At 45.5% G+C, this 72,089-nt stretch overlaps 1 protein-coding gene across 1 annotated transcript; it reads right to left on the bottom strand.

Annotated features, from left to right (window-relative positions):
• Positions 1 to 17,904: 17,904 nt before the first annotated feature.
• Positions 17,905 to 50,488, bottom strand: LOC309554994 (zinc transporter ZIP1-like). Its single transcript, XM_082256798.1, has 3 exons — positions 50,306 to 50,488; positions 24,073 to 24,203; positions 17,905 to 18,631 (listed from the first exon to the last, which is right to left on the bottom strand). Exons 1-3 carry the CDS (start codon positions 50,418 to 50,420, stop codon positions 17,951 to 17,953), a joined length of 927 nt encoding a protein of 308 aa, XP_082112924.1. The 5' UTR covers positions 50,421 to 50,488; the 3' UTR covers positions 17,905 to 17,950.
• Positions 50,489 to 72,089: the final 21,601 nt, after the last annotated feature.

Genomic DNA, 72,089 nt, shown 5'->3' on the forward strand with positions numbered 1-72,089 from the left:
ACAGAAGAATGCGGTGCAAGAGAATGCAGTGCTGCGGGTATGGTAGAGGAGAATGCGGGGCTGTGGGCATGGTACAGGAGAATGCGGGGCTGCGGGCATGGTACAGGAGAATGCAGGGCTGCGGGCATGGTAAAGGAGAATGCAGGGATGAGAACATGGTACAGGAGAATGCGGGGCTGCGGACATGGTACAGGAGAATGCGGGGCTGCGGACATGGTACAGGAGAATGCAGGGCTGCGGGCATGGTACAGAAGAATGCGGGGCCGTGGGCATGGTACAGGAGAATGCAGGCATGTGAACATGGTACAGGAGAATGCGGGGCTACGGACATGGTACAGGAGAATGCGGGGCTGCGGACATGGTACAGGAGAATGCGGGGCTACGGATATGGTACAGGAGAATGCAGGGCTGCGGACATGGTACAGGAGAATGTGGGGCTGCGGGCATGGTACAGGAGAATGCGGGGCTGCGGGCATGGTGCATGAGAATGCAGGGTTGTGGGCATGGTGCAGGAGAATGCGGGGCTGGGGGGCATGGTGCAAGAGAATGCAGTGCTGCGGGCATGGTAAAGGAGAATGCTGATCTCCGGGCACTGCATCTTCTGTGGTATAAAAATCAAAAAACGTGCTGCGCCAGAAGTGCACAAAAATAATAAGTGATTAATGAATCAACAAGTGTTATCAACAAAATATGGTGTCCATCATATGTGCTCTGATGAAACATAAATGTTCATATAAAGTGCTCCAAAGTAATGATTAGTATATCCAGGTGATGACAGGACAGCCTCAATCCCTTGTGAATCAAGCAGGAACCACCAGTGTGTGAACTCCCTCCACCAGTAAGATTGGCCTCTCACCTTGATACCAGACCCAAACGGGCCAGCATGAGCATATCAGGGGATAAACTGATGATATGCTCATGCTGGCCCGTTTGGGTCTGGTATCAAGGTGAGAGGCCAATCTTACTGGTGGAGGGAGTTCACACACTGGTGGTTCCTGCTTGATTCACAAGGGATTGAGGCTGTCCTGTCATCACCTGGATATACTAATCATTACTTTGGAGCACTTTATATGAACATTTATGTTTCATCAGAGCACATATGATGGACACCATATTTTGTTGATAACACTTGTTGATTCATTAATCACTTATTATTTTTGTGCACTTCTGGCGCAGCACGTTTTTTGATTTTTATGTTTTTGTTGTGAGGTGTGGACACAATTTGTGTATGCAGCCGGATTTATATATTGATTTATTCTAGCACATTTATACACATTTGAATTTCACTTAGTCTTGCGCTGATAGTTTTTTCACTATCTTCTGTGGTATGCCTGCAGCCCCGCATAATGGCAGGTAGTGTGGCTGTGTGTGGAGCAGTCCCACTTACCTGTTCCTAAAGGGCGCCTTAGGATTTAAAAATGGCGCCGCCCGGCGCAAGAAAAAAGGTCCTCGGCCGGCCTGACATGCACACTGCGCATGCGCCACCACCGCCGCTGCCGCTCGGTAAAGTCCGTACATGTTCGGCTATTCCGGGAAATAGCCGAACGTTTACGGGCTTTTCCGAGCTGCGTGCATGTCAGGCCAGCCGCGGGGCCGCCCCTCTCTAAGTGCCGCCTGGGTCCCATAGTATGTTCTTGAAGCATTCTCATTTTTCCTCCATGTTCTTTGTTCCTAGGGTTCTATCCCATTTGATATTGTCTAGCAAAGAGCGCAGTTTAGGGAAGTTGGCTCCTTTGAAATTCAGTGTCCTTATATTACACTTGTGTTTCCTATTTCTATGATTTATACTGAAACTAATTGACCTATCATCACTGTTTCCTAAGTTGCCTTGTATTTCTATATCCGTGATCAGGTCTGTATTGTTAGTAATCAATAGGTCTAGTAACACATTGTTTCTTGTCAGTGTGTTCACCATCTGACCCATGAAATTGTCCTGCAAAACATTTAGAAACTGGTGAGTCTTAGATGAATGCGCTGCCTCGTTCTGCCCAGTCTATAGCTGTGGATATAGACTGGGCAGAAGGATATTCCTCTCTCTGTGGATGGGGACATTGTTTACTCCCACTGATGCCAGAAACAAAATTATATTCCCACTGGCCACAGTCCAGCCCCCCTAAATTCTGAAGGACAGTATTGTGGCCCTTTGTTTAGGAACTTTGGAGACCCCTGATGTAGAACAATGTGCAGGGACCAGTAGCGCAGTGGACTGGGATCAGTGGGGTGAAGACAGGGCCAGCAAGGCCTGGCACTGAATGGCAGATCTACTTATTCTGGCTTACTACCAGTGGCGTACCAACGGGGGGTTGGGGGCGGCCTGCCCCGGGTGCTGCCGCTGGATGATTCTCCTCCTTTCCCTCCTGCAGGCATCCAGCGGCAGCAGGAGAAATATGGAAATATCAGTTCATCTATATGCAGCTGCCCCATCCCCCTCCTATACAACTTCTTTTACTGGCCCCCCAGTTCTCTCCAGCCCCCCAATGCTCTTAACCCCCCAGAGATCTTAGCCCCCCACTTCTCTTAACCCTCCCCCCCGTGCTCTTCAGCTCCCCACAGTGCTTTTCATCTCCCCCCTATGCTCTCTGGCTCCCCCAGTGCTCTCCACCCCCCTGTGCAACCTGGCTCCCCCCTTCCAGTTCCAGTTCCCCCTCCTACCCCCATGCTCTCAATCCCCCTGGTTTTCCCTGCCGGCCCTCCCGTGCTCTCTACACCCTGCACTTCCAACCCCCTTAATTCTCTCCAGTCCCCCCCTTACCCTTCAGCTCCTCCAGTGCTCTCTGCTTTCCCTGTGCTCTCCGGCCCCCCTAGTGTTCTTTTATCTTCTATCACATCTGCAGTCTCTGACCATCCCTTGTATCATGTCTGTAGTCTCTCACCGTCTCTTGTACTATGTCTGTAGTCTCTCACCGTCTCCTGTACTATGTCTGCAGTCTCTGACCATCTCCTGTATCATGTCTGCAGTCTCTGACCATCTCCTGTATCATGTCTGCAGTCTCTGACCATCTGTTGTATCATGTCTGCAGTCTCTGACCATCTCTTTTATCATGTCTGCAGTCTCTGACCATCTCTTTTATCATGTCTGCAGTCTCTGACCATCTCTTTTATCATGTCTGCAGTCTCTGACCATCTCTTTTATCATGTCAGCAAGGCCCGAAGCGAAAAAAAAAAAAAAAAAAAAAAATAGCGCAGGGCAGACATGACCATGTGAAGAGGGGAGACAGGGCAGGTGTGAGTTAAATTAAATTGTTTTGAGTTGGGGGGTATTCAGGGATTGGTGTATCAAGTTTGGGAGGGGTTGAGGTACAGTTAGAGGGGTGGCCCCTCAGATTGGAGGTCAGTGGAAGTTCAACGGACGAAGGAAGAAGAAGCTTGGTCACCCACCTTTTGCACTGCAGAGCATCTCACCTCGGCTTCCCTGGTCTGCGATGGCGGATTTGGATGTTTTGCTGGAGCAAATTAAGGCCGCTGCCGCCGTGAAGGGGACTGAGTGGCTCCGGTCCCAGGTCTCCACGTTGATGGGGGTTCAGGACTCTGCACAGGATCCGGAGGGGCTTGCGGTCCCGCGGGCTCGGCGGTCACGGCCGCCGGAGCGTTTTTCACCGGACCCTTCCCCTCGAGCTCAGCGTCATCCTAGGAGCCCCGACAGGGACCCTTCAGGGCCGCCGGCTAAGCGTACTTCTGCTGCGGCCGTGCGCGCCTCTGGGAGGAATCCTCTGCAGGGACGGAGCTCTGGGGGTAGTGGGGGGGAGGCGGCCTTCGGTCTCTCCCCGTCCCTCTCGCCGGGGTGCTACTGGACTGGCGGGCTCTCCTACTGGCGATGCTCCGGTCGGAGGGGTGCCTCGGCGTGGGAGCGGCTTCATGGCGGCCGGTGGCAGCAGGGATCGGCGGGACTCGGAGTCGGCCTCGGCTGGGCGCAGAGAGATGACGCGGCGGGGCAAGTCACGTGGCCGGGTCATCGGAAGTTCGGCTGGTTCACAGAGGTCTCCGTCGGGCGGAGCTGGAGTACGGGGGCGGGGACGCCTGTCGCTCGGCTCTGCAGATGGCGGGAGTGCGACACCTGGTGGACGGATGCCAGCGGTGCCCGGGGACGATCGTTCGGAAGGCGAGGTGTCCGGATCGGATGTGGAAGAGGATGTCGGTGTTCGGTCGGCGACGAGGGAGGCTGGATCGGCGGCTGGGGGCGCCCCCCCTGGGCAGACAGGTGAGGTCACAATTCCTTCTCTGGCTTTGTCTGATTTGCGGGGCTTGTTTGATGTGGGGGGTGGGAGTGCTGGAGGGGCTCGGGGGGTGGGGGCGTCCCGGCCAGTGGGGGCGGGGACCCCGGATGGGGGTGCTGATGGGGGTTTGAGGGGCTTCCTCCTGGGTCTACGGGACCTCTTGGGGCGTTTGCCCCCGGGGGACGGGGGCCGCTTGTCTCCGGCGGCGGCTTGGGTGCCTCCGGCGGGGGGCTCGGGCACGGAGCCGGGGGGGCCCCGGGGCTGGCGGGGCCGTCTTCCACGGGGCAAGTTGCGGGGGGGCTGGGGCCCCTCCCCAGGTTGTTGGGGCGCCTGTGGTGGTGGCGGTGACGGCCGGGGCGGCGGGGGACAAGACCGGGACGGCGAAGGAGGGGAAGGCGGACGCTGTTCGCCTGGACGATTCAGCGAAAGGTGAGGTATATGTTTGTTTTGAGGGCCCGTTGGGGGCACATTTGAAGCAGGAAGTCCGGGAGAAGATCTGGAAGGGTGAGTACGTGGAAATCTTCACGCTGTTGCCCCTCGAGAAGTTTCACCTGGACAGGGTTAAACCGGAGGAGCGCAAGAAGGAGGACGAGGAGGCGCGACGCTATCGGCTTATCCCGCGGACCTTCGCCAATTGGCTGCAGGCCTTTGCCATTCTGGCGGGCGTCATAGGGGAAAAGGCGCCGGAAAACTGCTCGGCCCTGTTCTGCTACATGGACGCTGTAGGGGAAGCCTATCGGGTTTACGGGGGGTCGGCCTGGCTGCGGTACGACGAACAGTTCCGGCAGCGGAAGGCGGTTAGGCCGTCCTTGCGGTGGGACCACAAGGACATCAGCCTGTGGATGCGGCTCATGTCTTCTGCGAAGGCTCCGAATCAGTTTTTTCCAGGGGGGGCCGGTGGTTCTGCGACCCCGGGACAGCCGGCCGCAAAGAGGAGGGGTTTCTGCTGGCAATTTAATGAGGGTTCCTGTAAGTTCGGTAGCACATGTCGCTTCAAACATGAATGCTCCGGTTGCGGAGGTTCCCATTCCTTGGCTCGGTGTTTTAAGTCCGGTAAAGGGCGGTCCGGAGAGCCTTCGCACAAAGGGGACGACGCCGGTGAGGGTGGAAAGGCTGCGGCCTTTTCTAGATAGGTACCCCGATAGGGCGGCTGCCCGACTTCTGGGGGAGGGTTTTGCGGTGGGTTTTCGTATCCCTTGCTCTTTGGCCTCGGTGCCTCCGGTGGCGAGGAATTTGCGTTCGGCATTGCGCCACCCTTTGGTGGTGTCGGATAAGTTGCACAAGGAAGTGGCTCTCGGTCGCATGGCGGGCCCGTTCTCGGAGGTGCCGGTGCGTGACTTGGTGGTTTCGCCGTTGGGGGTGGTTCCCAAGAAGGAACCCAACAAGTTTCGCCTCATTCACCACCTCTCCTTCCCTAAGGATGGGTCTGTGAATGACGCCATCGACCCGGATGCCTGTACGGTGTCTTACATTTCCTTTGACGCCGCGGTGGCCTGGGTGCGACATTATGGGCGGGGGGCCTTGATGGCCAAATCGGACATTGAGGCGGCGTTCAGGTTGCTCCCGGTTCACCCGGATAGTTTTGGGTTGCTGGGCTGCCGGTGGCAAGGGGCGTATTATGTGGATCGCTGCCTTCCTATGGGCTGCTCCATATCGTGCGCGCTGTTTGAGACCTTCAGTTCCTTTGTGGAGTGGGTGGTTCGGGAGGTTTCCGGTGTGAATTCGGTGATCCACTATTTGGACGACTTTCTGTGTGTGGGCCCGCCCTCTTCCAACGGGTGCGCGATCCTGCTTGCCACATTGCAGCATGTGGCCGGGAGTTTCGGCATTCCATTGGCCCCGGACAAGACGGAAGGCCCGACCACGGTGCTCAGCTTCCTGGGCATTGTCGTGGATTCGGAGGCCATGGAGTGTCGCCTACCGGAGGATAAATTGGGGGCTTTGAGAGCTGAAATTGAAGGGGTGCTGGGTTTGCGCAAAATTCAGTTGCGCAGCTTGCAGTCGTTGCTGGGTAAATTGAATTTTGCCTGCCGCATTATGCCCATGGGCCGGGTTTTCTGCCGACGGCTGTCGGCGGCGACTTCGGGGGTGAAGTTGCCCACTCACTTCGTCAGGCTCAACAGGGAACACAGGGATGACTTGCGTCTGTGGCACGGTTTTTTGGCCACGTACAATGGTAGATCCTTGTGGATGGCCGGGCCGATCAGCAACTTTGATTTGGAACTGTTTACCGATGCTGCTGGTTCGGCGGGGTACGGGGCTTTTCACCGGGGGGCGTGGAGCGCCGCCCCTTGGCCGGGGGCATGGCAGGTAGCGGGGCTGGTCAGCAACTTGGTTTTGCTAGAACTGTTCCCGGTGGTGGTGGCCCTGGAGATTTGGGGGGCGGAGTTCAGGAACCTGAAGGTTCGCCTCCATTGCGACAATCTCGGGGTGGTTCAGGTGATCAACCGCGCGTCGGCTTCTTCTCAGCCGGTGGTGCGCCTCCTCAGGTATTTGGTTTTGCGGTGTCTACGGTTGAATGTTTTCCTGTACGCTGTGCACATTCCGGGGGTTAAGAATGGTATTGCTGACGCGCTGTCTCGTTTTCAGTGGGACAGGTTCCGGGAGTTGGCACCGGCAGCGGAGCAACGCGGAGTCACGTGTCCGGAGTGGCTATGGGGGATTGCCTTGGGGTCCTCGCTGGATGGATCAGGAAGTCAGTGAGCGAGTCCACGTGGTCGGCTTATTGCAAGGTATGGTTGGAGTGGCTGGAGGTGTTGCGGGTGGCATCGGTGGATCCTCTGGGTCCGGAGGTCAGGTGGGTGTTACTTTCTTTTGTCTCTGATCATTTTGAGAGGGGCGCGTCGGCTTCCGCTGTGGCTCGCAAGTTGTCCGGCTTGGCCTTTCTGTTTAAATTTCTGGGTTGTCAGGACTACACGAAGGACTTCGTGGTGAGACAGGCGTTACGGGGCTATTCCAGGGCTTATCGGAGGAGGGACACTAGGCGCCCGGTGTCCTTCGCTCTTTTACAGGACGTTTGCAGGCAATTGGGGGAGCACTGCGCCTCGGGTTACGAGGTGGTGTTGTTTAAGGCGGCCTTTTCTCTCGCTTTTTTCGGGGCTTTCCGGATTGGGGAATTGGTCAGCTCCTCCCGGACGGTGCCGGGGGGCTTATTGGTTCAGGATGTCTCTGTCGGTCGGGAGGGGGTTACTATCCTCCTTCGACGGTCCAAAACGGACCAGAGTGGCAAGGGGGTCCGTGTCCGGTTGTTCGCGGTGCCGTCTTCGCCGCTGTGCCCGGTAGGGGCGGTTCAGGATTACTGGGCAATCCGCCCTTCGCGGCCCGGTTCATTTTTGATGCATGCGGACGGGTCGTCGTTATCTCGTTTTCAATTCGTATCGGTGTTCAGAAGGTGTGTGGGCTCTTTGGGTTTGGATGCCAGTAGGTTTGCATCTCATTCCTTTCGGATCGGGGCGGCCACTGAGGCTGCACGCTGGGGATTGAACGACGATGCGGTCAAACGCATTGGGCGCTGGGAGTCTAGGAGGTTCTTGTTGTACGTTCGTCCACAGCTGTTGGTGTAAGGTATGTGCGGGGGGTGGTTTTGTCGCTGGGGGGGTGTGGGCCCGGCTGGTTATCTGATTATTGGTTGGTTTTCTTTTTCTTTTGTCCCCTTTTCTTGTAGATTTGGACCCCTGCCTTTTTTGGATCGTGGGACACTCGTATGTTTTCTGGGGGGCCCGGAGAGCTGATGTGCGTCCTAATGGTAGACTTGTTTTTTCTCGGCAGGAGGCTTGTGTCAGGTGGCTGGGGGTGCCGGGGCTTACTTGGGGCAGGGTCCTTCCCGAAGTGCATCGTTTCGCCCGGTTGAACAGGCAGCCAGATGTTTTGGTGCTGCATGCCGGGGGCAACGATTTGGGGGCCAGGTCCGCGCGGGCCTTGATCAGGGACATCAAGTTGGATTTCCTTCGGCTGCGCACGGCTTTTCCGGCGCTGCTTGTAGTTTGGTCGGATATGGTGGCCCGCACGTCCTGGGGCATGGCCAGGTCGGTCGCGCGCCTTAATAAGGCTCGGATTAAGTTGAACAAGGAAGTGGGGCGCTTTGTGTGTCGGAATGGGGGGTTGGTGGTTCGCCACCTGGAGTTGGAAGTGGACACATGGCGGTATCTGCGGGATGATGGAGTCCACCTCAATGCGGTGGGTATAGATTTATGGGCCCTGGGATTACAGGATGGGATCCAGAGAGCCTTGAGGGTTTGGAGGGGCACGCAAGGGTAAGGTGTCACCCTTGGGTGCTGGTGGCGTTTTGTTGGTCTTTGCTGGCGGGGGAGGTGAACAGTTTAGGATAAGGGTATGGTTGGGACTCATCGTTGGTATGGGTCCCTATGGTGCATTCCATTTAAGGTCAGTTTAAATGGAATTCAAAATGGTGGCACTGCGGGGAGTGGTTTGTCTCCGAGCCGGTGACGCGGCTGGAGGCCTATCAGGGCACAGGTCCCGCAGTGCAGGATTTGGAATTATTTGGAGGAGCCTCAAAGACCAACAGGCTTAATGACTGATTGTTTTATGTTTGTAAGGAATGTTTTTTCTCCTTATGTTAATTTTAAGGTAAAAGGGTTAATAAAATGGCTGCTGTGGCCAATTAACTCCAAACACGGTGTGGTCTCAATTATTTAGGTAAAGGGAAAGGTTTATGGCTTGGGGGTGGAGCCTTTGGCTTTAAGCAGCCTAAGAGTTTGGGGGGACATCTATTCTACATTGGTCAAGCAAGGCCCGAAGCGAAAAAAAAAAAAAAAAAAAAATAGCGCAGGGCAGACATGACCATGTGAAGAGGGGAGACAGGGCAGGTGTGAGTTAAATTAAATTGTTTTGAGTTGGGGGGTATTCAGGGATTGGTGTATCAAGTTTGGGAGGGGTTGAGGTACAGTTAGAGGGGTGGCCCCTCAGATTGGAGGTCAGTGGAAGTTCAACGGACGAAGGAAGAAGAAGCTTCCCACCCGCCCTCCCTAATTTCTAGGACTGTTATGGTTGATTTTGCTTCCTGTCTTTTGTGCTTTCTGTCCTTTCTGGGGGTTTTTTGTATTGTCATGGCAGCTGGGCGTTTTGTTGGTCTTTGCTGGCGGGGGAGGTGAACAGTTTAGGATAAGGGTATGGTTGGGACTCATCGTTGGTATGGGTCCCTATGGTGCATTCCATTTAATGTCAGTTTAAATGGAATTCAAAATGGTGGCACTGCGGGGAGTGGTTTGTCTCCGAGCCGGTGACGCGGCTGGAGGCCTATCAGGGCACAGGTCCCGCAGTGCAGGATTTGGAATTATTTGGAGGAGCCTCAAAGACCAACAGGCTTAATGACTGATTGTTTTATGTTTGTAAGGAATGTTTTTTCTCCTTATGTTAATTTTAAGGTAAAAGGGTTAATAAAATGGCTGCTGTGGCCAATTAACTCCAAGCACGGTGTGGTCTCAATTATTTAGGTAAAGGGAAAGGTTTATGGCTTGGGGGTGGAGCCTTTGGCTTTAAGCAGCCTAAGAGTTTGGGGGGACATCTATTCTACATTGGTCATGCAGTCTCTGACCATCTCTTGTATCATGTCTGCAGTCTCTGACCATCTCTTGTATCATATCTGCAGTCTCTGACCACCTCCTGTATCATGTCTGCAGTCTCTGACCATCTCTTGTATTATGTCCCCAGTCTCTGACCATTTCTTGTATCAGGTCCGTAGTCTCTGACCATCTCCTGTACTATGTCCGTAGTCTCTGACCATCTCCTGTACTATGTCCGCAGTCTCTGACCATCTCCTGTACTATGTCCGCAGTCTCTGACCATCTCCTGTACTATGTCCGCAGTCTCTCACCATCTCCTGTACTATGTCCACAGTCTCTCACCATCTCCTTTAGCATGTCTCCTATCTCAAACTTAAACACATTGCTAATAGTATTAGCTATCTGTTAATGCCAAAAGGTAGGACTGTGCAGGGGAGGCAGAAAGTGCAAAAGGGGGAACTGTGATTAGAGAGACGGGGGGCAGACTGCAAGGGGCACTGTGATGGGGGGCTGTGAAATGTGTGCAATAAATATTCTTGAGAACATTACAAAAATTTTGTGGGCATTTTTACATTTTAAGTTGGGGGGGTGCCAGATATAGGATCCGCCCCGGGTGCCAAATGCTCTAGGTACGCCACTGCTTACTACTCCCCACTGGCTCTACTCTCTCTTCCATCCCACATGAAGTCACCAACAAATGCCTGGGATGGACTGGAGAGGAGGGCCAGCTGGGATCAAGGTACTACACTCGGGGTGACTTCAGGTGAGTCCAGACAAGAGTCCAAACCCACCCGAGCTATCCCACCTGAAAACTGGCCAAGCTGACAGCCAATAATAAGCATGTCCTACCCCGCAGCTGCATGCATGCAAGTTACATGTTGCTAGGAGCAAAAATGCCTCTGCCACTTAGGATTGGATGTTGGCTTTGATAACTTCTTACGCCTGAGCTCATCGCTTCCCTGGGCTGCACTGTAGATGGAGGAGGAGCAGTCTAGGTTCAGGCTCAGCAAGGCAGATGATCTACCCATCCGCCCCTGGTATAGATCAAATAGGCCTTCTAAAAAACAATGCTTGGACAGTGGTGGGAAGAGTATTATCCCACAGGTAGGGCTCTCCTGTATTGTAGATTGTTATAGCGGTAAATGTTTTGCTATTCAAGTGTATATGCAGTACCGGTCATATCAATTGTTTTTTTATTACCGTTATCATTAAGCTATTAACAGCATTGCATCAGATTACAGTGTTAAAAAAAATACTGTGACAGTGTGGTCTTTTTTTTTTTTCTTTTATAATTTCGTTATTTATTTCAGGTAACCTAACTACTGATATGTATATCAGGGATAGCTAAGAAGGAACAGGGACCCAAACCGGAGCATCCATAGGGGAACAGACTGCGTGGAAGAAAATAATGTAAAAGTAAAGAGGAGTAGAGGAAGGCCAAGTTGCAACAAAAATGCCAAGGCAGTCATGTATAGAAGTGACAGAACCAATGTGCATATTTATTGATAACAGGCATTTATATAGCACAGACAATTTAGGCAGCACTTTACATACTGTACATTCACATCAGTCCTTGTGCTAAAGGAGCTTACAATCTAAAGCTGGCCATAGACAAGTAGCTTTTTTTTTTTTTCTGTTCAGCCAGAGGGTTCGGACATTGTATTCTAACAGTAGAACCCACCGCTTTCAGCAGCTGCAGAACGACAAGTTTTCCAGTATGTCCCTTCCACATAAGTTGATCAAATGATTGACTTCTGTAGAGCAGGCACAGCCACAAACTGATTGAAATTCATCCAGTCCATACCAAGCCAGCCAAATTGACAAGCTTAAGGTCACTATCTCACATGCACACATACATTTACTACAGACAAATTTAGACAGGAGCCAACTAACCTACCCACAGGTCATTGGTTTACATTTTTATTGTATTACACCGCATTAAACATTTTCTTTCTGGCATGGACAACCACTGTACCTGACCATTATACCTTTATGAGCTTGTTAGATACCCCATTCCAAAACTATGTGTATAGGCATTACCACTTCAATACTGGGCATTTTCACCTTCCTGCCCAGGCTAATTTCCAGCTTTCAGCGCTGTCACACTTTGAATGACAATTGCTCGGTCATGCAACACTGTACCCAAATTTCATTGTTATAATTTTTTTAGAGAGCTTTCTTTTGGTGGTTTTTTATCACTACAGTTTTTTTTTCTTTTTGCTAAACAAATGAAAAAAAGTGAAAATTCTGAAAAAAAAAAAAAAAAAGTTCATTGTTTTGGTTATAAAATTTAGCAAAAAATTGGATTTTTCTTCTTCACTGATGTGCGCTGATGGAGGCTGCACCAATGATCAGTGCCCCCAATTATCAGTGTGCCGACAGCCTTGCTGGATATCAGCACTCCTTCCCCCCATATACACAACGCATGAGGAAAGGACTGACAATAACCAGCAAGCCTATTTACATGTGATAAGCTCTGACTGGACACAGCCCTTTACCTTGATCTGTGATCAGCTGTGTCCAAAGGTCATAGAGTACACCCGATGCATGCCGCAGGGGGGCAGAATTCTGGGGGAGGGGGGGGACGTCTATGTACACCCTCCCAGAACTAGAGTACCATGCGGTACCCATCTTTTGGCTATAGTGCCATACTAAAAAAGTGATTAAAACAGAACCTTACAGCCTGTACGATGTGTAGGCTCTTGCTATGATATGCACAGTAAGGGCTCATTCACGCAAGTGTCTAAAGTGCTACATTTAGATGCATACCGAGTATAGCTGCATCTAAATGTAGTACAATAGGAATCAATGAGGACAACTATGAATGAAATTTGGTCTATAGCAGTGTATAAAATAAAAAAAAAAAAAAAAAAAAACACAAAAAACACACTAAAGGACATAACTACATCCTTGTGTGACGCAGTGTACAAAACTTCACTAAATGTTGGTGAAAGCATTTTTTTTTTTTTTTCAGCAAAAGATTTTGCATGTTTCTTCTGCAGAAACACTGGTCCTGGTCGTATTTCTGCTTTAAGACATTTTAGATCACTTTCGTTTCACAGTTAACACTTTTCTGTCAGCCTCAGCATCCCTTTCAAAAGTTCTAAATGTCGAGGGGTTGAAAAGATTGGCTGATCACATGATTAATGCGATTTGCTGTCGCAGTGCTCACATCTTCAGGTAGGCGGTCCCACTAGCTATTAATCATTAGTGAGGGCCAAGAGCTGTCACTCACAGCTCGGTCTCTGTGCTGGGCGGGCATGTGCAGAGGGGGAATAGGGGGGGGGGGAGAGGGGGAGGGGGGGAGAAGAAGATGGGGAGAGGGGGGGGGAAGAGGGGGAGCAGGGGGGGGGAGAAGAGAAGATGGGGAGAGGGGGGGGGAAGAGGAGAGGGGGGGGAAGAGGGGGAAGGAGTGAAGGGTGCTTGAGCACCTGCCCCTTGATGCCCAAAGTGCCCTTTTGTCAAGGCAGACACCCAAGTCTCCCGCATTTGGGCTGCGGCTCCTTGACACCTGCAAGTGCCGCACAATAACCTGGCTGCCAGTATATCCCCCCATTTAGAACAGAGCCGATGTTTCCTGTATAGTTCCGGCTCCGTCCTGTCACAGGTGGAATGATATGAAATGCACTCCGCCTGTCAGAGGAAAGATACAGGAAGCATCGGCTCTGCATGCTACTGCCAGCGCCGCTCCTCACGCTCCAGCCTTGATGTGTCTCAGAGGAGCCAGCCTTTCCTTCTTTATTACTCTGTATAACAGAGAAGAAAAAGTCTTCAGGTTGGCACAACTTAAGACACAAAATATTTTTTACCTTTTAAACTTAAAATAGTCTTTGTTTCTTTTTCAAAGCTGCATCACAGCATTTTTCTGCCCTATCAATACAGAATCATCCGTATCGATACGTGTATCTGGAAGGAATGCGTCACAAAACATTGCTGTATTGATATTTTGAGCACAGCCTATTTAAAGCTCTGTTCCATGTGCCCCTTTTATACTCTGAGCACCTTCCCCTCCAAAAGGTCTCTACACGGCCCTGGTGCTGGGAACAGGGCCGCTGATAGGGGGGAACCACCAGCCCTCTTGTAGGGGGCCTGAGCACACAGGGGGGGGCCCACACAGAGAGGGGGATTAGTGATGGACAACAAATACAGAAATCTTCCTCCAGCACCTGAATCTGATCTCTCCCTCTCCCTGCTATCAGCTTTTATCTGCTGAGAAAGAGACAATCGTCCCTCACTAATCCCCCTCCCTGTGTGGGCCCCCCTCCCAGCACTTATCTCTGCTCAGGAGTTTATTTGTAAATTGTAACTTTGTTTCTCTCTCTCTGTCTCTCTGATCACTGAGCTCCAACTGCCCAGCCTGTATATTTTTCTCATCTCATCTTCTTTTTTATTTAACATAGTTTTTTTTTTAGATTTAGCAGGAATTATGCGAGTTATGTTATATTTGTATCTGCTAATAGTGATTTTGTTGTAATTTTAGCTAAATATATCTTTAATATTTTCTTGAGGGGGCCCTGTCAGGTAGTCTGTACGGGGCCCCGCGATTTCTAACAGCAGCCCTGGCTGGGAACACTCTCTCAGCATAGAAATGTCGGCCACCCAGTGACACATATACGCAGGCATTAAAGTCCACCATTTTGCACATATGTTAGGCAGTCGTAAAGGGGTTAAAGCTTATAAACCAATGTTTTCATACACCTGGAGAGTACTTAATTACAATAAAAAAAAAATACAAAATATCTGATTAAATAGGTATGCATCCCCTCTAAAGGCCCTTTCACACTGATCAGTTTTTCTTCCCTTCTTGCCCCAACTAAAAGTGGAAGAAAAAGGCATGACCATTAAATCCTATGAAACCCTTCACACCAGTCAGTTGTGGTTTTTAAAGTCCTGTATGCTGCATTTTTGATGCAGTAAAGAGGAGAAAAAAAAAAAAAAAAAACGCACCTCTCCATTGAAATTATTGGAAAACACATCACCAATGAGGCATAAACACACCTGCCGTTGCATTTTTGGTGGGTTTTTTTTTTTTTAGTTACACATCCTTTTTTCTCAGGTGCAAAATGCACCAGAAATGCGTCAAAAACACTTATGTGTTTTTACTGCATTTTTGCAACAGTGTGAAAGCAGCCTAAATCATCACAGGTCAATTAATGGTTTTCCCAAAGTCACAGAATACATTACTTGCAGATCACCCGTGGGTTGCTGATTTGTTTTCATGAATTGTTCTATGAAATGTGCATCTGGAAGGCCCAACTTGAAACATGAATACATACTGAGGAGGAGTGAGCATTAAAATCTCCATGGAAGTGGTACTGTAAACCATGATGGCAAAGGAACAATCAAAGCAGCTTCATGGAAAAAAAGGCAATTAAAAAGCACAAGACAGGGGCATACAAAAACATTTCCAAGTCTAATGCCTCGTACACACGCAACGATTAACGGCCGACCGATCGTCCGACTTTTGTCCAGAGTGGTGTTTTGTTGGTTGGAATGTGCCTAGACTGCACACGAATTTTCTCGGCCAACAAAAATCAACTTCTGAAGTGATGTCATGTGCTGGTTTACTTTCTTTGTGTTTTTTCTTCTCTGAGCATGCCCAGACTTGCTTATCAGATTTTTGTCTGCCGAAATCTGTACTGACGGACGGAAAATCGGCCGTTGTGTTGTTGGCCAACAAAAATTTTATAGCCTGCACACCAGATTTTTTTCGGCCGAAAACTCGGAGTCGGTTGTCGGAAGCATCATACTAACAAGCCGAAAAACGGCCGATCGGACGTTGGCCGAAAATTCCCGGCCAATAATCGATGCGTGTGTACGAGGCATTAAGCTGGCCATACATCGATTTTTTTTTTTTTTTCTTTGATCAGCTCAATGGCTGATTAATTGGAAAAAAGAAAAAAAAAAGCCATATCAATTTCTCCATCCACACATTCGAGGTGGATGGATGAATCCTCCCTGCTGCGCTACTGTATTAGGAAAGGGGGACTCCCCCACTGTCAGAAAACACTGAACTGCGCTGCAGCACTGACTGAACAAACATTTTCCAGCTGAACCGGCCAAATGTTACATTAATTATTAGGAATTGAACAGAGTATTAAACAACTGTCGATCTGCCAAGTCCAGGCTAACCACAAAAAGCGATTCACCGTGCAAAAAGGAGACTAGTGAGGGAGGCCACTCAATTGACTCGATGAAGGTTTTATTTTAAAATGTATTCATTTTATTTCCATTCACTTTGCAAATAAATTTTTTCACTCTAAAGAGAACATTTCTGTTAATATAGGTCAGCCCTGGAGTTAGAATCTTATGTGGCAGAGACTATGCCTAAATCTGTGGCGCAAGAGCAAAAGAACAGGAATATGACAAAAAGGACACTTACAATGGAACTTCACCCAAAAGGGGAAGTTCTGCTTGTTTGCAACCCCCCCCCCCCCCACTTCCTCTTTAAGGTTTTTTTTTTTTACGGGGGGTGCCTGGTTTTAACAGATACCTGCTTCAACCACCGGCCGAAGCGCTGCGGCAGGTGATTCAAGCAGAAGTTCCCCCGCAGCCTTCTGGAACACATCACCAGAAGACTGTGGTACCATTCACAAAGTGCATGTGCAGTGGGAAACCGGCTGTGAAGCCAGAAGGCTTCACAGCTGGTTTTCCTTTGTTAGGATGCCGATGCCTGGACCCAAAGAGGATTGAAGAATCGGCTCAGGTAAAGACAGCGCTGGATCCCTGGACAGGGAAGTGTCCTTATATTAGGCAGCTGCAGGATTTGTAGCTGCTGACAACTTTTTTTTTTTTACGGGGAGACTGGAGCTCCTCTTCTGCTAAAATGCACATAACTATTCACCTTTAGTTGGCAAAGTGTATATAGTAAAGTAATTTGGAATATGTTGCTTTGTCCGATGAACTTTTTGGCCAACATTTGTTTGGCCAATGTCTGGCTTGAGCACATCATCCCCACTATGAAGCATGGTGGTGATAGCATCATCTTGTAGAGATGCATCTCTGCACCAGTAGTCAACAGAGAAAGTTTGACCGCACTCAGGAGTAGATGAAAAATGGAAGAGTTTTATTCCCCATAAACTTGACTACATGACAATGCTTCACACAGACATGGGACAGGTTAACGCGTTTCACGATTCCACAGATCGCTAACTGAGTGGTTATGAGTAAGCATTGTCATGTATTCAAGTTTATGGGGAATAAAACTCTTCCATTTTTCATCTACTCCTGAGTGCGGTTAAACTTTCTCTGTTGACTATTGGATTACTGGATGGCGGATCCGACCTGCACCGGAGTGCTTTGCCTCACCTGAGCGGCTTTCTTCGGTTATCTAAGTTGCATCTCTGCACCAGCCTTTGCAAGGCTTGTGAGGGGTTGAAGGTAGTCTCTATGTAGCTTTATCCCTTCAGATTAGGAAAGCCTGTTTTGCTGTTCCAGCAGGACTTCGCCCCTGTGGGCAAACCAAAGCACAATTTGATGAGCCTGGTGTGGAAGAACTTGAATAGCCTGCTCAAAGTCCTGACCTCAGCAATACTGAACGCCTTTGAGATGAATCCCTGTCCTGGAATTCACCTCCGGTCAAGTAGTTTCCAAAGTAAACGCCTGACCTCACAATTCCCCTTACCCACACATACTAACAGACACGCTTCAAAATATTGTAGAAAGCCTTCCCAGAAGAGTGAAGGCTGTTATACCGACAAAAGGGGGTTGATGGCAACTCCATACTAAAGCCCATATAAGTGTAATGGTCAGGTGTCTGTATAGCATTAGTCTCTAATACGATCCCATGATACATTATGCCACTTTACATGTACTACAGTGTGCAATATACATGATGTGCAATTAACCTCGAATGAAGTGCAAAGTAAGGCACTGGGCTTTTCAAGCATAATCATTGTTGGAGGTTTAATTTTACTTGGTGGCCACAAACACATTAAACTGTAATATCTGCCATAATAAAAGTCATTTAAAAATAATCTTGATTTGTTAAAGCTCAACATAGCAAAATATATATATTTTTTATATTTTAGTACAGAGGTCGTCCTCTTCTTAGGCTCATAGCAAAACAGAAAGAGCAATGAACAACTTTTCAGTCCAGTATTTAAAACAATTTGATACATATGCAGTACCGTTTTTGGATTGATCGTGTAAACAAAAAGGAGGTAGATAATCAAGGTAAGTTTTTAAAAAAAAAATACTGTAGAGGTTTCAGTATCAGCCTAAAAACCTGAGTGCTGCCATAGCGGAGAACCCCAGCAGTATGAAAATGACTTTAGGTAGACGCCATTTGCTTGAGTTTAGTTCGTGCGGCAAGATCTCTAAAAAGGTTATATAGACAAATGTCCCAGCAGCCAAGCCTTCTAGAGTACTCTGAACCAGACCACTTCCAGCTGCTTGATTCTGAATCACCCCAATTCCTATAGCAATACCAATTGGTGACATTAGTGCAAACATGACAATGGACAGCACAAACCATTGTGTCTTTACATTGCTCTGCATTAAAAGCAGGGATAGGCTGACTGCAATTATACTCTTATGAATGAGGATTGCAATGGCTATCTGTAGAACCTCTGACTGGGCACTTTGTAGTCCAATGGCAATCCCTTCAAATATAGAATGCAGAGACAATGACAAGATGAGGATAAAACACCGGAAGGAGGAGTGAGCATTGAAATCCACGTGGAAATGGCGTCCTGGGCGTTCAACATCGTGATTCTGACCACCATGGGAATGGGAATGTGAGTTTACTTCTACAGCCGGAGAATAGGAAGGGCTGGGTAACAGTGGTGCTCTCTCTTCGGTCATACTATGACTACATTCCAGGACAATGCGTTCTATAATCAGGACAAGCAGGACTCCGGCCCCCAAGATGAACTCTGGTAGAGGATAATTTGTCTAAAGAAAAAAAAGAACATAAATCAGATTTTATAGCCCGTCCTCTAAATCTAAAGTAAAAGCTTTTCTTTATTTTAGTCTAACTTCAGTCCTTTGCTTGTCTTTATCCAGCTCTTTTCCTGACACCTATGACAGGGCACTATACCTCCCACTGACACACAACAATCTGAAACTATTCCTCCCACTGACAGACACCAGCCATGGGGGGATTATTCCTCCCAACGACACCAGCCATGGGGGGATTATTCCTCCCAACGACACCAGCCATGGGGGGATTATTCCTCCCAACGACACCAGCCATGGGGGGATTATTCCTCCCAACTACACCAGCCATGGGGGGATTATTCCTCCCAACGACACCAGCCATGGGGGGATTATTCCTCCCAACGACACCAGCCATGGGGGGATTATTCCTCCCAACGACACCAGCCATGGGGGGATTATTCCTCCCAACGACACCAGCCATGGGGAAGATTATTCCTCCCAACGACACCAGCCATGGGGAAGATTATTCCTCCCAACGACACCAGCCATGGGGGGATTATTCCTCCCAACGACACCAGCCATGGGGGGATTATTCCTCCCAACGACACCAGCCATGGGGAAGATTATTCCTCCCAACGACACCAGCCATGGGGGGATTATTCCTCCCAACGACACCAGCCATGGGGGGATTATTCCTCCCAACGACACCAGCCATGGGGAAGATTATTCCTCCCAACGACACCAGCCATGGGGAAGATTATTCCTCCCAACGACACCAGCCATGGGGGGATTATTCCTCCCAACGACACCAGCCATGGGGGGATTATTCCTCCCAACGACACCAGCCATGGGGGGGATTATTCCTCCCAACGACACCAGCCATGGGGGGGGGATTATTCCTCCCAACGACACCAGCCATGGGGGGGGGGATTATTCCTCCCAACGACACCAGCCATGGGGGGGATTATTCCTCCCACTGACATCAGCCATGGGGGGGATTATTCCTCCCACTGACATCAGCCATGGGGGATTATTCCTCCCACTGACATCAGCCATGGGGGATTATTCCTCCCACTGACACCAAAGATGAAGCACTACTCCTCCCACTGATGCCAATCATGGGGCACTATTCCTCCCACTGATGCTAACCATGGGGCACTATTCCTCCCACTGATGCCAACCATGGGGCACTATTCCTCCCACTGACGCCAACCATGGGGCACTATTCCTCCCACTGACGCCAACCATGGGGCACTATTCCTCCCACTGACGCCAACCATGGGGCACTATTCCTCCCACTGACGCCAACCATGGGGCACTATTCCTCTTACTGACACCAAACATGGGGTACCATTTCTCCCACTGACACAAACTATGGGGCACTATTCCTCACACTAACATTAACGATGGGGCACTACACCTTCTAAAAAACACCAATATATATATATATTTCTCCCACTGACCCCAAAAGGTGGGGCAGTATTTCTAACAGTGACACAAACCATGGGGCAGTATTCTTCCCACTGACACGAAAGATGAGGCACTACACCTTCTAAAAAACACCAATATTGGGGCACTATTCCACTTACTGACACCAACGATAGGGCACTAGTATTCCCACTCACACCAAAGATGGGGTACTATTCCTTCAATAGACATTTTCTACTTCCACTGGCCACAGTTTGGGCCCCCCCTGAAGTCTGAAGGGTAGTAAAATGGTCCTTTGTTTAGAAAATGTGGATAGTATGAACTTTCTGTATATGGTAGGAACAGCCCAGGCTAGTTTCCCTATTTGCAATAGTGTTATATGGTAGGGCATAGATTTATTCTCTTTTGCAATAAATTCTTCATCTCTGATTGAAATGTACAACCTTTTACGTACCTCAAAGCCTGACCTGAAACTTCCTAGGACGCTGCTAAAGAAGGCCCAGCTATCACTGTTCATCCTCACCATCACAGTAGTGAGCTCCCTCGGATTTAAATCTTCTCACATGCGCTCTCTCTCCCTGATGCAGTAGCTCCAAGCTCAAAGTTTGAGAGCTCACTCTTGTGCTTAATTTTGATGAGAAATCACTTTGAAAAAACACTCCACTAGTATGTTAAACCTCAGCCATCTTGAGTAAATGCAGAGGATTCACTTGCATTTACTTCCTGGAATCCATCTGCTCTTAGCTCAGACATGCAGGAAGGACGGTGTGCTTATCAGAGAAAGACCCTCCTACCCATGAAAGAAAAAAAAAAAAAAAAAAGAAAAAAAGAAAAGCGTAAAGGTCCATGAAGATTCCTAGGATGACAATTTTGGCCTAGGCCAGAAACCATGAAGCAACTAAAGAAATGTAAAGAAAATAAAAAAAGTAAATATAAAATATACCTTTCTATCCATTTACTAATGCTAGCAGCATAAGGATTAAAAATAGTGTTAAATGAGAGGATTCAGTTCCTCTTTAAAAATACCGCGGAGGGACAGAGAAGGAAGTGGCCCATGGTGAGACTTATAGTTCTAAGAAGACAGGAGAAAAAGTGGGTCAAAGTGGTTCTACAAAAGGCAGAAAGGGCTGCAGTGCTGGAACATGCACTACAAAGACATTATGGTGCAAGTGGGACATATTGGAATGTGAAGTTTTACATAAATAAGGTCTGATGTGGGGAAATATGGACATACAGTGCCTTGAAAAAGTATTCATACCCCTTGACATTTTCCACATTTTGTCATGTTACAACCAAAAACGTAAATGTATTTTTTGGAATTTTTTGTGATAGACCAACACAAAGTGGTACATTATTGTGAAGTGTAAGGGAACAGGAACGGGTCACATACCTTAAATATGAGGGTTACATGTAACATTGTCAGCGTCAAACCCCCCCCCCCCCTTGTGGCAGCGAGCCAGGGATCGTCTCCCCATATTTGCTGCCACAATTCAAAGAGAACGCTCCCATGGCTGCATCACTGATCCCTGTGAATGATTGAACTACAAGTACCCCTACAGCCTTTGTGGCTGTCGGCTTGTAGTTCTCAAACTACCACGGCACTCTCAAGCTCTCTTGGTAATTCTGGGATTCTTCCTGCCAGTGTAAAACTGCCTGCCTGTATGATGTACTGGCAGAGCGCTTACACGTCTGCAGGAGACCTGCATGGCATCAGCGATTTTCTCCCAAATCTAAAAATAGTAAAATGCACATTTTTTTTTTTTTACCTGTAAAAATAAAAATAAAAAAAATTCATTTATTGTTTTTTGTTAACTGCTTCCGAACCGCCCGCCGCACATTTACTGCAGCAGGCTGGCCCTCCTGCATGAACCAATGTAGCCCTACATCGGTCGGGCACTTGGTGCTGGGGAGCGAGGAAAGCCGGCAGGTCCACCATCATTCCCCGCTGAGAGAGAAGAACGGTCAGCTGTTGTAAACAATGCCGACCGTTCTTCTCTCTGAAATGATCACAAAGCGCCTGTGATCCTTCCATATAGGATCACATGTCTCTATGGTCACTTCAAAAGCCGCACCCCCCCCCCCCCCACAGTTAGTAAACACTCCCCTAGGCTCACATGTAACCCTTTGATCACCAACTAGGTTAACCCCTTCCCTGCCAGTGTCATTATTACAGTAACACTGCATATTTTTAGCACTGATTACTGTAGTAATGTCACTGGTCCCCCCAAAAAAGTGTCAAAAAAATGAGTTAGGGGTCAGATCTGTCCGCCGCAATGTCGCAGTCCTGCTAAAAAGATCGTCGCCATTACTAGTAAAAAAAAATACAATTAATAAAAATTACAAATCTTTCCCCTAGTTTGTAGACACAATAACTTTGGCGCAAACCCCAATCAAAATACGCTTATTGCAATTTTTTCCCTCAAAAATACATAGAAAACAAATTGCCCTAAAAAGGATGAAAAATGTGATTCTTATTTTTTTGGGGGGAATGTTTTATAGCAGAATGTGAAAAATCGTTTTTTTTTTCCAGAATTGTTGCTCTTTTTTGGTTTATAGCGCAAAAAATAAAAAAAATTTGCAGAAGTGATCAAATACCACCAAAAAAAAGCTCTATTTGTGGGAAAAAAAAAGGACATCAATTTTATTTGGGTACAGCGTGGCACAACCGTGCAATTGTCTGTTAAAGTAACGCAGTGCCGAAATCGCAAAAAAAATGGCCTGGTCATTAAGGGGGCAAATCCATCCGGTCCAGACGTGGTTAACTGGCAACTGACACCCAAATAAAATAATGTCCCTTTTCCCACAAATTGAGCTTTCTTTTGGTGGTATTTGATCACCTGTGTGATTTTTATTTTTTGCGCTATAAACAAAATATAGACCGACAATTTTGAAAAAAAAAAATTTATATATATATATATATATATATATATATATATATATATATATATATATATATATATATATATATATATATATATATATATATATATATATTTTTTTTTTTTTTTACTTTCAGCCATAAAAAAAAAAAAAAAATCAAAATTTCTTCACCAATTTATGCAAATATGTATTCTGTCACATATTTTTTTTTTTTTTAACCAAAATCAGAATAAGCGTATATTAAATTAGTTTGCACAAAAGGTATAGGGTCTACAAACTATGGGATAGATTTATGGACTTTTTTTTTTCTTTACTAGTAATGGCGGTGATCAGCGATTTTTAGCGGGACTGTGACATTGCGCCGGACAAATCTGACACTAAATGACGCTTTTTGGGGGACCAGTGCTAGACAAAAAAAAAAAAAAAAAAAAAATAGCACTGTCACTGTACTAATGACACTGGCAGGGAAAGGGTTAACATCAGGGACGACCAAAGGATTGAATGTGTTCCCTGGGAGTGCTTGCTAACTGTGTGGGGGATGCTTTGACTGGAGGAAGACAGATCTGTGTTCCTGCTGAACAGAAACAAAAGATCTCCATCTTCCCCCTGACAGAATGGTGATCTGCCTTGTTTACATAGGCAGACTGCCGCTCTGTCAGCCTCAGTAACGTTTGAGAGTCCAATAGTAGCCAAACAAAGCGGTTTGCCGGCGGTGCATACGAGCGTCCCGCGATTTGCAATGCTGTAGAATCGCGGCGACTCTGCTCGCAATCCCATACGCCAGTATGTGAACGGAGCCTAATATTCCTTTTTCTTCACTTTCTGTAAAATAATAACAAATTTGAAACCTTCTTCTTGATGTTTTGATTTGGAATAGACTGTGCGGTGTTCCCAATGCATTTATGTGTCTGGAAATAAAAGCCATTAGAAGGATTTTGAGCTTTATTCATTTTTCTAAACCCACTGCTATTATTTTTAACACACTGTACATGTTTGTATTCAGGACAGCGACTCACTAAATAGTATAGAGGAAGATAACTGCTCCAAGGCATAACCCTTCCATAGTAATCAGGAATGACAAGGCCTATACTTGTCTTCTGACCGGCTCCCTTTAACACACACCCTGCAATTTATTCAATAAGACGTACAATTATTTTCTCTTTCACCATAGCCTCCTTCATGTCACTGAGAAAGTCAGGAACGATATCCAGCAGACAGGCGGCTAAGAACACTCCCCCAGCTATGCAACTAATAAAGCTGATCCACATCTGATGGATCTCTGAAAAAGAAACAAAAAAAAGTTTTGGTTAGTATACAAGGAAATTGGATACAGAGGAATTACCTACCTTGATCATTCTTTGACTGTAGCTAAATGACCCACCAAACACTCCAGGGGGGCTCTGGTGACATCACACTATCCACCTCGCCCAATCAGAGAATGCTTGGGAAAATGCAAAGAGATCTCTGAATGGTGCCTGAGCTGAACGGTCAACCTCCTGCGTTCACAATGCAGCAGGGCAGCCACATCACAAGGCCCCAAAGCTGGTGATCAGGGCCATCTTACTGAATGGGCATACTGGGCAGTTGCCCGGGGGCCCCACTTGGCCAGGGGGCCCCTCCTGCCCAGCGACCTAGCCCCAGCCAAGTATTAGTCCTTAGTCCCATGTGCATCCCACCGCCGAACTTAGCAGCTGGCAAGCGTCTGTTGGCCCTGTGCTGCTGCCAGGCCACTTGGGCTGTGGAGGGGGAGCCCACAACTGCAGGAATGCCTGTCTGCCTCCATGGGAACAGTCACACGCAGGCCAGTCGAGTCTGACTCCTGTCCGTGTGTGTGTTCACTGAACTTGGAAGCTGTCATTAGCCTGGCACTGCTGTACCAATAAATATTGCCTTATCAATAATTTGCATTTTTATTCTTGTGGGTGATTGTGTAGGCAGAGCCCCAGTGCACTGCATTGCCCGGGGCTCTTTAATGCTCTTAAGATGGCACTGCTGGTGATCACTGGAGTAGCGGTGTATATTACACAGATTTCCAGCTTCCAGAAGGATTCCACAGGTATGGTACATGCATAGTTACATTGGGCCAAACTGGACCAATGCAACTATGTAAAAACATTCATCATTAAATTCATCTTCAGCATTCCATTTTGGTCAACTCCCAGCCACCAGCCAGGGATTGGACAACGAAGGAGCAGCAGATGACTGATGAGGTCATCTTGCTGCTCACTTTGCTGTTTCCTTTGTGTCAGCATGATCCTTATCAGCACATGTAGCATACCAAGTGCTGCCCCTCCCTCTTCCTTGGGCGCTTACGTGGGGGAATTGTAAGAGGCGGATTTCAAGTTAAAGTTGGTAACTTACAAAAAAAAAAGTAAATTTAAACTACAGTTATGTGACGGTACTCACTGTCACTGGGAGTGAAAGACAGCAACTTAATGGTTTGGATTGCTTCAAATGGGTTCTGTGTTTACTTATGATAATGTGTATTGAACTTCAATGTCACAGACAGGCTCTCCCTATTGTTTGTGTATTGAGGTGAGATGTGTATTCTGTTAAACCTGTCTGTCCCATTGTTAATTGTTAATGAACTCCAATATTGTTCTGTCCAGATGGCTAGATAATTAGTTCAGGTTAATTCTAGTTCTGTATACAATTTCATTTGCATATGATAATGTAATCAGGCAACCCCTGACCTGTGTGTGGTAATCTGATCAGGAGGTGGGGGGGGGGGGGATGTGGTCATGGGTATATAAATTGAATGTGAAACTGTTCAATAAAAAGGGGAAGGTTCCAAAACTTATACAAGCTAAGTTGTCGGCTAGCTTTGTATGGGGGCGGCTCGAAAATCTGATATCTATGTTCACGACTGGGGAGGAAGCCATATACTGACGGAAGTCCACAAGTACAGCGTGGGTTGAGGTTCCGTTACAGTGATCAATTTGATATAGAACATTTTTATACTTGCTTGGTTTCACCTTCTGTTAGAGAGAAAATGTATTTTCACTAGAAAAGGTCATATTTCAGAGTTTGTCAAGTCATCTTTGTGATAAAGAACACTAAAAGCCCTCATTCCAGAGAATATATATATATATATATATATATATATATATATATATATATATACATACATACATACATACATACACACACACACACATATACATACAGGTCCCTCTCAAAAAATTAGCATATTGTGATAAAGTTGATTATTTTCTGTAATGTACTGATAAACATTAGACTTTCATATATTTTAGATTCATTACACACAACTGAAGTAGTGCAAGCCTTTTATTGTTTTAATATTGATGATTTTGGCATACAGCTCATGAAAACCCCAAATTCCTATCTCAAAAAATTAGCATATTTCATCCGACCAATAAAAAAAAAGTGGGAAATGGAAGGAGATGGCGCTGCTTATTCTATAAAGTGCAAGTGGATAAGTTAATAAATAGATATGGTTGAGGAATAAATATATGAATTGATCGTGAGAGGATAAAAATCGATAAACGAAGTAAAAAATAATAAATGAGATATTTAAAATGGTGAAATAAAAATCCACATATGAATATGAGCTAGAAATATAAAAGCAATGCGGTTCCGGTTTCCAGTTGGAATGCATTGCTTTCCAGGACGCCAACACCTCGCTGTTTACCTATTGCACTATTGTTAGTACCCATTTTTTTACTGCTGGAATTAATAAACATCTCAAACGATATTACACTATCAAGCTCTTTTTCATTCCCCACTATCCTCCCATCCATATACATTTGAGTGGCTATATCTGATTACCCCACGGAACGGTGGATACCCCGCCAACTGACCCAGGACCCCACCACTGGACCCCACCTAGGACACCCGAGCAATCCCGCGGACCCCATACTACATTTCCCCCAGGAAGGGAATCACCGTACAGAGCCAGGACCAAAGAGTTATATCTACAGTACCCGCTCTATACCCCTGTGTGGGGTGGGTACATCTGGTGAGTAGGTCTTTCTACTAGGGGCCTTCCCGCCACTCGCCAGTCACCCACCTTGGGGGGTCACCGTAAGTTACTACTTACCCATCACTCCTTTTGGACACCATCACCCATTTACGGATTTATCTCAACATATGAACTGATTGGATATCACTTTTTATTGCACGTTCATCAGTTTCCCGCACATTTATTATATTCTTTTGTCTGTATTGCTTTTTGCACATACACCAATTTATGGACTCATTTTATCATATGAGCTAATCATCACCTCTTGTTACAATTTGTATCAGTTTCCCGCACATTTACTTTCTTTTTTGAAAAGTTTCCCGCGCATTTATTTATTTCACCCAATATTTTTTCTTGCACTAATTTATTTATTGTATTCACGTAAGCACTATTTGCCAGCTCACTTATCACCACCGTCACCCTTCTTTCTACGTATTGCTTTTAGTGCATATTTATCCAGACTGTCATATAGTCAGCTTTATATATATATATATATATATATATATATATATATATATATATATATATATATATATGAAGTCTTATTTATTGTAGCATTCTGCACTTTATATTATGCCCTCTGGTGGTAGGTATATATATATATATATATATATATATATATATATATATATATATATATATATATATATATATATATATATATATATATATATATATATATATATTCTTTTATATTTTATATTTCTAGCTCATATTCATATGTGGATTTTTATTTCACCATTTTAAATATCATCTCATTTATTATTTTTTACTTCGTTTATCGATTTTTATCCTCTCACGATCAATTCATATATTTATTCCTCAACCATATCTATTTATTAACTTATCCACTTGTACTTTATAGAATAAGCAGCGCCATCTCCTTCCATTTCCCATATTTACTCATATAGCTGTCTGGCTATAGTGCAAGGGAGGCTGCAGCTTATTTGTGCACATATCCTATCGGTCCTCAGACATTCTTAGCGCGGATTTATATAGACATAATAAAAGAAAAGTGTTTTTAATACAAAAAAAGTTAACCTTCAAATAATTATGTTCAGTTATGCACTCAATACTTGGTCGGGAATCCTTTTGCAGAAATGACTGCTTCAATGCGGCGTGGCATGGAGGCGATCAGCCTGTGGCACTGCTGAGGTGTTATGGAGGTCCAGGATGCTTCGATAGCGGCCTTGAGCTCATCCAGAGTGTTGGGTCTTGCGTCTCTCAACTTTCTCTTCACAACATCCCACAGATTCTCTATGGGGTTCAGGTCAGGAGAGTTGGCAGGCCAATTGAGCACAGTAATACCATGGTCAGTAAACCATTTACCAGTGGTTTTGGCACTGTGAGCAGGTGCCAGGTCGTGCTGAAAAATGAAATCTTCATCTCCATAAAGCTTTTCAGCAGATGGAAGCATGAAGTGCTCCAAGATCTCCTGATAGCTAGCTGCATTGACCCTGCCCTTGATAAAACACAGTGGACCAACACCAGCAGCTGACATGGCACCCCAGACCATCACTGACTGTGGCTACTTGACACTGGACCTCAGGCATTTTGGCATTTCCCTCTCCCCAGTCTTCCTCAGGGTCCGGTCACCTCTTCTCGTTGTGCAGCGTTTTCTGCCACACTTTTTCCATCCCACAGACTTCCCGCTGAGGTGCCTTGATACAGCACTCTGGGAACAGCCTATTCGTTCAGAAATTTCTTTCTGTGTCTTACCCTCTTGCTTGAGGGTGTCAATGATGGCCTTCTGGACAGCAGTCAGGTCGGCAGTCTTACCCATGATTGCGGTTTTGAGTAATGAACCAGGCTGGGAGTTTTTAAAAGTCTCAGGAATCTTTTGCAGGTGTTTAGAGTTAATTAGTTGATTCAGATGATTAGGTAATTAGCTCGTTTAGAGAACCTTTTCATGATATGCTAATTTTTTGAGATAGGAATTTTGGGTTTTCATGAGCTGTATGCCAAAATCATCAATATTAAAACAATAAAAGGCTTGCACTACTTCAGTTGTGTGTAATGAATCTAAAATATATGAAAGTCTAATGTTTATCAGTACATTACAGAAAATAATGAACTTTATCACAATATGCTAATTTTTTGAGAGGGACCTGTATTAATATATATATATAATTTAATGTTCAGTCCACATATGAGCTCACCTTATATACACCTGGCTCAGAACAATAAAGACATTTAGAAAAAAATAAAACATTTCTTGAAATTGTATGAAACATACTACAATCTGACGGAGTTTGTCCCAGTTTTTATTAAAGTGGTTGAAAACCCACTTTAATGACTTTTACCTATAGGTAAGCCTATATTAAGGCTTACCTATAGGTGCCGTAAATATCTCCTAAACTTGCACAGTTTAGGAGATATTTACAGTGCATGCTGCCGATGACGCCATCGGCGCATGCGCTCTGAAGAAACGGCCGCCCGTGCCGTTTCTTCAGAGCCCTGTGCCGAGACTGGCGGCTCCTGCGCGCATGCGGGTGAAGATAGATGCGCCCGGCAGCAGGGACAACGTGGGCTTTGTTGCAGGTGTCACATAATGTGCTAGTATGCAATGCATACTAGCACATTATGCATTTACTTTGCAGGGAAAGAAAAAAAGTTTTACTTCCTTTTTAACCTTGAGAGATTTTAAAGAGACTGTCACCAGATGTTTGATTTCAACAATAATCTTCCATAGGATTATACAGAGCCTTGAAAAAGTATTCATACCCCTTGAAATTTTCCACATTTTGTCATGTTACAACCAAAAAAGTAAACATATTTTATTGGGATTTTATGTGATAGACCAACACAAAGTGGCACATAAATTGTGAAGTGGAAGGAAAATGATAAATGGTTTTCAATATCTTTTACAAATATGTGAAAAGTGTGGCGTGTGTTTGTATTGAGCCCCCCCAAATCTAAACTTACTATACTTTCCCTGCAATTACAGCTGCAAGTCTTTTTGGGGATGTCTCTACTAGCTTTGACATTTTTCCCCATTCTTCTTTGAAAAATAGCTCAAGCTCTGTCAGACTGGATGGAAAGCGTCTGAACAGCAATTTTCAAGTCTTGCCACAGATTCTCAGTTGGATTTAGGTCTGGACTTTGACTGGGCCAGTCTAACACATGAATATACTTTGATCTAAACCATCCATTGTAGCTCTGGCTGTATGTTTAGGGTCGTTGTCCTGCTGGAAGATGAACCTCCGCCCCAGCCTCAAGTCTTTGCAGACTCTAACAGGTTTTTTTTTCCCCAAGATTGCCCTGTATTTGGCTCCATCCATCTACCCATCAACTCGGACAAGCCTCCCTGTCCCTGCTGAAGAAAATCGTCCCCACAACATGATGTTGCCACCACCATGTTTCACAGTGGGCATGGTGTGTTTAGGGTAAGATGCAGTGTTAGTTTTCCGCCACACATAGCGTTTTGCTTTTAAGCCAAAAAGTTAAATTTTGATCTCATCTGACCAGATCACCTTCTTCCATGTTTGCTGTGTCCCCCACATGGCTTCTCACAAACTGCAAATGGGACTTCTTATGGCTTTCTTTCAACAATGGTTTTCTTCTTACCACTCTTCCATAAAGCCCAGATTTGTGGAGTGCACGACTAATAATTGTCCTGTGAACAGATTCTCCCACCTGAGCTGTGGATCTCTGCAGCTCCTTCAGAGCTACCATTGGGGCTCTTGGCTGCTTCTCTGATAAATGCTCTCCTTGCCCAGCCTGTCAGTTTAGGTGGACGGCCATGTCTTGGTAGGTTTGCAGCAGTTGTGCCATACTTTTTCCATTTTTGGATAATGGATTGAACCATGAGATGTTCAAAGCTTAGGATTATATATACATATACATACACATATACATATACACACATATATATATATATATATACACATACACATACACACACACATATATATATATATATACACATACATACATATATATATACACACACACACACACATATTATATATATATATATATTTTTTTTTTTTTTTTTAACCTAACCCTGCCTTTAAACTTCTCCACAACTTTATCCCTGACCTGTCTGGTGTGTTCCTTGGCCTTCATGATGCTGTTAGTGAACTAAGGTTCTCCTTGAGGGCTCCACAGAAAAGCTGTATTTTCTATAGAGATTAAATTACACACAGGTAGACTCTATTTACTAATTAGGCGACTTCTGAAGGCAATTTGTTCCACTAGATTTTAGTTAGGGGTATCAGCGTAAAGGGGGTTAAATATAAAAACACACGCCACACTTTTCACATATTGTAAGAAATATTGAAAACCATTTATCATTTCCTTCCACTTTACAATTATGTGCCACTTTGTGTTGGTCTATCTGCACAGGTGTCGAACACAAGGCCCGCAGGCCGAATGCGGCCCCCCAGGCCATTTCATGTGGCCCTCGCACCTCTCCTGCAACTGCAGGTACCCCCCTTGTCTCTGCCCCCACCTTGTCTCAGTAGTCGGCAGCAGAGAGGGTAGAACTCCTTTGCCAGATCCTCTGCTTCTCTGTGCTGCTGCAGAAAGGCTCGTCTTTGCCTCCCCCGCCCCCTCAGGAGTCTGCAGCAGAGAGGAGGGCAGAACTCCTCCTACAGATCCTGCACCTCTCTGTGCAGCTACACCACCTTGTCTCTGCCTCCCCTGGTCTCAGCAGACTCTGTAAGCTGACTTCAGCCCTCCTCTGGTCCTCCTCCAGACCTTGCACTTTCTTCTTCCTGGCAGTAGCACAAGGTAAGGGGGTGCATTGTTATGTAAGGAAAGGTGGGTGACTCTTGACTTATGATGGTGGGGGGCTCTTGACATCTCATGTAAGGGTTTAAGGGGGCGTGGGGTGCTCTGGACATCTAATCTTGCAGATATAACCGGCCCTTTGGGGGACAACCATAATGCTGATGCGACCCGCAATAAAATTGAGTTTGACTCCCCTGGTCTATCATATAAAATCCCAATAAAATGCATTTACGTTTTTGGTTGCAACATGACAGAAAGTGGAAAATTTTGAGAGGTATGAATACTTTTCCAAGATACTGTATGTGCATTTAACATTTTTATATGGTTTTTACCAGTAAAGACCTACCCTGTGTAGGCATTCAAGTCCTGACACTGCTGTTGGACACCGCCATCTTGCTCGAGGTCAGCAGCCCCAGCAGATTTCAAGCTGCCACTCAAGAGATACTCTAGACCAGTGGTCCTCAACTCCGGTCCTCGGGGCCCACTAACAGGCCAGATTTTAAGTATTACCTTGGGGAGATGCAGACTAGAAAACTGCATTCACTGAGAAGCAAATTATATCACCTGTGATGTAATTTAGTTATCTTGCAAACCTGGCCTGTTAGTGGGCCCTGAGGACCGGAGTTGAGGACCACTGCTCTAGAGCTCTGTTGCTCAACCTGGCACATGGTCTCTACTGGCCTCATGCAACATGCTCCCAATTTAGTATTGTCTTCTGTAGCATATCCCAGCCAACAATATACCCTGTCCACACTCTCTGACCTTCATCTCCTCTATTAGGTCTGTTGTTTCAGACAGTTCTCTCAAGCATTTCATATATTGAACATAATGTGCGGCCCTTTGGTAGTGTCGAGGGCCGCATCTGAGGCCCCCTATAGATCATTAATTGACAACTACTGCTCCAGAGTATTCCCCCCTTTGTTCCTCCTTCAAATGCCATAAACAAGGTTATGTAGGGAGGTGAGGGGAGAGGTGGAGGAGCTGGGCCAGCACAGAGCAATAGGACACTCCCAGAACAGGAAAGGGATACGACATGCAAGGAGGGAAGGGTTGTGCTCAGGGATTGGTATTCTCCTGAAGAAGTAACATTTGCCAAAAACATGCACATGCAAGTGAATAATAAAATGGTTTACAGAAAAAAAGCCGCAAGTAAGCATTTTTGGTTGATTTTTCTGTGCCTTTACCTACATTTATCTTTTTATATTTTTAAGATAAATCCTAGGCATGGATATTTTTTTGTAAAGCTTCATTGGTGCAGCTAAGACGAGTGTATATACCGTACCCATTGGCCCCCCCAGTGGAAGCTGGAAATCACTGCAGTAGGCTCCGCTATTACAGTGATTGCCGCGATCTTCTGAAAACCATGTCTGTAACGGAACCGCGACCCCACAATATGCTTCCGTCAGAATGCCGATTCCTTCAGTCTTGAACATAGATATCAGATAATTTATCCACCCCCATACAAAACTGATATAGCTTGTGTAAGATCTGGAACATTTATTGAACAAACTCACACTGAATATATACCCCACCAGGTCAGCTGCCTGATTACATTATCATATGCAGATGAAATTGTGTACAGAAATATAACTAACATATCTAAGGAACAACCAACACAAATAGTATTCTACTTTCCAACTAGCAACTAATAGATGGCAGGGATTTAATTAAATTGAGCTAATTAACTAGCAGACTTGCCATCACTGAGCTCATGAAGTACAATACACATAAGTGTAAACACATCCCCACAGTAGACAATGGCCCCTTTCACACGGTCCGCATTCTGTTGTGGACCGTGCTCTGCTCAGCGGGGATCGATCCGCTGATCCCCGCTGAGCCGGCGGATGACAGCTCCGTCTCCGCATTGTGTGCGGAGAGGGAGGTGTCAGAGACCCGCTGCTCTCTATAGGGAATCGGATGAGAGCGGACCGCCTGTCCGCTCTCATCCGATCCCCAGGACAGATGGAAAATAGGGTTTCCATCCGTCCGGATTTCACGGACAGGATCGGATGCGGAGGGCAGCGGGTGTCAGCGGACATGTCACCGCTGACATCCGCTGCTCCATAGGGCTGAATGGGGCATCCGATCAGATCCACCTAAAAAACGGACAGGCGGATCTGATTGGAACGCCCATGTGAAAGAGCCCAATAGGCGAGTTAATCAGCACAATCAATGTGTGGAAGACAGGTGGTTGAGCTAAAGACATTATCATCTGCCATGAGTCTGACTGTGCAGAGCAGTCCCCTATTGGCAACAGGCAGCTAGACCTTTAACATGGATTCCAGGCCTAGAGTCCCAGTGTGTCTTGGGGAGATGTGAACTTTAATCCAAAGTAACAATCCAAGGGTCCTCCCTCCCCCCAAAAGCCCTGTCCTGAGTGAGTTTGTCACAATGCCCAACAGCCGCCCTGCTGCTTACTGAACATAGGAGGTCGCACAGGAGCCATTCAGGGAACACTTTGGGGGAGATTTACCAAAACTGATGTGCACAAAATCTGGTGCAGCTCTGCATAGTAACCAATCAGCATCTAACTTCAGCTTGTTCAGGGTTACTAAACTCGCAACAATAAAATCAGTCTATATATGCAGTATGGTTGTTATACTCACTGTGAAACCTAAGGGGTAATCCTCCGCATTGTGTAAAAAGGCTGTTTGATCTTCTCTTCTCTGATCCACCCCTTCTTCCACTGTCCCCAATCAATCTCCTGATAGAACAGGACTTTTGGAGTCACATGCTCAGTTTGGTGTGTATTGCTAGAGAGTTTTCTTCTTTTTCTTGGGAGGGTGCATGTGATCAGCACAGGGTCAATCAGCACTGTCCATACAGAGGGTCAGGGGTCCTGCAGCCTCATAGGACAGTCAAAGTAGAATCAATAACTGGTCCCGCAAGCTTTAACCAGACACTGATGGAAGTCACAAGACTGCTATATACTGCTGATGAGAAAAGGTATTTAGCAGTTTATATTTACTAAAATAATTGCATTTCCATGTTCTGTGTACTGTGGGAGATCAGATATAGTGAATGCAGAGTCCTGGGGAGATCAGATATAGTGAATGCAGGCTCCTGGGGAGACCAGATATAGTGAATGCAGGCTCCTGGGGAGATCAGATATAGTGAATGCAGGCTCATGGGGAGACCAGATATAGTGAATGCAGGGTCCTAGGTTTAGCAAAACTTTAAGCTTTGACAATAAAACCTGGGAGCTGATTGGTTACTATGCACAGCTGCACCAGATCATGTGTGCACCAAGCATTCTCTGATTGGATGAGGTGGAGCGGTGGGGACGTAATGATCTCCACCTCATCCATTTTCAGAATGTTTTGCATTTATTAAGAAAATACAAAATGCCTGTACTGAGTGAGCAACCTCCTGTGTTCACCAAGCAGCAGGACTGAGAAGCCAGCAGTAAGGACTACTATAGTGATTCTGCTTCCATGGGGATCCCACACATATGGCGCATACATACTTACACTGATTCAAGCTGTTCCAGTGTAACTATATAAAAACATCCATTCTGAAACTTCAGCTATAAAGTAGAACTAAAAGGCAAATATGTTTTTTTTCCTTCATTTTGGATAGCGCAAGGGAGGATTATAACCCGTCAGATGTTTTTACACTATCAGTGTCCCATTAAGGAGATTTCTCTTCACTTCCTGTCCCAGAGCCAAACAGGAAGTGAGAAAATTCCTGCAAATCAGGGAAATTCCTTGGGGACCCCCAATGGCATCGCAACGATTTTTGCCACGATTTGGATTTTCCTAGGTGTGAATGGAGCCTTAGGCCACCTGCTATTGCATTTGCCATTCTCACAGATTGCTCCAATGTTAAAATTTTCTATGTTTACGTCCACATTATGTATTAGGCTAAGTTCACATGTAGGCGTTTTTGGGGCGTTTTTCTGCTCTAGGATCAGCTCAAAAAACGCCCAACAAGACAAATCCTATTCATTTCAATGGCCCCTGTTCACATCTGAGCGTTTTGACGTTTTAAGCAAAACGCCCAACGCTCAAAAAAGTACATGAGCTTCTTTTTGGGCAGATTACAGGCGTTTTTATTTTTTTCCATTGGTTACTAGTCAACATAAAAACGCCTGCACAAAAACGCCTGAAAATAGCAACGCCAAGATGTGAACGTAACCTTAATGTAATATTTCTACAACGCTTTTCCTCCTAGGGATATTGTCTGCTGTCCGGACAGATGGTAAGGCGGCCATCTTGGGCATGCTCCGTAGAATATCACACTAGGGCCAATTTAGACAGGATCCAATTAAATCGACCAGAGTGACTTTAGAGTGTGAGAGTCCAAGCACAGGAAGAGCATGCAAACTCCATGCAGATAGTATCCCGACTGGGACTTGAACCGCGGTCCCCGATGCTGCAATAAAAAACTAGTTTGGAAATGTTTCGCCCCCTTCTGGTTATCCAATATAATTTGATGCTGTACATGTATAACATAGGAATAAAGCACATTTATAATTAGAGGGGGAGCTTCTCTGGGGGGGTTATTAAGCTATCTATGGTTTGCTCAATCATTATGTTTTTTTTTTTTTTTTGGGGGGCTTGGCGCCCCAATATATTTTTTAGATGGAATTTTGCAATAAAAATCGTTGATAAATACATGTGTTTGTAAGGTTATTCTGAAGGTTTCAGCACCAAGAAAATCCCCTTTTTTCCCCTTGTCTATATATTTGTGGGATGCGGTGCAGTGAAAATCAACTGAATCAGTTATTGGTTTTATGAAACTAGATTGTCGTCAATATAAACAGTACAAATTCCAAATTAAAAAAAATGTTGTCATAGTAAATGATTAACTACAATGGCGGTAACAGGATTTGTAAACAACTGAAGACAATTGCCATTCATGAGAAATCAACCAGGATGCGATTTAGTCAGAAGACTTTGGGCAGACCACACCCGGTGCCAATTTATTTCCTACAATCACTGCCTAATGGCAATAAATTACTTAACGGCACCCCAATCGTGGTGCGATTCTTCTGCGAATCACAAGACAGGAGGCTTGTCGTTCAAAAAGGCACAGGAGTGACAATCACAGCAAAATTGCACCGCCACTGGGGTGCCGTTAAGACATAATGGCATCGCAAATGCGTCCTGCGTTTTGAAATCATGGGCAGAATCGTGGCGATTTGGCCCGTGATTCAAGTTGTCTAGGTGTGAATGGAGCCTTAACCACTTCAATACCGGGCACTTTTCCCCCTTCCCGCCCAGGCCAATTTTTAACTTTTAGCGCTGTTGCATTTTGAATGACAACTGCGCGGTCATGCAACACTGTACCTAAACCAAATTCATGTCACTTTTTTCCCACAAATAGAGCTTTCTTTTGGTGATATTTGATCACCTGTGTGATTTTTCTTTTTTGCGCTATTAACAAAAAACAGCGACAATTTGAGGAAAAAAACAATTTTGCTATATGACATTCTCAAAAAAATGTAAAAATCTAATTTTAGACCAATTTGTTTTCTGCTACATATTTTTGGTAAAAAAAAAAAAAAAAAAAAAAAAATTCACTATAATTGTATTTTGATTGGTTTGCACAAAACATATCGCGCCTACTAACTACGGGGAAGATTTATGCCATTAAGGTTTTTTTTTTTGTTTTTACAAGTAATGGCAGCGATCTGCAATTTTTTGCGGGACTGCAACATTGCGGCAGACAGATCGGACCCCTAACTGACATTTTTGACACTTTTGGGGGGACCAGTGACATTACTACAGTAATCAGTGCTAAAAATATGCACTGCTACTGTAATAATGACACTGGCAGGGTTAACCCTGTGGGTGATCAAGGGGTTAAGTGTGAGCCTAGGGGAGTGATTCTAACTGTGGGGGAAGGGGGGGGGGGGGGCTTGTGAAATGATCATAGAGACATGTGATCCTATATAGAAGGATCACATGATCTCTATGATCATTCCCAGGGAGAAGGGCGGTCGGCTGTGTTTACAACATCCGATCGTTCTCTCTCAGCGGGGAGTGATCGCAGGTATCAGACGGCAATCAGATGCGGCCTGACAGCCGCATCGGCTTCCCCGCTGACGATCGGGGGGCAGGAACGCGCCGTCGTGTGCTCGCCCCCTAGCTGCCTCCAGGCGAGCGACGTAGACCTATGTCGTTTTGCCTCTAGGAGCCAGGCTGCCGCAGTAAATATGGCGTAAGCGGTCAGCAAGTGGTTAACACTGACCACACCAAGCAGGAGAGTACACTGTGGTCAGTTCTCTAGCTATGCTGGGAGCTCAGCCAGCTCTCCTCCAATTATCAGACTTGTCTTGACATGCTCCCCCCTCCAAGCACAGCTATTTACCAGGGAAGATTAGTGTAATGCTGTTTCTCCTCCCCAAATCTCAAACACCTGAGAACAGGAGGGAATGTGATCACTTAAAAAGGGAAATTATGCTCTTCTTCTGATACCTTTGCACATGAGCATTTACTTTTCTCTAAAATCAATAAAAATTAAAAAAAAAAAAAATAAAAAAAAGGGGGAAGGTGCTTAAAGTGTTTTTTTATATCTATACAAAAATATTTTGCCTTTTATTTCTATTTTGAACTGAATGGGTTGTTTTACAAGATAATCGTTTACAATCACTTTAAAGCGGAGCTCCACCCTAAAATTAAACTTACCTCCATCTTCATGCCCCAGGTCACCTGAAAAACAAATGGATAATCGCAATTTTTTTTTTTTTTTACTTACCTCGTTTAGAAGAAAATATACTTACCTAACTTCCTCTTCCTCCCCTCGGCGGCCACGGCGATTCGTCACTTCCTGGCTTGCAATGATTCCTGGGAGCTGAACGTCATCGCTCCCAAGAATCAATGCGCCTGCACCGGCCCCGACGTCAGTTCCGGTGCAGGCGCCGTCATACCTTGCTAAACAGCTTCTGGGCATGCCCAGAAGCTGTGCAGGGATGACGCTGCGGCACCGGAAGTGACGGCGGGGCCGGTGCAGTGCATCGTGGGACCAGAAGACGGAAGAGGACACAGAAGAGGATCGCGCTGGCTTCAAGCTGCCCACACCTGAGATGGCAGCGCTGGAGAATACTTTTTCAAGGTAAGTATTTCTTCTAAAAGGTAAGTGCAACCCGGGACAGATCAGAGGCTAGCCAGTGTGGAATGTACTAGCCCTGACTGTCCCGGGGGCATTTTTATTAAAAAAGTATTCCCAGGGTGGAACTCCGCTTTAAATACATTAATTTAGATAACCCATTTTTCCCAAAATAACTCAAGCAGTGCCTTTAGCGGTTCCAATCAGTGGGCAACATGGCATGAGATATCAGTGGGCTATGTACAATGATGGACTCTGATGCAATGGGTGGGGGCAGCTGGAGGACAAACTCTGATGTAATGGGGACTCTAATGGTACGCAGGGAAACTGGGACTCTGATGGGATGGGGGAGGCTTTGATGTGATGGGGACTCTGGTGGGATTGGGGGGAGAGACACTCTGATTTGATGGTAGGCCTCTGAAGTACAGGGGGTAGTCTGATGTAAAGGGGGGGGGGTCTCTGGTGACTAAGGATCTCTGATGTGATTTGGGGGGAGCCGGTTTAGACATGTCATTGTGGCCATGGTCCGTTTCTAAAAAGGGTCCTGTGCGATTTTGGGTCAGTTTTAGTTGCAAATTCAAGTAAAAATTCACACCTGAATCAGTGAACAAAACCGCACTGGACTGCAACCAGCAGCCGGACATGTATGAACCCACCCCTAATCTTTGGTATCCATTTACCACCTCATCTTTACCAAAAAAATGATTATTATATTTGTATGCACTAAAATTCATTGTAGTGTTTTTTTTGCCTGAAAATCTGCTTTGATAAACAGCTGTGCAAATATTGTGCAACAAAAAATAAATAAATATTCCAAATAAATAAATAAAAATTCCAAAACAGCCACCATTTTATTCTCCGGCCCTGTTCACACCTGAGCGTTTTTCAGCTCATAAAACGTTTTTCTCTGAAGTCTCAAAAACACCCAACAAGCAAAATCCCATTCATTTCAAGGGCCCCTGTTCACATATGAGTGTTTTGCTGCCTGAAGCTCAAAAATGTACGAGCTTTTTTTTGCAGATTACAAGCGTTTTTGTTAGATGCCAATGGCTGCTTCCAAACACCTGCAAAAAACGCCTGAAAAAAAAAAAAAACAAAAAAAAAAAAATGACCAAACAACCAAACGCCTAAAAATGATGCACTCAGGTGTGAATGGAGCCTCCAGGGCCTCACAAAATATTTCATGTTTGGGGGTTCCAAGTAATTTTCGAGCAAAAAACGCACATTTTACCAAGTATCTGAAAAATGTAAAGATTGTGCTTACCTCCACTTTAAAGCTTTTCACACTTGTGAATGGGGCCATTAAGGATTACACGCTGCAAACCCAACAAGGGTTCCCTTTGATTAGGTGAAGACAGAACCCCCACTGAGAACAATAGAAGGCTGAGAGTTCCTGCAGATAATCGCGGCATCTTGTAAATCACTCACAGAGCAAATACCTGCAAATGGTCAGCCCTGGAATGTTCATTTTTGGTGGGTTCTATGCACAAACCTCACATCCCAATCACAAGATTTTGTAGATCAAACTTTTTGAAAAATGTACTTTTTTTTTTTTTTCGGTGTCCTAGGACTTATACAAACATAATTTTAAAATATTCAGAATTAATACAAGAAGTATGATCTTATATATTTTAAAGGCCCCTTTAGAAGGGTGTGTAAAAGGGGTCACTATATTAGGGGGAGCTATGCACCCTGTAAGGCTGTATTATATTAATTCCTAATGACACCCCAAACATGACCAGTAGACGCACATTTCTGCCCCCTGGCAAACATTGGAAAACCTGTGGTAAGAAAAGTGTAAAGCTTTACACCCAAAAAGGTGTAGGAGCTTCTATGACACATTTGTCACACATAGGGCAGCATTCAGCCTTGAATTGGCTGCCCTATGTATATCGAGGGGGGGGTAACACCTTTTTTAACCACTTCAGCTCTAGAAGATTTTACTGGTAATTGTGCAGTCATACAACGCTATATCCAAATTTATATACATTTTTTTTTCACACAATTAGAGCTTTCTTTTGGTGGTATTTGATTGCCACTGTTTTTTTTTTTTTTTTTTTTTTGCAATAGAAACTAAAAAAGCAAAAATTTTGAAGAAAAATAAAATATTGTGTTACTTTCGGCTATAAAACATCCAATGAAAAAAAAAAAAAAAAAAAATCACAATTTCTTCAAAAATGTTGGCTCAAATGTATTCTGGTACATGCCCTTGGTAAGGGGGAAAAAAAATAAGTGTATATTGATTGGTTTGCATGAAGGTTATAGTGCCTACAGACTATGGGATATACAGTATCTCACAAAAGTGAGTACACCCCTCACAATTTTGTAAATATTTTATACCTTTTCATGTGACAACACTGAAGAAATGACACTTTCCTACAATGTAAAGTAGTGAGTGTACAGCTTGTATAACAGTGTAAATTTGTTGTCCCCTCAAAATAACTCAACATACCGCCATTAATGTCTAAACCACTGGCAACAAAGTAGAAATGTCCAAATTGGGCCCAATTAGCCACGGTGTCATGTGACTCAGTGTTACAAGGTCTCAGGTGTGAATGGGGAGCAGGTGTGTTAAATTTGGTGTTATCACTCTCTCATACTGGTCACTGGAAGTTCAACGTGGCACTTGATGGCAAAGAACTCTGAGGATCTGAAAAAAATAATTGTTGCTCTACATAAAGATGGCCTAGGGCTATAAGAAGATTACCAAGACCCTGAAACTGAGCTGCAGCACAGTGGCCAAGACCATACAGCAGTTTAACAGGACAGGTTCCACTCAGAACAGACCTCACCATGGTCAACCAAAGAAGTTGAGTGCACGTGCTCAGCATCATATCCAGAGGTTGTCTTTGGGAAATAGACATATAAGTGCTGCCAGCATTGCTGCAGAGGTTGAAGGGGTGTTGGGTCAGGCTGTCAGTGCTCAAACCATACGCCGCACACTGCATCAAATTGGTCTGCATGGCTGTTGTCCCAGAAGGAAGCCTCTTCTAAAGATGATGGACAAGAAAGTCTACAAACAGTTTGCTGAAGACAAGCAGACTAAGGACATGGATTACTGGAACCATGTCCTGTGGTCCGATGAGACCAAGATAAACTTATTTGGTTCAGATGGTGTCAAGCATGTGTGGCGGCAACCGGGGAGGAGTACTAAGGAAGATGGAGGAGCGCAAGGTCTCCAGTATCCACCAGCTCCGTAATGTCCTCATGGAGAAGTGGAAGAGGACTCCAGCGGCAACCTGTGCAGCTCTGGTAAACTTCATGGCCAAGAGGGTTAAGGCAGTGCTGGAAAATAATGGTGGCCATACAAAATATTGACACTTTGGGCCCAATTTAGACATTTTCACTTAGAGGTGTACTCACTTTTGTTGTCAGCAGTTTAGACATTAATGTGTGTTGAGTTATTTTGACTGTTTACACTGTTAGTTATTTTACACTGTTATACAAACTGTACACTCACTACTTTACATTGTAGCAAAATGTCATTTCTTCAGTGATGTCACATGAAAAGATATAATAAAATATTTACAAAAATGTGAGGGGTGTACTCACTTTTGTGAGATACTGTATATACAGGATTCTTTTTTTTATACTAGAAATGGTGGGGATCAGCAACTTTTAGTGGGACTGTGATAGTGCAGCGGGCAATATAACACTAACTGCAACTGACACCACCAGTGACACTAATGCAGTGATAATACTATACACTGTCACTGTACTAATGACACTGGCTGGGAAGGGGTTAACATCTGTAACTTGTGTTGCTTTTTACTAAATATCTGTTTCTTATCCCCGATCCCTTGTCAACACAGAGCTCTGGGCTGTAAATGTACACAGCCAATCAGCAGGTCTAAGCCATGAATCATTAGCCAGAACTTGCTGATAGACTTCTGCTGTGTACAATCACAGTGGGTGTTGGGGGTGCGCATGCATGCTCCCCAAAGCTGGCGGCAGGCAGTGATGACATACAGGTACGTTGCTTTGCCTGCATGGGTCCCCCCCCCCCCCCCCGCTTGCAGTACATTGCAGGCAGACGGTAAGGAAGCAGGTAAATAGCAGGGATCATGCTTTTATTCAGTATATCAATAAATTCTGAATAGTTTAACCAGTTGCCGACTGCTCACAGTATATTTACTGCGGCAGTCAGCCCCTCACAGGCAGAGCAACGTAGGTCTACGTCGCTAGCCTGTGAGGCTCTGGGGAGCGAGCGTGCGCCGCCGAATGCGCGCTCCTGCTCGGTCACGGACCCCCCCCCGCGTGTGTGTGCCCGGCGGACCCGATGTCCGCGGGGCACTAGCGATCGTCCGTGACCCCGGGAGAAAGGCAGGCATTCTCCCTTGTGTAAAAATGGTGATCATACGGTTCTACTATGTAGGACCGTTGATCATTGTTCTTACAGCTCAAACCACATCCGATCACAGTTAGAATCACGCCCCTAGGGACACACACCACCCCTCCCTCTCAAACAAGTTAACCCCTTCACTACCAGTGTCATTTTACAGTAACAGTGCATATATAGCACTGATTACTGTAGTAATGTCAATGGTAACCCCAAAAGTGTCAAAAATGTCAGTCAAGGGTCCGATCTGTCCCCCGCAATCCCGAAAAAGAAAAAAAAAAAAAAAAGACAAAAATCTTGTTATTAAACGCAATAACTTTTGCGCAAACCAATCAAAATACACTTTTTTCGATTTTTTTTACCAAAAATATGTAGCAGAAAACAAATTGGCCTAAAATGTTAAAAAAATTTAGATTTTTACATTTTTGTTTGGGGAATTTCATATATAAAAAAAAAAAAATGTGAAAAATATTGGTATTTTTGCAAAATTAACGCTCTTTTTTTGTTTATAGCGCATGATCAAAACAAAAAAAAAAAAACAAAAAACACACAGGTGATCAAATCCCACCAAAAGAAAGCTCTGTTTGTGGGAAAAAAAGGCCGTCAAATTTGTTTGGGTACAGCGTCGCACGACCGCGCAATTGTCCGTTAAAGTCACGCAGTGCCCAATCGCAAAATAGGCCCTGGTCAGGAAGGGGTTAAAATCTTCCGGGGCTTAAGTGGTTAAGACTCCATTCACACTGGTACGACTTGGTCAGCCTGACAAGTTGTGCGCCGTCGCTCCCACTGTGTAGTACAGGAGCCGTTCTAATAGGAGCGACACAAGTTGCTCCGACTTAGAAAAAGGGTCCTGTACTACTTGGGGGCGACCTCGGAGCGACTTGCATTGACTTCCATCATGTGAAGTCTGTGCAAGTCACGCCGTAATCGCGCTGCACGCGACTTCACGGGTCGCCCCCTAAGTCGGAGCGACCTAATGTGAACGGGGGCTAAAATGTTTGTTTACAGAAGTCCTTGGGCACCTAAAAAGTCAATTTTCAAAACAGTTTGACCTATTTAAAAAAAAAAAAAGCCGTTAAATGAAAAGCTTTTGCATACACATTTGTGGGGGAATGCACTGCGAATGCATTCTAGACGCGATACAAAAACCATGCAAACCCACAAGCAAAACTTCACACTTACTGCCGTATAAACAAACCGGAAAAAAGAATGAAAAAAACAAAAAAAAAAAAAAAAAACTCTTTGCTATGATAATAGCTGAATAGTGCGCACTGTAGGGTGTGAGATCCATCCTGCTCCATGTACAAGGGGTTAAAAAAAAGACTTTAGTGTTTTTTCTGCCAGAAAGCTCCAATCAGAAAACGCAAGTCAGAAGGGGTTTTTTTTTTTTCTGCCTCTAAACATTGAACTCAAAATACACTATATTTTTCAAAAGTATTGGGACACCTGCCTTTACACACACACAAACTTTAATGGCATCTCAGTCTCAAGCCCCGTACACACGCGTCAAAAATTGGCAGGGAATTTTCGTCCGACGACCGATCTGCCGATTTTCGGCTTGTTAGTATGATGCCGACAACCAACTCCGACTTTACGGCCGAAAAAAATCTGGTGTGCAGGCTATAAAATTTTTGTTGGTCGTCAACACAACGGCCGATTTTCGTGCAGTCAGTACAGATTTTGACAGGGAAAAAATCTAATGAGCAAGTCTGGGCATGCTCAGAGAAGAAAAAACACAAAGAAAGCAAACCAACACATCACTTCTGAAGTAGAATTTTGTTGGGCGAGAAAATTCGTGTGCAGTCTAGGCACATTCCAACCAACAAAACACAACTCTGGACAAAAGACGGACGATCGGTCGGCCGATAATCGTTGCGTGTGTACGGGGCTTCAGTCTGTAGGGTTCAATATTGAGTTGGCCCACCCTTTGCAGCTATAACAGCTTCAACTCTTCTGGGAAGGCTGTCCACAAGGTTTAGGAGTGTGTCTATGGGAATGTTTGACCATTCTTCCATAAGCGCATTTGTGAGGTCAGGCACTGATGTTGGACGAGAGCCCAACCTCTGAAAAAAAAAAAAAAAAAAAACCCCACATCATAATCCCTCCTCCACCAAATTATTTGGACGAGTGTACAAAGCAAGGTCCATATAGACGTGAATGAGCGAGTTTAGGGTGGAGGAATTTGACTGTCCTAACCTCAACCTGATATCTTCGAATGGAGACTATGGGCCAGGCCTTCTCTCCAACATCAGTGCCTGACATCACAAATGCGCTTCTGGAAGAATGGTCAAACATTCTCATAGACACACTCCTAAACCTTGTGGACAGCCTTCCCAGTTGAAGTTGTTATAGCTGCAAAGTGTGGGCCAACACAATATTGAACCCTACGGACTAATGCCCCATACACACGTGCAGATTATCTGCAGACTTTTGTCTGCAGACTTACCAAAACCATATAATATGAGGTCAAACCTAAACACTTTCAATTTGTATGCAATCCGGCAGGCCCTTGCACTACATAGAAAAGGTAAGTCTGCAGATAATCTGCGCGTGTGTACGGGGCATAAGACTGGGATGCCATTAAAGTTCACGTGCGTGTCAAGGTAGGCGTCCCAATACTTTTGACAATATAGCGTATGCCTGTAATGGTCCCAATGTACATGGATACATAGGAGAACATTGAGTTGCTTCTACAAGGAGAACACAAAATGCCTGCAGAAGCAACAATTTTTAAAATGTACAGCCACAGCTTGTTTGGCTGTACTCCTCCTATGGATCACAGGAGTAAAGTTTGTTCTGCACTCCTGTGACCCATTTTCAGCAGACAGCGGCCTCAAGTCCACTCTCTGTTGACGTCCCAGATGTCAGTCCAGGCACCTTGTCATCCAGACAATGGAAGTCGGGATCCGCCAGCTGTCTGGACCGACACCTGACTCAGCCTCTCTGAGAGCCTGAGCCGGCTGCTCCCACCCCTCCACAGCCCAGCGAGCGAGGAGGGAGCAGAGCAGAGAGCCGGTGACTGATAGGCAGCAACTCTGCTCGGGGAGCTGTCAGAGCCAAGCGATCGGCAATGTAGCAGCGCCAGGGGACAGATGCAGCATCCGCCTAGGTAAGTATAATACTTAAAAAAAATGTAAAGCCATACTTCTCTTTTAAGGCAGAGTGCAGCCTAACTATATCCAAAGAAAATATTGAGCTTCCTAATCGAATCTGCACCGTGGGAATTTCGCCCGGTGGGGGGAGGGGGGGTTGGGAAATCGTCCATCTGAGCGGTTAGCATGGATGCAGGAACCTGTCATGATGGCCATACATGTAATGATCTGATGGCCATACATGTAATGATCTGATGGCCATACATGTAATGATCTGATTAAGCAATTCTAAACAGAATCAGAAAATATGATTGGATCTTTGAATTAAAGCTGCACGATTAATCGCTTAAAAAAAAAAAAAAAAAAAAAAATTGGGATCTTGATTCACACCCCCCCCCCTCATGATCTTAAAACAGCATGTCCTTGATTCTTAGAGCCGGTTCACATATGAGCGACCCGACTTTCGGTGGCGACCTGTGAAGTCGCGGTGCGCAGCTCGCACCGCGACCTCGGAACAGCCGGCACGGACTTTATATCATTGAAGTCAATGCAGGTTGCTCCAGGTCGCCCCAAAGAAGCTCCGGACCCTTTTTCTAAGTCGGAGCGACTTGTGTCGCTCCTATTAGAACAGGTCCACAGCTTCTCTATGCCAGGCGACCTGTCAAGCGACCAGGGTCCAAGCCCCCGTTCACATGCAAGCGATCCGACTTCGGGTGGCGACCTCCGAGGACGCGGTGCGAGCAGCGCGCCGCGATCTCGGAGCGGCCGCCACGGACTTCATAACATTGAAGTCTATGGCGGTTGCCTCCTGGTCGCCCCAAAGAAGCTCCGGACCCTTTTTCTAAGTCGGAGTGACTTGTGTCGCTCCTATTAGAACGGGTCCGCAGCTTCCCTATGGGAGGCGACCTGTGAGGCGACCAGGTCGCCCCAGTGTGAACGGGGTCTTACAGAGCTGTTCTCTGCTCGTTTACAGCTGTCAAAACAAATAAATAAATAAATAAATAAATAAAATAAAAAAGGAGGGGAGCCTCCCAGTAAATATTTATCAACATTGGTAAGGCTGCGAGATAGCTATAAACAAAATGTTTTACAATGTATCATTTCCTTCTTTTAGATCAAAGGAATGAACTTCTGTCTGTAAGTGAGGGCAGTTTAACCTCTTAAAGACTTATGGCTGGAATACACTGGCCGAATATTGCCTGATCATTCGACCACCGACTTATGAAAAAGTGTTCGTTGGTCAAAAACGTTGCCAACATACACGGGCCGAATATCGCCCGACCGTTTGACCGCCGACCATCGAAACAGTGCATGCGTGATGATGTTCTACAGATTTTAAATGAACGACCTTAAAACCAACGTATAGAATATCGTTCGTTCGCAAACGAGACGACAGAATTCGTTTTTTTCAAACTGGATTTTTTGTTCACAATATCGATATCGGTCACTGATGGCTGGGCATTAACGAGTAGAATATCGGCCGATCGCTCGCTGAATGGAAATTTTCTTATCATGTATTCCGGTGTTCTGTGAAAAAAACCATACCTGTGAGAAAACCATAACCTCGTCACTTCCGGTGCACCTACGGAGGGTATGGATTTCTCACGGTACTTACACTTGCCACGATTACATTAAAACAGCTCCTCTGCAACATAAATCATCTCCGCTCCTTCCCCTCTCACTTCCCTGCTCTCGGCTAATAAATATAAAAGCGCATCACGGAGCCGAGATCTCCGTCATTTCGAATTCATACACCCGCCGCTTTTATATTTACTAGCCGACATCAGGGAGGTGACAGGGATAGCAGAGGAGATGACTCATTTTGCAGCCGAACTGTTTTTATGTAACCGCCGCAAGAACAACATTACACACAATACCGCGATTATTTCATTCCCTCCGAGCATGCGCACTCCTCAACTTCACAGCTGTTCAATGGTGTTTTCGGGGCTCTGAGCATGCGCACCGTTACGCTGCTCAACTGTTTCGGACAGGAAGTGACGAGGGTATGGAAATCTAACGAGGTATGGAATTCTAACGTTACACCGGCCATAAGCCTTTTTCTGACATATGTTGCTTACAAGTTAAAATCAGTATTTTTTGCTAGAAAATGATTTAGAACCCCCAAACATTATATTATATATATATATTTTTTTTTTTTTTTTAATATATATTATTTTTTTAGCAGAGACCCTAGAGGAGAAAATGGCGATCATTGCAATCTTTTATGTCACACGGTATTTGCACAGAAGTTTTTCAAACACTATTTTTTTTGGGGGAAAAAATACTCTTTAATTAATTAAAAAAAAAAAAAAAAAAAAAACAGTAAAGTTAGCCCAATTTTTTTTGTATAATGTAACAGATGATGTCACCCCGAGAATCGTGATCTTTATTCTAAGCAAATAAATGTTATCCAGAATTGTGCAGCTCTACTTTGAATCATTGAAAAAGGACACAGACTGTAATCAATCAACTCATCAAAATAATTCTGATGGGTCTAGAGAGAAAATCTGATCGTAGGAAAAGTAGATATTTCAGTATGATCGTTCCATGTATGCCACATTGATTGATCTTTTTAATCATCCAATCACAATGAAATGGCTGACAATATGATTGTACATAAAATGGTTCAGTGCATTAAGCTGATCATACACAATACAGTACGATTGTCAAATCTCATTTAGATCTACCATCAGTTATTTAATATGAGGGCCTGCCTGATTGGATACTAATAGAATGGATTGTTTACGTCTGTCCTGTCCTTACCTAGTTTTGGTACATCTAAAAAGTAAAATTGTACAATCAGATTGTACTGTGCAGGGAGCTTCAAGCTCAGTATACACTATACAATCTCCATAAAGCTAAAGTTGATTGTGAAAAAGTTGTATGGTTAGATTGGAATGTGTATGCTGATCCAAAAAGCTGACCATTCGCTCTACAATGTGACCGTACAATCTTCTTTAGATCTACCATAAACTATGTACTGCAGGAGCATACGTTGATACTCACAGCTACGACAGCTCAGTCTCTGCAAAGTAAGTGGAGACCGAGCTGTCATCCGCCTGCTCAGAGGGGAGTCCACCGGCCGCACCGCTCGTGTGAAAGGACCCTTAAGCTGGATACACACTATACAACTTTTGTCGTTAGTTTTTCTTTAGATTTACCTTCAACTATGTAGTGGAAGGGCCTGCCTCGGCCTGATTGCATACAAATTAAAAGTGTTTAGATTTGACCTCATATTATTTGGTTTTGTTAAGTCTAAAGGAAAAAAAAATCTAAAGACAATTGTATATGGTGTATGGCCCATTAGGCGACACACAGTGCAAATTTGCACAATTCCCCCATCAACACAGACAGTGGAATCTCTCCTGCTGTGCAACTGTCTGGGGGGGAGCTGTCCCAGCCGGGAGAAGACAGTGATTATCACAAGCAGCTTTAGCAATAGACTCTGGCAGGCTGGTTGTACCCAAGTTGGCAGGCTGGTTGTACCCAAGTTGATCGATCGACTTGGTACATTCAGCCTGTCCATTAAGGGTTTGAATCTCAGCGGTTTCAGCATTAGAACCGTGTACGGCCGGCCTTAAGCCCCGGGCACACAGGTAGAATGTCGGGAGACATTTGCTGGTTCAAAAAAAAAAAAACATCCAACATTGGGCCCATGTGTATGTTGGATGTGCATGCTGGAACTCCAACATCCGACCGACCCGATCAGGACTCTCAGCCAATGGCAGACAGCGCTGATCGGAGTTTTCTGCCGGGGCGTCTCCCTGTCGGAACACAACAGCTCAGCCCGGGGGGTTTAGTAAATCGCTGCACTAACCTCACAGTTAGTACAGCGACTCCCAACCAGAGCTGCCAGTTTTTTTTTTGTTTTTTTTCTCGTGCAAACCAAACAATTTGTAGTGTTTTTAAGCTCATAATACAATCTGATTGTACAATTTCCTTTAGATCTACCAGCAGGGGTCCTGTCCAATATTAATGGAATGGATTTGTCCTCAGATGACATTGTACAATCAGATCGCACGGTGTATGGGGAGTAGAATATGTGTGCAGAGGAATCCCATGTGACCCATCTATGTGGCAGTCCAGGCGGATCCTGCATGGAGGAAGCATGGCATTCCACATGTCTGACTGTCATCCCATCACATGATTGGTGGGGAATGAAGTTACAGGAGGAGACTCACCCGTCCCAGAGGCGGCCCGGAAACATCGGATCCTGGACGGTACCAGCCCGCAGAACAGGGTGAGGAAGAGCAGACCGAACAGACAGCCCAGCTTCACCTGCAGCAAATACTCCATAGCGAGCACCGGGGAAGATCTGATAGGAGGGAGGGAGGTGAGCTCAGAATGTCAGTCCGGTACACCGGTGTCACCGATCCTCCAATACTCATCCCCCATGTGACTGCCCGGTACATACCCCGCCCCTCCACTCTCTACTCAGCCTATCCCGGTCCTGGGGGCGGAGAAAAACCCTGCAAACATCCAGGCCACGCCTCTCCCTCCCATACCAAGCCCATTCTGGGGGTGGGGAATGACCCGGCAAACATACAGACCACGCCCCTCCACTCCGGACTCATTAAATCTAGGGTTGGGGGCGGAGATAAAGTTTGCACAACGTGTCCCTCCCCTCTATACTAATAATATCCCGGGGCTGGGGGCGGGGACATACTCAACAAACATTCCACTCTCTAACAATCCCGGCCGGGGTGGAGGGAAAGATACACCTGGCAAGCATGGCAGCCCCGCCCCTCCACTCTATACTGAGCTAACTCGGGGGTGGAGAAAAACATCTGGACCCCGCCCCTCTGCTCTATACTGAGCTAACCCCTGGGGTGGGGGCGGAGATAAACATCTGTACCCCGCCCCTACACTCTATACTGAGCTAACTCCTGGGGTGGGGGCGGAGACAAACACCTGGACCCCACCCCTACGCTCTATACTGAGCTAACTCCTCCTGGGGTGGGGGCGGAGACAAACACCTGGACCCCACCCCTACGCTCTATAGTGAGCTAACTCCTCCTGGGGTGGGGGCGTAGATAAACATCTGGACCCCACCCCTACGCTCTATAGTGAGCTAACTCCTGGGGTGGTTGGCGTAGATAAACATCTGAACCCCACCCCTACGCTCTATAGTGAGCTAACTCCTGGGGTGGGGGCGGAGATAAAAATCTGGACCACGCCCCATCCGCTCTGTATTGAGCTAACTCCTGGGGGGTGGAGGCGGAGACAAACATCCAGACCCACCCCATGCTCTGTACTGATCTCCAGCTGGCCATACACTCATACTTGCCAACTGTCCTGTTTTTGCCGGGACAGTCCAGACAAATAGGAGCCTGTCCCGGGTAATTTACATTGTCCCGGCAATGTACTTATTTACACCTTGCACGTTATTTATAATTACATATTCCATTTTTTGTATGGTCACACCTGAGCACATTTGACACCTTAGAATTGCAGGGAATTGTGAGGAGAATTTTAAACTTTAGGCAGAAGTAGTGCAGCTGAATGGGAGAATTATTCCAACTCTGCTACTTTGGCCTTAAATTTAAAATTCCCTTTTCATTTTCCTGTAATTCTCTCTTTATTGAGTAGACCCTATAATCTGATGATAAGTAGGTGGAGATTAATTATGTGGAGTGGGCGGAGCTTCATGGAAGTGGGTGTGGTAAGTAATTGATAGCTGTGCTGCAAAGTGTCCCTGGAAATGTTTTTCAAATGTTGGCAACTATGTACACTATACAATTTCTTGTTCAATTTCCTTTAGATTTACCTTCAACTATATAGTGGAAGGGCCGGCCTGATTGCATACAAATAGAAAGTGTTTAGGTGTGACTAAGTTCATATTATATCATTTTGGTAAATCTAAAGGGAAATTGTACAGGAGAATTGTATAATGTATGGCCAGCCTAAAGCTGGATAAACACTATACAATTTTCTTTATATTTTTTTCCTTTAGGAGCGGCCGCCACGGACTTCATAACATTGAAGTCTATGCAGGTCGCTCCTGGTCGCCCCAAAGAAGCTCCGGACCCTTTTTCTAAGTCGGAGCGACTTGTGTCGCTCCTATTAGAACGGGTCCGCAGCTTCCCTATGGAAGGCGACCTACGGCGACCTGTCAGGCGACCAGGTTGCCTGACAGGTCGCCCCAGTGTGAACGGGGGCTTAGACTTACCAAAACCATATAATATGAGGTTAGACCTAAACACTTTTAATTTGTATACAATCAGGCCGGCCCTTCCACTACATAGTTGAAGGTAAATCTAAAGGAAATCTACCAACAAAAGTTGTGTAGTGTGTATCCAGCTTAAAGCGGAGTTCCACCCAAAAGTGGAACTTCCGCTTTAGGGAGTCCTGACCCCCCGACATGCCACATTTGGCATGTCATTTTTTGGGGGGGGGGAGCGGGTATCTAGTTTTGACAGGTACCCGCTCCCACTTCTGCTTGGAGAGCCGCGGCGCCCTGAGCGGAAGTTCTCCTCTCCCCCTCCCTCCCTGCAATCTTTTGGGACACGTCAGAGGTCCCAGAAGATTGCCGGCCAATCACGGCGCGCAGCGCGACTCGCGCATGCGCAGTGGGTACCCGGCTGTGAAGCCGCAAACTGTAACAGCCGGGTGCCCACAGCAGTGATGCCGGCGCCGAGGGAGAGGATCGAGGCTTCCGGCGGCCGCATCGCTGGACAGTTGGACAGGTGAGTAAATGGCTGGAACTCCGCTTTAACTCAGGGTGGGGGCAGAGACCAACTCCCCGACTCCACCCCTCAGTACTGAGCTTACCCTAGAGTAAAGGCAGAGACACACACCTAGGCCACGCCCTCCACGCTGTATTGATCTAATGCTGGCCATAAACTAGCCGAAAAATCGTTCAAACTCATGTTAGAAAAACGAAAAATTGGCCGTGAGAGCAGACGATCGTGCCATCATGTAATGACCAAATTTCGAACGATAAATCGTTCAATGGACATAAATGAATCAGTTTTTCGTTCAGTTTGTCACATATACCTACGGTAGTGCAAACAGGTCGGCTGAGAAACACATTAACCTCTCAATTTATTGTTCGTTCGGCAGAATTTTCCAAACTGTTCCTTCAATTTTTCGGCTCTGAAAAGTTAAATACTATCTATATGTGCTCATTAACTGGACGAAAAATGAACGATCGGACCAAATGACTGATTTTCAAATGATTTTTCGGCTAGTTTATGGGCAGCATAACTCCAGAGTAGCGGCGGAGACAAACATCCATGGCCACGCCCTCCACCCTGTACTGATCTAAAGCCTGGTACACACAATGAGATTATCGGACGAATGATCATCCGTTTTTTTTTTTTGCATTCTAGTCTCATATCAAAACTAAAGATTTTACTAAAGTTATGAAAATTCTCGTGCGACAGAATAAAAAACAGAAGCGATGTAATGTGTTGTATTGTATTGTTGAACGACAACTGTACTGATTAACCACTTTGCCGCTGCTCACTAGAGCTCTACTGCGGCAAAGTGGCTCTTGTAGGTCTGACGACGTAGACCTACGTCGCCAGACACTCCCCCTTATCGGCGGCGCGTGCGCGCTGCCGGAGGCTTGCTTTACACTGTAAGGGGGAATCCTGCACACTCTGATATATGGGGAAACTCTGTGCTGGCTGGGTTATATTAATCTGACCTTCATGTAAATGGAGAAATATGGTTTTTGACTTTTGTTTAACTTGAACACATTGCTAATAGCACTATCTACATGTTTATAGTTTAAGTATTAATATTTGCACGGTTTAGCACTGAAAACGGCCATTTTATGTACATTTTTGCAGTGTCAGTAAAAAAAATGTGGCTTTGTCAGTAAATTTCATGATTTTTGCTAGTAAAAAAATTGGTGCCATTTATAAATTTTGGCGTCCTGTCAGTAAATTTCACTTCGGGGGGGGGGCTGTCAACACTGATCGCACCACAAAGGTATCGGTTTCTGGCATCAGAGAATTTGCATGAGTAATAGTGCTCGCGCAAATACTTGGTATTGGTACCTCCCTAATCAGAAATAATTGCTCTTTTACTTGTTTTCACCTTTGATGTATTGCTGCTCTCCTTGCAACCTCTTTACAGCCGCTTCCTGTCTACATGCTTTCCACTGATGACTCCATGGCATTTCTTAGGAAGGCTTTGACCATGCCTGTGCAATGTGTGTTGAAACATCCACTTGTAGTCTCTGTTGGGCAGAATGTTGTCACCCAATAACAGGAAGTGTCCAAACAAGGACGTTCATGAAAGGATCAGCAGGTCCGGGACGGGCTCCTTCACTCCGGGATGCAGCCAAATACATTTGTAACCCCTTCCCGCCCAGTTCCTTTTTACTAGGCTTTTATGTCTGGGGGGATGGGAAGGTCTGTCCAGTCACATGACCACTATGATTAGCTGTCACGTTGGTTCTGCCAGCTCTTCATTATTGCTGTAGACCAGGAGCTATTTTTTTTTTTTTGGGTACATTTTTTATTGTGTACTTCAGCAAGACAAAAAATTTTAGAAGGAAATGATACAAAACTCAGAGGTGCAGCCATTATTATTATTATCCGGGATTTATTTAGCACCAACAGTTTGCGCAGCACTTTACAACATGAGGGCAGACAGTACAGCTACAATACAATTCAATACAGGAGGAATCAGAGGGCTCGGCTCATTAGAGCTTACAATCTAGGAGGGAGGGTCAAGTGATACAAACGGTGATAACTGTAGGGGAAGAGGTGATGGAGAAAATTAAAGTACAGTTGTTAGGTGAGGGCAGGATAGGCTTCTCTGTAGAGGAGGGTTTTCAGGGATTGTCTAAAAGAAAACAGCGTAGGAGATAATTGGACAGATTGGGGTAGGAAGTTCCGTAGGATAGGAGAGGCTCAGGAAAAGTCCCGGAGGCAAGCAAGGGAGGAGGTGATGAGGGAGCTAGAGAGCAGGAGGTCTTGGGTGGAACGAAGAGAACGATTAGGTTGGTATTTTCAGCCCGGGTTCACATATGTGTGAATTGGATGCGGGTTTCCCTTTATCCTATTGGCATGACATGCACTGAGTGTGCCAAGCTTACAATGGAGCTGATTTACACAGGTCCAGGGAGGCCGCAGTCCGCATTCCAAAAGGGTCTTGTGCATCTTTGGGTCTGGCTCAGGTGCAAATTCAGGGAAAAATTCGGACCTGATTCGCACCTGAACCAGTGAATATGTTAGGAACTGTGGCCGTTCATATGTGAACCTGGCCTGAGACTAGGTTAGTGATGCAGCTAGGGGCAGAGTTATGGATGGCTTTGTAAGTTGTTGTTAGTATTTTGAATTTAATTTGTTGGGTGAGCGGAAGCCAATAGAGGGATTGGCAGAGAGCAGGTTATTTATCAACTGACGCACATCAAGTAGCGTGTCCTACATTATAGGCATAAACATTAGTCAGTAGGAAAAACAGGATAGAGAATAGAAGAGAGAGAGGAAGAGAGAGAAAAAAAAAGGAGGAGGGGGGTGAGGGGTGTAGGGTAGGGTAACCAGACATCCCCGGTTTCCGGGACAGTCCCAGAATTGAGGACACTGTCCCCGGTCCAAGTCTGTCCCCGGTTTTGTCCCAGATTTTGGGCCAGATAATGTAGGCAGGGCATCCCATGCTGGCTGAGAAACAGCCTGGTGGCTCAGATGCAGACGCCCCCTGCTGGACGATCTTACTGCTGCTCCTGCTGCTGTTCAGTGGAGGAGAGGCAGAGCCAAAATTTTACTATGTGGAAGGCTGAGACTGGGAGGTGAGCAGATGGGGGGGGGGGGGTCTGTTTGTACACAGGTGAGGGCAGTGGGGGAGAAGGGGTCAGAGCTGATGCGGTTGCATGGAGAGATGGAGTGTTTAGCTGTTGTCGAGGAAGGGCTAGGAGGTGGCTGCAGAGATAATCTGTGAGAGAAGGGTGCAGAGGTGAGCTGTGGATGTGGGGGCAGAAGTGTCCTCTGTGCATAGCAAACCTCGGAACCTTGTACTCTATGCCTAACACCCTCCTGTATAGTAGTAGTAGCTGTAGTCCTGTGCCCAGCACTCTGTGTATTATGTAGTCCTGTGCCAAGTGCTCTGTGTATTATGCAGTCCTGTGCCAAGCACTCTGTGTATTATGCAGCCCTGTGCCCAGCGCTCTGTGTAGTCCTATACCCAGCACTCTGTGTATTATGCAGTCCTGTGCCCAGCGCTCTGTGTATTATGCAGTCCTGTGGCCAGTGCTCTGTGTATTATGTGGTCCTATACCCAGCACTCTGTGTATTATGCAGTCCTGTGCCCAGCGCTCTGTGTATTATGCAGTCCTGTACCCAGCGCTCTGTGTATTATGTGGTCCTATACCCAGCGCTCTGTGTATTATGTAGTCCTGTACCCAGCGCTCTGTGTATTATGCAGTCTTGTGCCCAGTGCTCTTTGTATTATGCAGTCCTGTGCCCAGTGCTCTGTGTAATATGCAGTCCTGTGTCCAGCGCTCTGTGTATTATGCAGTCCTGTTCCCAGCGCTCTGTGTATTATGCAGTCCTGTTCCCAGCGCTCTGTGTATTATGCAGTCATGTGCCATTTGCCAATAAAAAAAAATGAAAATATGTCCCCGGATTTCATTTTAAAAATCTGGTCGCCTTAGTGTAGGGAAAAACGGAAATAATAATATTAATACAGCAAGGACACTAGAGAAGGGGCCATCACGTCTCAACCAACACAATCCACTCCAGCATCTTTATTGATACTCGTTCTCCGGTAAAACGATCTAAGGAAGCGCAGAGGACACATTGGGGTTGTAGTCACTGGAATATTGAAAATGGTGGCAATAATACCATATTTTGGGTTGCTGCTCCTCCTTCCGTCTCATAGCTGCCGTTAAACCTTCCATTTTGGCGATTTCATGCACCACAGCATTTCACTAGCCCACCATCAGAGGATAAATATGAGCATTTCTATTCTTTTTGCTATCCCACAAGAGCGGAGTTTGGTTAAATAGACACGTTTCTGGCCTGTCCTCTAGTGTACTGTATATCAGTCAACTTGAAGACTAGATCTCGAAGGGGCAGATACGAGGGCACGTCCAGAAAATATGTAGCATGGCACCATTATCTTGTTGGCAACGCAAACACATCGATGAGACTGCGGGTAGATTCTGTGCAAAAGGGTAGATACCCTGTGCCATTATTTTAGAATAACCCGATTCTTGAAGCCTACTAGCTGAAAATGAGCGATGGGCAAAGTACAGGATACGGTCTCATTTATCAGTGGATGTCAAATTGAAGTCCCGTTCCCAGGGCTTTTTTTTTCCAGAAAATAGGTGCAGGAACTCAACTACGACCCCCACATCCCCCCTCCAAACAGCATTAAATAGTGGGTGCGGTCAAATTTCACTAACAGTGGGAGGGTCTTAAAGGGGCATTAAATACCAGAAGTGAAGTATATACAGAGTGCGGGGAGGGGGGTTTACACACAAAGTGCAGAGTTTTGGGTGCCTTGTGTACCGAGTTCAGGGGTGCACTGCATACAGAGTGAAAGGTTTAGCCTTCTTTCACAGCTGCTTATCACTGCATCCACATCTAACTTTCACCCCTCTTTAGCTCTGACATTTGCACATTTGCATGCAACTCCACTGCCCAAATATTCTCTCCCCCCCCCCCCCCCCTTAAAAGCTCTACCATCTTCCACATGTCTTACTTTTGTTTCTGTATTAAACTGAAGCACCTGGCTGGTGCTAGTACCTCCCCGCACACTGTAGGTGGCTCGTCTCTCTCACTTGCAGGGAGATAATTCAGTACGTCAGCATCCACACTTCACCCCAGGCACCTGCAGTCTTCCTTGTCTCCATCCTGCACTCAGTGAGAGCCGCTCAGGAGATCATATGTGTGGGAGCCATTGGGTGAAAAAGCAATCACTTGTAAACACAGAAGCTGGACTTTTGTGTATACAATTGATAGTGGTAAGCAAGGTGCAGAGGGCCTGAGCCAGAGGTGGTGGAACTGAGTTCCACCAAGTTCCAGCTGAAAAAAAGCCCTGCCCATTCCCATTTTTGTATAAAGGGTGGCACATAGCCTTCTGAAGGTTTAGACAGGATAGAGTAAGTTTTGGAGACTGCATGGTGTAGAGGGGATGAACAGTATTCCTCAAATCCAGTGATTGGGCCTTTTGGGGCTCATACATCCAAGGAGGATGTCAGATAAATGCAGAGTCTGCAGAGCCCTCCCGTGGTCTAAAGGGGCCGACACCATTTTCTTGATGTCCTCCATAGAGCTCCAGTGTGTTCCCCAGGTGAAATGACAGACACTAAATTGGTAAGTATGAAGAAAAGTATGGAACTTAGGAACCTTTAAGGGTGGGGTGAAATCTAGTGCCCCTATGACTGGGGATAAAGAAGTGAAAGTAGGGGAGGGGAAACTATAGAGGCAGCCAGCCTTATTTAGGATCAGAAGCGTGGTTCCTATCATGGGATGAGATACAATGTTCATTGGAATCAATGCATTTTACAACAAGAGGGTTTGCAGCGGCACCAGAGACAAATGTTGTTCCAGCGCTACCCATTCAGTCATGAGTTCTTGTCAGATGGACAGCATAGTAATGCAGAAATCCAAAGTATCTTTGGGAGGATGATAAGAGATTCTTTTTATTTTATTACCCCAGAGAAAGTATAAAAATGTTCCCCTTACTGCTCGGAGATAAGTGCGTGGGAACAGAACCGGAAGCGTTTGCAGCAGGTTAAACAGTCTCGGGAAAACCATCTTCTTCAGGAGGTTGTTCCTCCCAAACCAGGTAAAGGATAGTTGGAAGAAAGTTTACCTTAAATATATCGGATATTGACGGGGGAAGGTAAATACCCAGATACTTGATATTATGGTTGGCCCGTGTGAATGGGAAGTTGTGTCTTATGTTCTGGAGCCCGTCAGGGAGTAGGTTCACATTCATTGTTTCCTATTTTTGCACATTTATAATTAGAGAGAGCCGCATATGTCTTAAAGCATTTCAGCAGGTTAGAGGTTAGAAATAGTAAGTTTAGGATTCGTGACAAAAAACAATAATTCGTCGGTAGGGTTGAGCGGACACCTAGATGTCCGTGTTCGACGGGTTCGGCCGAACTTTAAAAAAAAGTCCGGGTCCGTGTCCCGGACTTTTACCGAACTTTTCCCGGACACCGAACCCCATTGAAGTCAATGGGGACCCGAACTTTAAGGCACTAAAATGGCTCTAAAACACCAAAGGAAAGGGCTAGAGTGCTGCAAATGGCAGCAAAACGTAATTAAGAGCATGGCAAGTGCTCTGCAAACAAATGTGGATAGGGAAATAACTTAAAACAACAAAAAAAAACAGAAAAATAAAACAATGTTCTTCTTCATCTCTGAAGGACGAGGCCCATATGCAGTAGGAGGGAGGTTGAGGTGGTGGTGGATGTGGCGGTGACATAGGCGTGCGCACAGGGTGTGCTGGGTGTGCCTGGGCACACCCTAATCACCTAGGGCACATAGCATTGCCAGTGAGGAGATGGGAAAGATCTCCCTGGGACCTGCTCTGCTCTATTTCTCCTTGCCTACAGGTACATGGCCCCGATACATTACTCTCCCTGCTGGCAAACACATGCATGTGTATTTCAACTTTGGGGTGCACACCTTAATGCAATAGGCTGCGCACACCTATGGGCGGTGTAGGTGGAAGCGGCGGTGGAGGAGGACCAGGGCCGGATTAACAGCATCATGGGCTTGGTGCTGAGGATTTTGAAGGGCCTTAGGGCCGTGCCTTGCCATGCACCCAGAGGAGGAAGGGTGCAGCCATGCATGCCTAATTCAACATGGGATGCTGTCTCTGAAGCCCATAAACACATCCATGCATCGCCAACTGTCCCTCCTTGTCCGGCCTTCACGCTGTGTGGGGAGGTTCTGAGGGTGCTGCCTGGGGAAGCGAGCATAGAAGCCAGACTTCTGTGTTTACAAGTGACAGAAGAGCGGTAACAGTGAATATGGCCAACCCGGGGCCTATATAAAAGGTAGGGGCCTGGAGCTGCAGCTCCAATAGCCCCTACATTAATCTGGCCCTGAGGAGGAGGACGAGGTAGCCAACACTGCTTCTTTTCACAAATTTTAAATGAGGGTACACCCCAAAAGAGTGAGAAAGAGCAAAAATGGAACAATGGGTAGGTAAGGTCGGTATCCATTGCTATTCTGCACAAGGTACGGAAAAGTCCCGTGGGATCCATGCCTGGTTCATTTTAATGAACGTGAGCTTGTCCACATTGTCTCTGGACAGGCGGCTGCGCTTGTCTGTTATAACGCCCCCAGCCGTGCTAAATACCCGTTCAGATAATACACTGGCTGCAGGGCACGCCAGCACCTCCAAGGCGTAAAGGGCAAGCTCAGGCCATGTGCCCAATTTGGAGACCCAGAAGTTGAAGGGGGCAGACCCGTCATTCACTACATGTAGGCGTGTGCACACATACTGCTCCACCATGTTGGTAAAATGCTGCCTCCTGCTAAGACGTTCCATCTGAGCTGCTGGTGCTGCTGTTTGTTGTGGCGTGCTGACAAAGCTTTTCCACATTTCGGCCATGCTAACCCTGCCTTCTGAGGTGCTGGCGGTGCCCTGGTTGCGTTGGCGACCTCCTCCTCTGCCTTGTGCTTCCACTGTGGCCCCGCTGTCAGATGGGAATGCCAGCAGCATGGCGTCTACCAGCGTGCGCTTGTACTCGCGCATCTTGCGATCGCGCTCCAGTGAGTGAATTAAGGACGGTACGTTGTCCTTGTAACGGGGATCCAGCAGCGTGGCCACCCAGTAATCAGCACAAGTTAGAATGTGGGCAACTCGGCGGTCGTTGTGGAGACACTGCAGCATGTAATCGCTCATGTGTGCCAGGCTGCCCAGAGGCAACGAAAGGCTGTCCTCTGTGGGAGGTGTATGGTCCGTGTCCTCTGTATCCCCCCAGCCACGCACCAGTGATGGCCATGAGCTGGCCTGGGTGCCACCCTGCTGTGAACATGGTTCCATCTCCTCCTCCAGCTCCTCCTCCTCCTCCTCATCCTCCTCATCCTCCAGAACTGTGCCCCTGCTGGACAATTGCGTCCCTGGCGTTTGCGTGTGCAGGAACCCACCCTCGGAGCCCCTTGCGAATGACTGCCCTGAAAGCCTTGGAAATGTTACCTCTTCATCCTCCTCCTCCTCCTCATCCTGTGCCACATCCTCTTCCATCATCGCCCGAATTGTTTTTTCAAGGAGGCATAGAAGTGGGATAGTTAAGCTGAGAACGGCGTCATTGCCACTGGCCATGTTGGTGGAGTACTCAAAACAGCGCAACAAGGCACACAGGTCTCGCATGGAGGCCCAGTTAAATTAAATAGCGGAATAGAAAATATGATCCAAAAAAAGTGTATGTATATCACACGTACACAACCACACTAGGCCCCAATTACTATTGTTTGTACCCCTAAAAGGCTAGATGAGGAGTAGGGGGAGTATGGAACAGGCAGCACCCTCAAACCTTCAGAAGTATGAGATGAACCCCAACAACTTGGAAAGGTGGATCTCTCTCACACGTACCGACACAGACTATCCCGCAATTCAATTGATCCTCAAAGGTTTTTATTGAATAGCGGAATAGGAAATATGATCAAAAAAAGTGTATGTATCTCGCACGTACACAACCACACTAGGCCCCAATTACTATTGTTTGTACCCCTAAAAGGCTAGATGAGGAGTAGGGGGGGTATGGAACAGGCAGCACCCTCAAACCTTCAGAAGTATGAGATGAACCCCAACAACTTGGAAAGGTGGATCTCTCTCACACGTACCGACACAGACTATCCCGCAATTCAATTGATCCTCAAAGGTTTTTATTGAATAGCGGAATAGGAAATATGATCAAAAAAAGTGTATGTATCTCGCACGTACACAACCACACTAGGCCCCAATTACTATTGTTTGTACCCCTAAAAGGCTAGATGAGGAGTAGGGGGGGTATGGAACAGGCAGCACCCTCAAACCTTCAGAAGTATGAGATGAACCCCAACAACTTGGAAAGGTGGATCTCTCTCACACGTACCGACACAGACTATCCCGCAATTCAATTGATCCTCAAAGGTTTTTGATTAAATAGCGGAATAGAAAATATGATCCCAAAAAAGTGTATGTATATCACACGTACACAACCACACTAGGCCCCAATTACTATTGTTTGTACCCCTAAAAGGCTAGGAGTAGGGGGAGTATGGAACAGGCAGCACCCTCAAACCTTCAGAAGTATGAGATGAACCCCAACAACTTGGAAAGGTGGATCTCTCTCACACGTACCAACACAGACTATCCCCCAATTTAACTGATCCCCAGAGGTTTTTGATTAAATAGCGGAATAGAAAATATGATCCCAAAAAAGTGTATGTATATCACACGTACACAACCACACTAGGCCCCAATTACTATTGTTTGTACCCCTAAAAGGCTAGGAGTAGGGGGAGTATGGAACAGGCAGCACCCTCAAACCTTCAGAAGTATGAGATGAACCCCAACAACTTGGAAAGGTGGATCTCTCTCACACGTACCAACACAGACTATCCCCCAATTTAACTGATCCCCAGAGGTTTTTGATTAAATAGCGGAATAGAAAATATGATCCCAAAAAAGTGTATGTATATCACACGTACACAACCACACTAGGCCCCAATTACTATTGTTTGTACCCCTAAAAGGCTAGGAGTAGGGGGAGTATGGAACAGGCAGCACCCTCAAACCTTCAGAAGTATGAGATGAACCCCAACAACTTGGAAAGGTGGATCTCTCTCACACGTACCAACACAGACTATCCCCCAATTTAACTGATCCCCAAAGGTTTTTGATTAAATAGCGGAATAGAAAATATGATCCCAAAAAAGTGTATGTATATCACACGTACACAACCACACTAGGCCCCAATTACTATTGTTTGTACCCCTAAAAGGCTAGGAGTAGGGGGAGTATGGAACAGGCAGCACCCTCAAACCTTCAGAAGTATGAGATGAACCCCAACAACTTGGAAAGGTGGATCTCTCTCACACGTACCAACACAGACTATCCCCCAATTTAACTGATCCCCAGAGGTTTTTGATTAAATAGCGGAATAGAAAATATGATCCCAAAAAAGTGTATGTATATCACACGTACACAACCACACTAGGCCCCAATTACTATTGTTTGTACCCCTAAAAGGCTAGGAGTAGGGGGAGTATGGAACAGGCAGCACCCTCAAACCTTCAGAAGTATGAGATGAACCCCAACAACTTGGAAAGGTGGATCTCTCTCACACGTACCAACACAGACTATCCCCCAATTTAACTGATCCCCAGAGGTTTTTGATTAAATAGCGGAATAGAAAATATGATCCCAAAAAAGTGTATGTATATCACACGTACACAACCACACTAGGCCCCAATTACTATTGTTTGTACCCCTAAAAGGCTAGGAGTAGGGGGAGTATGGAACAGGCAGCACCCTCAAACCTTCAGAAGTATGAGATGAACCCCAACAACTTGGAAAGGTGGATCTCTCTCACACGTACCAACACAGACTATCCCCCAATTTAACTGATCCCCAAAGGTTTTTGATTAAATAGCGGAATAGAAAATATGATCCCAAAAAAGTGTATGTATATCACACGTACACAACCACACTAGGCCCCAATTACTATTGTTTGTACCCCTAAAAGGCTAGGAGTAGGGGGAGTATGGAACAGGCAGCACCCTCAAACCTTCAGAAGTATGAGATGAACCCCAACAACTTGGAAAGGTGGATCTCTCTCACACGTACCAACACAGACTATCCCCCAATTTAACTGATCCCCAAAGGTTTTTGATTAAATAGCGGAATAGAAAATATGATCCCAAAAAAGTGTATGTATATCACACGTACACAACCACACTAGGCCCCAATTACTATTGTTTGTACCCCTAAAAGGCTAGATGAGGAGTAGGGGGAGTATGGAACAGGCAGCACCCTCAAACCTTCAGTATGAGATTGTGTTCACTGTACCCCACAAAGATTGAGTTCACTGCACCCCACAATGATTGTGTTCACTGCACCCCACAAAGATTGTGTTCACTGCACCTCACAAAGATTGTGTTCACTGTACCCCCCAAAGATTGTGTTCACTGCACCCCACAAAGATTCTGTTCACTGTACCCCACAAAGATTGTGTTCACTGCACCCCAAAAAGATTGTGTTCACTGCACCCCAAAAAGGATGTTGTTCACTGCACCCCAAAAAGGATGTTGTTCACTCCACCCCAAAAAGATTGTGTTCACTGCACCCCACAAAGATTGTGTTCACTGCACCCCAAAAAGATTGTGTTCACTGCACCCCAAAAATGATTTTGTTCACTGCACCCCAAAAAGGATTTTGTTCACTGCACCCCAAAAAGGATGTTGTTCACTCCACCCCAAAAAGATTGTGTTCACTGCACCCCAAAAAGATTGTGTTCACTGCACCCCACAAAGGATTTTGTTCACTGCACCCCAAAAAGATTGTGTTCACTGCACCCCAAAAAGGATGTTGTTCACTGCACCCCAAAAAGGATTTTGTTCACTGCACCCCAAAAAGATTGTGTTCACTGCACCCCACAAAGGATTTTGTTCACTGCACCCCACAAAGATTGTGTTCACTGCACACCAAAAAGGATTGTGTTCACTGCACCCCAAAAAGATTTTGTTCACTGCACCCCAAAAAGATTGTGTTCACTGCAGCCCAAAAAGATTGTGTTCACTGCAGCCCAAAAAGATTGTGTTCACTGCAGCCCAAAAAGATTGTGTTCACTGCAGCTCACACACAGAAAAATGGATGTGGATCACTGACACCTGCCTATCTCCAATCCCACACCACACAGCAATATCGATTGTAGTTTGTAGAACACAGTTTCCCTAAAATTCAGCAGACTCTGTCCCTAACAGGATTGAGAAGAGATCGTAGATCAGGATTGAGTGCAGACCCCACCCCCCACACAGCAATATCGATTGTAGTTTGTAGAAGACACTGACCCTATAATTCAGCAGACTCTATCCCTAAAATGCCTACAACTCGCCCTGCCTAAACACTCCGACCTGTCCCTCAATTCTATCCGGACACAAATGGTTTTTTCCTGCCTATCTTTCCCTAATCAGCAGCCAGCACATTGATGTGTGCTCTGTCCCTGAATCTAAGCAGCATAATGACGCCGCTGCGGCTGCCTCGAACTTATAAAGACTTGGTCACATGCTTCAGACGGCCAATCACAGCTACTGAGACATTTGCAGGCATGGCTGGGATGGCTTAAGGCACACCAGTTAAACGATTGTTGATTGGCTGTTGAAAGCCCGCCATGAAAAGAGCGCCAAAGCATGCAAAACCCGGAAATAAAACGACCGAACACGGATTTTTACCCGAACATACAGTAAAGTGTCCGTGTCCGTGTTCGGGTACAAAAAATCCAATTATTCGGTACGAACACGAATAATACAGTCCGTGTTCGCTCAACACTATTCGTCGGCATAAGTAGGCCGCAACTTTATGGTGGGCGCTCCCACTTTGTATGCCCCTTATGTCCAGGTTAACCCTGCCCTGATATGGCAAAGTAGAGGTTCTAGAACTAGTATAAAGATCAGAGGCAAAAGGGGGCATCCTTGATGGGTCCCGTTGCTCAAACTAAAGGTAGAGGAAACCGCCTAGTTAGCTCTCACCGCTGCTGTCGGACGAGAATAGATGGCATCAATCCACGTGCACATGTTGAAACCCAAGCCTATATAATGATATATTTCATATATCACATGAATAGCCAGCTGACTCAGTTGAAGGCCATCTCTGAGTCCGCTGAAATTAGCTAGCAATGGTGGGGTCCCCGACCGAGCCATGTGGATCAAATTCAGAGCACGGCATGTGTTGTCCCTGGCCTCTCTATTCAGGATGAAGGCTTCTTGGTCACAATGGACCAATGCAGGTATGACTGAGATAAGACACATAACCAAGACCTTCCTGAATATCCTAAGGTTGAGGTTTAGCAGCAATATAGGACTATAATTTGCACAGTCCGACCTTTCTCTACCTTCCTTTGGGATCAAAGTGATGTGGGCATGAAGAGAATCGACCGAGAGGCATGCTGCATCCAGAAGAGCATTACAAGAGCCAACCAGGTGTGGGACAAGTTGATCCGCAAATGTTCAGTAATGGCTTAGTGGGAAGCCGTCAGGTCCCGGGGCTTTGCCTTTGTCCATATCCTGAATCTCTTCCCAAATTTCCTCTGTCCAAAGTGGGCTCTCCGTAGTTTCTGGATCCTGATAGGACAGCTGGGGCATACCTGAAGAATGCAAATAGTTGTCAATGGAAGATGAGCAGGTCTGCAATTCAGGGACCCTGCACAGAAAGGTTGTAGAGATTTTCATAAACAGCCTTAAAGCAGTTCGCAATCTCTTGTGATATAAAGATTTTGTTATCCTGGGGTGTAGTAATGGACTGGATATAAGAGTGGGGTTTCACCTCCTTCAACGCCCAGGCTAAGGGTCTACCAGGTTTGCCTCCAAACTTATAAAAATGCCATCTGGAGTACATTAGCTAAACATTTGCTTTTGCAAGCGGAATGGAATTGGGAGAATCACATAGATCAAGCATCGATAGTTTAAAAAAACTATTAGATGGGCACCTTAAAGACCACAACATACAGGGGTATACAATGTACGGTTAACAGCAAACACACACACACACATCATAGGTTGAACTGGATGGACGGATGTCTTTTTTCAACCTCACTAACTGTGTAACTATTCTTTAGCTCCACTGCCACATCTCTTGCAAGAGACTGTTTGTGGGCTACCTCCAGGGTCAAAATACAGTCAAGAAGGGATGCTGTTTCCTGTAATTTCTCTTTTTTAAATTTAGCACCTGATTCAATGAGAGGGTCCCCATATTATGCACTTGTGGGCTTCCCAGACAGTGCATGGGGAAGAATCAGAAGTCAAATTATTAATAAAGTAATCCCTGATAGCATTTGCAATAATACTGGCATGGTGGGGCTGTTGAATTAGGCTTTCATCCAGGCTCCATTTGCTAGAGTAATGAGGCCTGTCACCTAAAAGTAGAGGGATCAGAATTGGGTGTGGTCGAAAATAGTTTGAATGCCTATGTTGTAAGAGAGCACCAGTGGAGGGGTGGTTTGATGCACAAAAAAGTAATCCAGTCTAGAATAGGAGGTGTACTGGGTCAAGAAAAACATATAAACTCTATCCGCACTGCACATAATTCTCCACACATCCACCAGCCTCTCCAGCACCAGGGCCTTCTAAGTCTCCTCAACTTGGCGTATTAAAGATATGAGGCTCCTGGGGAGAAGTCCAGCAAAATCAAAATCCCCACCTACAATACATATTCCCTCCTGGAAATTCTCTAGTAATTGAACAGACTTGTATAAAGTACTCAAAATTTCTACTTGAGTAAAAGTACAAGTGCTCGATCAAAAAGTGACTTGAGTAGAAGTGGAAGTGCTCGCAGAAAAAGTTACTTAAGTAGAAGTACTAAAGTATTCAACATTTTTTTTACTTAAGTATTGCAAGTAGTTTTTTCAAAAAATTTGCTACTTAAGTACTAAAAGTAAAAAGTACCAGTAGTTTTGAAAAAAAAATTCTACTCAAGTACTGAAAGTAAAAGTACAAGTACTGTGTTATGTAGTTATTAAAGAAAGAAGTCAAAAGTTTGAACATCATATTGTTTTTTATTATTTCAAATGATTTATTCAAATGATTAACCTAAAGGACAATCACAATTCCTTAGGCTGTAACTTTTTGTAAACAAAAAACAGATAAAGTATGTCCCTCCCTTCCCCTTTTAAAGCATCCACCTTTTAAAGCCAGGGGTGGTCTCCTTCCTGAGCTTCCTCACTCTCACAGCCAGGCAGATCACTTGAAGTTGAAGGGCCAGGGGTGGAAGGTGGTGTTTTTGGTTCGTTCATCTTTTCAGCTGATCAAAAGGCAGAACAGGAGCACGCGCAGTCTTCTTAATCGCGGTTTGATTTGATTTGCTCAAATGATGATGATGTGCCAGGCCAGCTTCATCAAACCTACAACGCTTAAAGTGAAAAATGCATCAAAAACTACTAACAAAGTGGCTGTGCTAAAAATGCTAATAAAGTGCATGCAATTATATATATATATATATATATATATATATATATATATATATATATATATATATATTCTTCTTGTATTCAAAATCATCGCCCACAGTATCAAAAATAAAGTGACATGTCTGTGCTAAATGCAGTGCAAATTATTCCCACAATGTAAATGTAATTCATATAAAATATATATGACAATACCACAATAAAATAAGTTGTGATTGTGAATAAGTTAGGTGCAAGTTTAAGTGTGTAAACTAAACGTTATTAAGAAAAGTCCATAACTGAATTCCAGTGTGCAATCTAAGAAGTGCTTGTCACTTGCTGTCAGATGTTTCCACCTTTCTTCTGTGATCTGCTCAAGTAAAGTGGTGGACTGGATAGCCTCTCTCTCTGCCTCTCACCTTAGTAGCACTGGCACTGCACTGGTTCAAAAAGCTGTCTATATTATTTTCATTATAAGAACTTGTCAGAACATGCTTCCACCACCTGTCCTTCACACTAGTAGTGCTCATTTTCTTTGCTCAAGTCAAGTGCCACTGTCAGTGGCCACTGCAGTGCAGGCACAGCTGCACAGGCAGCGGCAGGCCGCAGGAAGCACAGGCCGCACCACAACACAACACTTATGGTCCATGGACCATGGATGGTCGGATAATCATCATAGCCGTCAGTCTCACTCTTCTTGGTTCAAAAAAGCCACCCATGACCTGTGTGTATATAATATATTAATATTTTATATTGATTATTTGATTCTCAAATGGCACATTTGCCATGGCAAGGATTAGGCCCTCTCCACGGTCCACCTCACTCACCTCATAGAGAAGAAGATGAGATAACGAAGAAAATGCTCCGAGTCCTGCTCCCGCGTCCGGCCGCCCGCGTCACAACTCCTCTCAGTAAGGGCCCTAAGGGGTGGAGTCTGAGTGACACACAACACGTCTAGAGGCAGAGACCTCGAGCGGGAAGACGGCAGCATGGCTCCTCCTGTGCGGTCTTAACTTGATGATCATGACAGTGATTCCGCGGGCCGCGGCGCAAGCGAGGCTGTGGGATTGATTGAATGGAGTTGCGCTGCCTACTGCTACACGCTACCTACTACTAAATTGTGAGTCAGTATATTTTATTTCATTTTTATATATAAAAGCGGTATTGTTGAGCACTACTAGCCACTAGATCTCCTGGCTGTCACTTTGTCACATGTTGGGGAATCACAGCGGCTCGGCTCCAGAAGTGGCGGGTGTCCCCGTCATCCTGCCAGGGCCGCCAAGAAGTTCATCACCTAATCTTAAGTTATTAATATCTTATGAGGAGAGGACCAATGTGATTGAGAATTGAAATAATTAAATATATATGGCTTTTTGAACCAGTGCAGTCAGTGCCACAGTGCCACCCAGACGCTATCCACCAGTGCCACCACCATTAAGTGTGTTGGTCGGTCACTCGAGCACTGAAGGAGGTGGAAGCATCTGACAAGTGAAGTGACACTTTAGATTTGCACACTGGAATTCATTTATGGACTTTTCGTTATAGATAGGTTTACACACTTCAACTTGTTGCACGCACCTGACCTAACTTATTTCATAACTTATTTTATTGTGATTTATTGTCATATTTTATATGAATTGAATTTACTGTTACATTGTGGGAATAATTATTTCACTGCATTTAGGCTTTAGCACATTCATGTCACTTTATTTTTGATACTGTGTGGAGTGTGGGCAGGGCACTGGGGGCAATGATGATATTATATCGATTGCACAGGCACTTTATTCGCACAGCCAAGTTGTGTTTGTTAGTAGTTTCTTGATGCACTTTAAGCGCTGTAGCACCATTTATTTGTTTGTTTCATATTTTCTTTTTATTGGAAAGATTTGGTATAGCAGCTTTTATTATACACAGCCTTTATTTTCGTATGCGCTGAAATAACAAATGACATTATACACATTTTTTTGAGCTTTATGCAACCTGCCATCTACTGTTCTGGTAGTGGTAATTTTTTTTAAAAGTAACGAGTAACTATGCAGCACAAAAAAAAAATACTTGAGTAGAAGTATCGAAATCATCAAAAAAATGTAGTGAAGTAAAAGTAGAAGTAGGAGAAAAAAATTCTACTCTAGGAAAGTACAGATACCGCATTTCGGTACTTAAGTACAGTACTTAAGTAGTTCTACTTCGTTACTATACATCTCTGAGTAATTGTTCAATAAAGTCAATCTTACCCGTATTGGGAGCATATATATATTTGACAATGTAACACGGTGACAGAATATGGAGCCTTTTACAAACAGGAATTTACCCATGTCATCTTATAGGACGTCAGTAAGGGACCATGCTACAAGTTTTGAGAGCAGAATGCTAACCCCTCTAGATTTAGTCAGGTGAACAGCTGTGGTAAACAAATGGATACCTGGCGTTTTCAAGTTGTGGAAGCTTGGATTCTTTAAAATGCGTCTCCTGAAGAAATGCCATGTGGGCATGATTCCATGATTCCTCCACATCTCACCCAACACCTGAGTCCTCTTCTCTGGAACATTCAGACCGTGTGCATTCAGGGAGAAGGGATTTACCACCGGCATTTAGTCAGGGATGTGACCCAAAATGTCTCGACTGAAAAGACCGAAAAAAAAAGGAAGGAAGGGGAAGGAAAGATTAAAATGGCAAGAAAGTGGAAAGCAGAGAAGACTAAAGCCTAGTACACACGCAACGAATTTCCGCCGACCGGTTGTCCATCTTTTGTCCAGAGTGGTGTTTTGTTGGTTGGAATGTGCTCTAGACTGCACACGAATTTTCCCGCACGACAGAATTCTATTTCAGAAGTGATGTCATGTGTTGGTTTGCTTTCTTTGTGTTCTTTCTTCTCTGAGCATGCCCAGTCTTGCTCATTTCCCTGTCGAAATCTGAACTGACTGCACGAAAATCAGACGTGTTTTGATGGGGGACAAAAATTATATAGCCTTCACACCAGAATTTTTTCGGCCGAAAAGTCGGAGTCGGTTGTCGGAAGCATCATACTAACAAGCCGAAAATCAGCAGATCGGTCGTCAGACGAAAATTCCCAGCCGAATTTCGACTCGTGTGTACGGGGCTTAAGAAAGAAAGGAGGAACACAAAGCAAGGGAAACTTATAAGGTTTTAGAAAACCATCTGCCAGGTAAACCCTAAGCCAGGCATGTCCAACCTGCGGCCCGAGGGCAGCATGCGGCCCGTAACCTCGGGCATTGCGGCCCACTGCGCCCTGACAATTTTTTTTTTGCTGGGGAGGAAGGAAGTCAGGTCGGGGGCACGGTCAGAGCAGCTTCCAGCTAACGGTAGGCAGAGGCTGCCTCAGGGGGAAAGCGGAGCATATGCAGTGTTTCTGACTCCTACCACCATGACCATTTCAAATCATTGGAGCGGTCATGGTGGTTAGAGTGTTCCTTTATTATCACTCAGAAGAAGTTAACCTCTGTATACTGATTCAATTTCATTTGAGCATCCCCTAGTTGTGTTAAATTAGTGCGGGGGGCGCGGGAAGGGCACGGCGGCATTTTATTACTTATATACCTTAACTATAGTATATATTTTAGATGCGGCCCGAGAAAATTTCTCTACACTCAATGTGGTCCAGAGAAGCCAAAAGGTTGGACACCCATGCCCTAAGCAGAGAGAGAACAGGTGAAACCAGTAAGTCCCAGGAAATTCCAGTAATAATCCCACTTTAACTAACACTAACTCACTTTGAACCATGGGGGGAAGAAAGCAAAGCCTATTTTGGGGGTACAGTGATAGTCATGGTGAGACCTGAAACCCCTTCAGGGCTTCACAAGCTATAAACTTGTACTATAAACAGTCACAAATATAAAACATACAAAAATGAGAGGAAAATGATTCCCGTGCAGTTACCCATC

The sequence above is a fragment of the Pelophylax lessonae genome (genome assembly GCF_965119305.1).
Source record: "Pelophylax lessonae genome assembly, chromosome: 4".
NCBI lineage: Eukaryota > Metazoa > Chordata > Amphibia > Anura > Ranidae > Pelophylax > Pelophylax lessonae.

Bases quoted from the DNA above. Each gene is read 5' to 3' on its own strand.
- LOC309554994 (XM_082256798.1), bottom strand. From the start codon at position 50,420: ATGGAGTATTTGCTGCAGGTGAAGCTGGGCTGTCTGTTCGGTCTGCTC. The intron at 24,204-50,305 runs GTGAGTCTCCTC...TTTCTTTTTCAG, and splicing joins CCGGGCCGCCTCTGGGACGG to AGATCCATCAGATGTGGATC. The intron at 18,632-24,072 runs GTACGTCTTATT...TTTTTTCTTTAG, and splicing joins TGGTGAAAGAGAAAATAATT to ACAAATTATCCTCTACCAGA.